Genomic DNA, 72089 nt, shown 5'->3' on the forward strand with positions numbered 1-72089 from the left:
TCGATCCGCACTTCAACTGGTGCAACTCCCTTTTCCTTGGTCTATGGGATGGAGGCAGTGCTTCCTATCGAGCTTGAGGTTCCATCTTTGAGAATCATGGCTGAAAGTAGTCTCGAGGAATCTGAATGGTTAAGCAGAAGGTTTGTCGAACTGATGTTGTTTGATGAGAGAAGGCTCCGTGCTTTATTTCACGTCCAGGGGTATCAGCGTCAAATTGCTCGTGCGTTCAATAAAAAGGTGAAGTCTAGGGGTTTAGTCGAAGGGGACATGGTTACGAAGGAAATCCGCGCCCCAATGTTTGATCCTCGTGGGAAGTTCAGACCGAAACGATCTAGACCTTACATTATCAAGACCATCCTATCCGGGGGTGCTGCTAAGCTCATCGATCTCGACGGCAATGAATTCAACACCCTGGTCAACCTAGATCAACTCGAGCGTTATTATCCCTGAGAGATGCTCATTGGGCCGAAAACCACAAGGGTGGGCGATTCCAAGCAAAAGTTAGAGCAGCCTGCGAGACCGAAAACCTAAGGAGGCGGTTTAGGCAAAAATAAATGGGCAAAAGTAGAAAGCTGGCGAGACTGAAAACCTAAAAAGGGCGGTTCTAGGCAAAAGTTAGAGCGTAAAAGGTGAGGCAAAATACACGAGTGAACCTTGGCTTGGACTACGTTTTGATCTGATTCCTTGAAAAGGGATACGTAGGCAGTCTCTTCATTGAGACCCGGTCATATTCTATCAACTTGATCCATGATTGATAATTTTGGGTCTACATCACAAGTCGAGGAAGGCGAGCACAAGTCAAAGCTGCATTGGAGAAAAATCAAAAAGGGGAACCCTTCGTCTTTCGATTTTATTGCAAATTATTACTTCTGATACATAAGCTGAGCATAAAAGCCTTAAAATAGTTAAAGCAGGAAAAACAAAACAAAATGCTTGAGAAACCTAATGGCTCACAGCTTATTCTAAGCATAGCAACGTGGTCCGGAGTCAGTCGATATTTTTTCTTGCACTAACATTTGTGCTCAGCCACTGTCTGTAGCGATTCCTCAGCCCAGTGTTAAAATCTGGCATTTCTGCCTGAAGGACTTTGAGGCCCCACTGCCTCTGATAACCGTTGAGTGTTTGAGAGTTGAAATTGGGGACACAAAAAATCCCAGTACTGATACGGTTATTCTCCTGAGAAATGCCCAACTGGCGAAGAATGCGGCGGGGAATGTAGAAAGTAAACAGTGTCAACCCTGCAGTCACTACCCTGTCAAAACCATCAGAATGAATGATCATGTCAGGAAGATCTAGCCAGGGACATATCCAGACAATTTTGTCAGGCTGCATTTGCTGCATGAATTCATACCAGCCCTCTAAATCCATATCAGGATACTGCATCTCCCTTTGGTGAATCCTTTTCGAAAAAAGATTCCAACCTTCTACCGGTGGGTGCAACAACCCCAGTTTGTCCAATAGCCACAACTGCACGAGTGAAAAGACAAGTAAGAAACCAGAGAAAGCCTGAGCAGAAAAACAAGTGAGAGCTAGGGAGCAGCCTAAGCCGAGTGTCGAGGTAAAAAGAGAAAGTGCGAAAAATCAAAAAAAGGCGAGCTTAGTGAGTTTACCTAAAGCAGAAGTGGACTCCCACTGAAGGTGTTTGTTTGGCCAGTATACACCAAGTCCAAACCTAAGAGTGTCTCCGCCAGGACAAGGGGCACCACGTTCCTCCGCGCCCCCATTTGAGCAGCAACGCTCACCAACAAGGGACTGGCCTGCCCGTCAACAGGGATGAGCAAGTAAGCAGCTAACAGGCAGATCACGAAGGCAAATCGGCACCGAGCCTACATAGCATCATCGTCCAAATTGCCATCCAGACTGTATCGCTCGATTAAGCGCATGGTGTTGATTTGGCCACCTTCAAGCAAGGTATTGGCCAAACCCCTAGAAATGTTAAGAGAGGATGCCAATAGGCCTGGCATGCTAACCTGATAGGGAGGAACAACGAGTGTTGGGGACACGAATGTCCGAAGGTACACCTGAAATTCCTCGACGGTCGGACACAACTCGTCATCATCGAAGCGGAAGACGTGGACTTCATGGTGTAACGCCCCGAATTTTGGGTACGTTAAGAAGACAATTTATTGATAAAATCTGTAACGCCCTGAATTTTGGGTACGTTAAAAGGACATTTTATTCATAAAATCAAATGGAGTCTGGCTCGTTATTACAACAAAACTCTTTCAAGAGTTCAATGTTTACATCAACGGAGGGGATTCTAGGGTTCCTAACTACAGCTCCTTAGTTCTTGCCAGCTCCTCAGCTCCAAAGCCTCCACGGTGATCTGCTTATCCTGATTATCTACAAAGTCTGACACATTATACCGGCGTCGCCACCCATATAATATGTCAGGGTCACCAAAAGGCAACACCGTGAGCTACAAAGCTCAGCAGAGTAATCCCATACCCGCTAACCCATAACTTATAAACAAAGCTATAATACAACATCAATTTCCACATGATACATATATACGCAGCTTAACAATGACACATCCACATTCGTTAATCAACTATCGTTGGTGTCCAAGATTTCAAAGTTTCTCCTACGCGACTCATCGTAGACCGTGTCAGCATTTTTACTTACAAAACAATCTTTCAAAAACCATTTGTTTAACACAAAACATTTGCATTGGCTCCGTACCGCGGATAACCAAGCTACACACCCAAACCCTTTTTAAAATCATTTGCATTGGCTCCGTACCACGGATAACCAAGCTACCCAACCTTTTAAAACATTTGCATTGGCTCCGTACCACGGATAACCAAGCCATACCTCACCATGGTTCCGCCGCTCCGGGTTCCCATGGGAACACACACATTTTAAAACCCTCGGTTCCGCCGCTCCGGGTTCCCGAGTATCCCCACAATGATTCCGCCGCTCCGGGTTCTCATTGGGTTTTTCAACACACACAAAACCTCGGTTCCGCCGCTCCGGGTTCCCGAGTATCCACAATGATTCCGCCGCTCCGGGTTCTCATTGGGTTTTTCAACACACACCACGCAATGGGCTACCACGTCCGGCCTCATTGCGGTTTCCAAAATATTTCAAAACCTTTTTAAAACACTTCTTTTACACACGCACACAACTCACATAATGCCACCCAAAATCGGTCATTATGTAGTTTCAAAATATTTCCTTCCTCGGAAAACATTTCCCTTCATTAACCACACCCTAGGTGTCATGTTTCTACTTTCTCGATTCTCGTGTCTCGTTACATGCAAAAGACTCCGCGGTAGGACAAACGTAAGCAAGAATCATCCTAACAAGATCATCCAATTCTATATTACTCATCACGCTCAATTACTACTTATAGCATAACGCCACATGTACGGACGCCTTTGAAGTGTATCACTTATGCTTTATTCAAAGCACAACGCCACATGTACGGACGTCTTTGGAGTGAAATCACTTATGCTTTATCACATACCACAAGTAATACAAGCAATTCATATACGCATACTCATAACTATCTTAAAGATCAAAATACGAATACTTCTAATCAAACGATAAGTAAGTAAATAAAGATAACCTACTTTATATCATACGGTTCTATACATAGAGTTAGGGTCAAGGGGTTCTACCTTACTTCTTGGCGGTAGTCGGCTACGGAAAGTACGTCGGTGGTCGGGCGGAGTAACTTCCTACGGTAGGCCTCCGGTAACTTCGAAAGAGAAAGGTTTCTCTCGAAACTTCTACTTGACTAAACTACTACTACTTTTGGATCGAGAGGGTGGTCGAGTGGCGGTCTAGTGGCGGCCTAGGTTGAGTTTCTTGAAGAACTCAAGAACACTCAAGAACTAAAGAAAGAACAAAGAAAGAACACAATTTTTCTAGAGAGAGAAGTTGCTAGGTGAAGGTGTGAGTTCAATGGAGTGGGATGGCTTGCTATTTATAGGCAAAACTCTTGGGCTCTCCCTCCCTCTCATGGCCGCCCCCCCCCCCCCCCCTTTCTCTCTCTACCTCAAATTTTGACACATGGCATGCACTTATGGAAGATCAAAGGCTAAACCCTAGGTTTGCATGGCTAGGTTAGGCTAAATGATAGGCTTGCATGGCTAGAATTTGTCCTTGGATGGGATTATGGGAGATTTGTTGGAAGATTTGGAGACAATGGGTACAAGATTTTGTGCTAAACAAATATAGAAGTACAATGGAGGAAGTTTCTTAGCTAGGAAGGAAGATATCACCAAGGATTTGAAAAGATGAGAAAGATCAAGGAAGGTACAAACAAAATCTCTCCCTCTCTTTCTCCTATCTCTCTCTCTCGGCCCATCTCTCTCTCTCTCTCTCTCTCTCTCTCTCTCTCTCGGCCCTCTCTCTCCTCTCTCTCTCGGGTCTCTCTCCCTCTCTCTCCCTAGTACTACATATATATATATATATATATATATATATATATATATATATATACACAAATGCAAGAAAGAATAAGAAAGGTACAAAGTACAAGATTTTCCAAATTCAAAATCCTATTAAAGAAATACAATAAGGCACATGTTGATTTAAATAAATAAACTAGGGTACTTTGTAATCTAGGTAGATCACACCTCCCTTTAAACAAATCCAATTGGGTACAAAATCCCAATACAAAATAATAAAAAGGTACTTAGGCTTTAAAGGCTACATAATAAAATATGGGTACTTCATCACATGGGGTTTTAAGAAAAAAAGACTAATTTATTAAACCCATGTACTTGGTGAAAGAATAAATCTATTACCCAATGGATAATAAATCCCCTAACATTTATTGTCCAATGGATAATAGCTACAAGGAAACTTTTTATAGTAAAATAATCAAAAAGGTACCTTAAAGTAATTTTATAAAAATCTATAATAGTACTTTGTCCAAATCTTTCTTTAAACCCATTTAATAAAGAATTGGGTTTCTATTATCCAATGGATAATAGTTCCCCTAACTTTTATTGTCCAAAGGACAAAGAATAAAATCAAATTAATAAAAAGAAATAAATAAGTAATTTCTAGGGTTTGAAAAGGTTGACTAGTCACATCAACTTTATTGGAAGGTTCCCTTGTCACATCGGTACTTTATTTGGTCAAAAGACTTTATTACCCAATGGTTACTAACTTTCCTAACGGTTATTACCCAATGGATAATAGTTTCCCTTGCGGTTAATAACCATTGGACAAAAGAGTACAAGTACCTTTTATTAAAATAAAATTTTGAAAAGACTACATGTACTTTTTATAATAAAAAGTTTATTATCCAATGGACAAAAATTACCCTTGTGGTTATTATCCAATGGATAATTGAGGGGTGGGAGAATTCCCAATAAACAAAGAATAAATGTACTTTGCACAAGTTTTTATAAACCATTAAAATACTATATCTTGTACTTACCAAAATATTTTAATAGGAAGCCTATTGTCCCATGGATAAAGATTACCCTAACCATTATGGACCAATGGGTAAAGGCAAAGGTTCAAGAGTTTCAAAAGGTCCAAAAGGTTCATCTAGTAACTAGGTAAGTTGGTTGCTCGGTTTCTCCAAGCAGTCGGTTGGAATTTAGCTAAATTGGTCACGTAGGGTTTCTAGTCGAGACCAAAATTTTAACTATGACGAAAATTCACAAGCAATCATATAGCAACTCAAGAGAAAATAATTAATTCAAATAAAATTCAAATATTTAACGAAATTTTTATTGACCAAAATTCAGGGTCGTTACACATGGTCCCAGAACCGGAGAGCAGCTTTTAAAAGCGCTGGGCGGAGCGGCACATGTCGAAGATACCGAAATGAGGCGAGGCCGTGGTATTGGAAATTTAACCAATCAATGATTAGAAATTGTGCAAGCCAAGGCCTGAGCAAGGTTGGGAGTGGGTTTTCCATTTGAAAATACATTAAAGTGTAGAATATTGAAGATGAAATGGCATGTGGGTATAGCAATGTGTGCATCTCCTCTTTATGGGCCAATGAGTCGTCTTGTTTCCTGTGCCACATTCAAAGCCAACCACTAAAGTCTAAACATCCTTACAACCAAGGACTCTGCCTCCTGAAAGTCCAAAAATTGTGTTCAAAACGTGTGAAAATGAAGGCAATGAGCTCCCAGAAAAAGGACAGTTGGTCAGACAAGTGGATCTGCATTAGGCCTGACCGGCGCACGCCAGTTATCTACTGGCGTATACGTGTCCCTCAATTTTGGCGTACGCCAGCACATTATTGGCTCACGCCAGTAAGAATACCAGAAATAGGTTCTGTAGTAGCTATTGTCGTCAAATGTCCAATTTCGATTCCGGGATCTGTTTTGCAAGTTTGATGGTTCATACAAGTCTTAAATGGTATATGAGACTATATCAAAGCGCCGGATACCAAACGTCGTGCTTAACGAAGATTTCGAACAACCAGTGGCTCATTTTAAGTTCAAATCAAGGTTTCGGGAGGTTGAAATCTGTTCCAGGGGCTTTTGCCAAGTTTTGTCATACCGTGCGCGTCATCTAAGCCTAATGTGACTGTACGAGGGCGTCAGTTTCGGTTTGGGACTAGATCGAGTCATCTTTTGTGTCTTATGTCCATTTTTGCGGCATTCGTAGCATTTTTCAGTGTATTTCTCGCCTCGAAACATCTTCGCCGGTTTTGTCGATTCGTATAAGTCATTGTACATCTGTAGGATCTTGTAGAAGTGTTAGTTTCTCTTTCGTAGGAGAATTTCGAATTTTGGCTCATCAATGCCCAAAATTTCATTATTTTCCATGTGACTAAGGGTACGCATCGTATCCTGGGGCTTTCCTATCCCTTTTCTTTCGAGCTAGGTCAGTCGTGTACATATACGAGTGTCTATTTGTCGATTCAGATCATTCATCAATACATGTTAGACATTAGTGGATGGTTTACTCTTTTCCTTTGCCAAATTCTCACCAAGAGGAGACCAGTAAACAGAAAATGTAGTTATTATATACTAACAAGTCGATGTCCATAAGCAAGAGGTAGGGAACACACTAAAGTGGCACAACGGCCCGGGCAAAACAACAGTACTAGGCACATTCGCCCAAAAAGTCAAAAGGCATGCAGGCCCCATCTCCAAAAGTAAAGTATCAGGTAATCATACCAAAAGATAGCAAAGTAACTGAAGCTCGGTGATAGCCCTCAGTCATAAAAAAGATCCTCGTCATCGTCATCCTCGTCCTCTCTTGGGTCTCTCTTGTACTTAGGATCGTCGGCGGTGTCGTCGGAACCACTGCTGAAGGGCGAATGCACCTCCTCCTCTTCTTCTTCCTCTTCCTCCTCTTCTCTTCTTCTGCGATGGCCCCTCAGCTAGCCTTTTCTCTGCTGGCCTCTTCCTCAGCTCTCTGCGGGACTGTGGCTCGTCGCTCTGTGAGGCAATCTCAATTCCACTAGTCCCTGGCTGTGTAGAGCTAGTCTGCCTCTGAGTAGTGGGCGGAGTGCAAGAGGAGCTGGCCATCTTCTTCTGTGGGGGAGGCCGCACGCTCTTTCTCCTAGGAGCTGCCCTAGCCTGTCCTTGCATAGTCATAGTCATGCAAACATTTAGCATACATTGTACATATTGTATATATTGAAATGCTGAAAACAGGAAATATCAAGAGTAGTTCTATCAAGCATGTGTTGTATCGAGAGCAGGCCCATCGAAGTATCGAAAGCGGAGCATTGCAAGTTTTCGGGATGTACCTGGGGTTGTACAACAGGAGCCGGATCTGCCGGTGGGTAGTGCAACTACAGAGAAGCGCCGCCCGCTATCTTATGGAATTCTTTCTCCATGGCTAGTATCAAGCGAACGGCCTCCCACACCCATTCCATTGGTGCCTGTATTTTATTTCAGAGGGAAAAATCAAATTCAAATGCAGTTCAAGAATGGTACAAGGTAATGAACGTAACGGAAAGCAAGTCATACCGGTCCTGTGATCGCCGCTGGCTCTATCCTATCGGGCTCGAACCTAACTATGGCAGCCTCCCCCTGCGCATCCCGCACTGCCAAAGTCAAGGAAAGTTGAGGAAGCCCAATTGCTGCAGCATAGTCACTCCTCTCCCTCGAGCGAGCTGTTCTGCCCCTCTGACCCCGTCTCTCCTTGCCAGCCTCCAGAGCCTCGCCTTGCACGGCTAGGTGCTCTAAAACTCCAAGCGGCCTCGCCAAGTACTGCCTCCAATAAACGGAGTAGTCAGTCTCGGGCCTTAGGAAAACAGCAAGGCCAGCCGGAACAGTGCAGCTCTGCCAGCGTGTATCTATCTGTGTGAGAAGCGTGGGGCGAAAGTGGCCCAGGAACCTGGTACTCAAGAAAGCCAAGTGACTGTCGTGTCACCCGGTCACCTAAGTACCACTGCCACCCAAAGGCCGACTCCAACAACACTCAGCTCGCGGTCACCACCCTGCTCCTCGCTAAGTACTCAAGCTCAGGCTCAGTATTTCTCCATGGGTCTCACTCCACCTGCAAAACAATCAAAGGTTCAAAATCAAATAGACATCAGCGACATCATTAAAGCAATTTAAAGGCAAAATGATTGATTGGAGTGTTGTTTACCTTAATACCCGAGAGCTCGTCAAGGTATGACTGGAAGGCCAGAAGGCTTCCTCTTGATTTCTTCTTGCCTCTGTGCAAAGGCCCCCAGATCATGGCACGTGGAAGCATCCTCAAGTCCGGGCATTTATTTTCCGGAGGGTACATTTTCAGCACTTCATAGGCCCACAACTGCAAGCATTCTAATGATCAAAGCATCAAAATACGGTTCATATGCAAATCAAAGACAAGTACGAGAAAGGAAATAGGGAATGAACTACAAGTTTTGTTTCTTACGTCCCACGCTCTCCAAAAGCCAGCGGTCGCTTTCTTTCCTCTAGAGAACTCCCCCATAAAGCCATAACATGTCCCTAGAGCTACTCCTCCCCAATCGAAGCGTGAAGTTGTGAGTAGGTCGCGGAGAGTTGGCAAGTAAGACAGGTGCATTGTAGCCCGCTTGTTGGGGTACAATGTAGCCCCAAACAAGTACAACAAGTAGGCTCTCGCCATCTGCTCAACCTCCTGCTCTGAGTCCGGTACCCTCCCTTGCAAGTACCTCTTGAACTGGTCATAGTGGACTGTCTCTGCCTCACCCGTCGGTGCTTGCCCCAAGAACCACTCCAACGCCTCGATATCCCTATGAATCCCCGAGTCAAACGGGATAGGCTCGCCTCCTAGCCTCAGGCCAGTAAGAGCAGCAAAGTCTGACGGAGTCACCGTCATCTCCCCGATCGGAAAGTGGAAGGTGTTCGAAAAATCCCACCACCTCTCGGCCAGTGCAGTGAGTAGGGCATGGTCACTCTTCACTGTAGTCAACGTAAGGATGAATGGTCTGAACCCTACAGTATCCACCAAAGCTCTAACTCGCTCTGGCAACCCTCTATACAACTCGAGCGAACTCGCAGGACCGCCATGCCCCCGAGTACTAGCTGCTCCTCTCTGCATACAACAATAGCCAACACAAAAAAGAGGTTTATCAATAAATGCAATTCAAATCCAACAGTCAGTCAAATTCAGAATCTCAAAAGTAATTCTACGGTCGAGACATGCATTATAGGGGTCAATCAAGCTTCCAAGTATTCGTTCACATGGCGATTATATCCAATTCTACCGTCAATCAAATCAAATCGAAGGCATTTCTCAGTCGAGTTCCAAACTACAAGGCATTCTGCTAGTCGATCTCAATCAAGGCATAATTGTTGGTCGATTCTATCAAGATACACTTTGCAGTCGATTTCAAAGGCATTCTACTCATCAACCAGTCAATTCAAACTATCGGGGATGCTATTTTAGTGGTTATCATATTGTGGCGTTCTATTTGGTCAATTTCAAATCCCAATGGTACATTATTAATCGAGGCAGTCTACGTCGATTCAAGCTCGTTACTGATAAGTCCTATCAAGTTCAAAGGTACTATCAGTCAAATCGAGTAATCATGGCATTCTACAGAGTCGAGTATAAGTTCAAAGTTACATGCACTGCAGGCAAAACAAATACAGCCTCAAGTAGCATGAGGATATAACAATACAATCTCAAAACAGAAGTTGAAGCAAGTTTAGGGGCATACCTGTGCCCAAGTCACAGACAAGTGTCTCTCAGGGTCCCTCAGAAGGAGCTCAGCGTCATAGCTATCTCACCAAGGCACGTAGCTCTCAACCCTAAACGGTAAGAACAGGTGTGGCTCTGGTGGGGCGTACGTCTCTGCAACAAACCTGGCACGGGGTGCCTGCCGTAAGGACTCGGCTAGTGTCACCGCGCATTCATGCGCCCATATCTCCTCCTTCTGAGCCCTCTCGGCTGACTCGGTCTCTCTCACGAAGGCCCCCTCCTCGACCCCGGCTCTCTCAGTCTCGGCTCTCAAACGCTCCTCCTCCTGAGCCCTCTCAACCTGCCTCGGCCGATCCTCTCGTGCTGCTATCACTGCAGCCACCACCGTCGGATTCTGTCGGAGCAATTGGCCAAGCTCCTCCTCTATCACAAACTTCGCGAAGTTTCTGCGTGTAATGGGAACGTGCGCCGAAGACCCCGTTGTTGGCCAAAACTCAACCTCCTCTGTTGGTACCCCTTGGGCAGTCTCCTCCTCAACCATTGGATCCTTACCCCTTGCAGGATTTCTCGTTGGCGTCTCCGGTCGATCATCACCACTGCCACCACCGCTACTGTCAAGACCGAGATCATAGGCTCCAGTCGAGCCCAAACCAGTGACCACCAAGCCTTCTACACCGCTCTGAGAGTCCAACTGTCGAACCCGTGGACCCCCTGTACCAACGATGGCTAGCGTAAGCCCCATCTCTTCTGGCGTACGCCGATCCCCGTCACCACCTACCTCTGTTGCATGGCCATCGCCGCCGCCTGTGCTACCTGAGACTTCTGCACTGACACCAAGCGAGGCCTCCTCCGTCGATTGATCGTTGATTTGAAGCCCAGGGGTGTCACCTCCAACTCTTGGCCGGCTCCTCTCATCGCCATTATCACCATGATCACCGCCGCCGTCACCGCTGCTACCACTACTGATTTTGGCCATGGATGAATGTTGGTAAGGGTTTTTGGAAAGAGATTATGAGATTTGAGAGAGTTTGGGTGGATTTTGTGAGTTCAAAAACCGAAAGAATGGTGGTTTCGTACTCCTGCAGAGGTGTATAAGGCATGGAAAACAATTGGGCTGCGGCTGGGCCCGGGTCTTTTGAATTTTTCGGCGTATGCCAATTGTTGAGCACCATACGCCAGTAACATTTGGGCCTCAGGCCCAAATCACTCCCTGAGTCGAAATCCATTCACAACTGAAAGCCCAAATGGCCCCGCATCACACTAAAGCCCGAGGTAAAATTTTCCCAAGCAGAGATCAATCCAATTTCTAATCAACGACGATCTATCCGTCCAATTTCAAATCAACGACGGTCTGCCCCTCCAATTTCAAATCAACAACGGTCCGCCCGTCCAATTTCAAATCAACGACGATCTATCCGCCCAATTTCAAATCAACGACGATCTGTCCATCCCAATTTCAAATCAAGGATGATCTATCCGTCCAAATTTGAAATCAATGACGATCTGTTCGTCCCAATTTCAAATCAACGACGATCTATCCATCCCAATTTCAAATCAACGACGGTCCGCCCGTCTATATTTCAAATCAACGACGGTCCGCCCATCCAATTTCAAATCAACAACGGTCCGCCTGTCAGAAACTTTCCCAACGAAGTCGGTTCATCTGCAACAGATTATTCCCCAATAGAGTTCCCTTTCTTCTAGGAAAACCCGTTCTATCCTTTCTATTCAGTCCAATGGCAATCTATCTTGTCCATATTATCCCCAGCAGCAACGACTGCTCATACACATTCAACCAAGCAGGTTCTTTAAATTTCATGCCTACTTTGACTCGTTTGCTCTGTTCTGGGTAGCTCAGAAGGGTGTCTAGAAAACCTTTAACGTTACTTGTACCAAATCAATGGTGTTTCAAGTGCCGTCAAAGGGGGGCTACTGTAGACACCCTATTCTGGACTGTCCAAATTAGTTTACTTACGGTCTTTGATTTCCCAATGATGATTATAGTCAAGAACATTCAGAGGTTATTGGTGTGTTTGAGCTTTGAGTGTCCTGAACCTCATTCAAACCTTTATCAAGCCTTGTCCAAACCCTTTAAGCCAGAACCAAATGGCCTCAGTAAAACCATACTTGCTTAAGCCAGTCAAATCGTCACTATTCAACCACGTGCTCGAGACTTTTGTGGCCACCCTGACGTGATCTATAGTTCCCTGATGATTACAATCATGCAACCGGCTCCCCCTCCCTCCTACACCACTTTTTAACTGAAGTCCCATGCATTTAATGCATGGAGAGTTCTCTTCTTAACCCAACCAGCCTTTAACCAGCTGGTTACTGCCCTTTCTCTCAGTCACCCTTTGGCTATAAATACCCCCCCTTGCATTCATGAGCAAGGGGTTAACCTCCATAAAGACCCTAACTTTCTTCTTCTCTCATCTCTCTAAGTTCTTTGCTCTCCCTCCGTTCATTCATTGAAAGAGCAAGCAAGGAGCACCATTGTCACATACCACAACCCTCATTCCATCCACCATCCATTTACCAAACCTCACGTTCAAGCTCAAACTCGCTATCAATCTCAAACCAAAGGTATACCACCTTTTACATACGTTCTGTTCTGACCGCTGAGGGGGGCTGCGAGGGTCAAGGCTGGTAATCTATACCAGTTCTGGCCTTAAAGCTGGAAAGGTTTCAAAGGTCGTGCGAAGCTATCACTGGCGCGCGCCAGTTACTTCAAGCCGTACGCCAGTTATGGCTGTACGTGCAGTACTGGCGTGGGGATCACTGACCAGTTATTTTATGCTTTTCTTTCCATTTTATCACTTTTATGCATGCTAAGAGCTAGTTTACAGCTTTCTGTATTTTAGGGTTGTGTAGTAATGTTTAAATACATGCTTCTTCCTGCTTTGGAATGCATCTGGGATCCTTCTGGTCATGCTCCAAAACCCAGATGATGTAAAGCCAAGCACTGGACAAGAGCACATAAATGGCGTACGGCTTCCTTCCAATGGCGTACGGCAGTTATATCTGATCCAGTGATTGGCCCTTGCATGGCAACTAGGCCTTGGCCTCTGTTTATGTCCCCATATTGTTTATGGGGTGTTTAGTTCATTTTATGGCTTAAAGCCCTTTCATCTATCTGTAACTATATATAGATTGTGATATAAACTACGTGGTTTGTCCTGAGTGTGCACTGGTCCATTCCAAAGCCCAGAGGGTAGAGAACAGAAGCTGTGAGTTTTGGACTTACCAGCGCACGCTATTGTTAGTGTGGTGCATGCAGGTCATCTCTGTATGCGGTGGCGTGACCAGTGCATACAGGCTTGTTCCTGCGTGTATCATTCCGGATCAGCGTGCTCCAGTTTATCTAAAATGCTCACAGACACTTGTTCTCAATCTATTATCAATTGTTCCAATAAATCATCCACCACATTTTGTCATATAAGTACAACTTGTTACCGTTTAATCCCCATTAACTGTTCCCTCGCCCTAACTGGCTAAAAAATGATCAATGAGAGAAAAATGCAAACGTTTTATAAAATGCCCCAGTAGAGAACGATCTCCGAATGGGGCGAGAGGGGTGCCGTAAAACCCTTCCCCTCTCGTAACCTGGCTCCCGAACCTCAGATATCGAAGGTGACGACGGACCAGTCTACGCCTTTTCAAAATCAAACAATGTAGCAAACGTTTCAAGTTTGGTTCCTTGGGTGCATACCGCGAAACCCGAGTGGCGACTCTGAATTGAAGCGTTTCGCCGCGCTTTTCCAAAAAAGGGCGCAGCCGATTTTATACAAAAATAAGATTTTCCAGGGCGTGTGCCCACAAATAGTAATGCAATTTGCGAGAGTGCCGTAGGCATAGGCAATTTGCTAGGCACGAGCCTTAATTAACTTAGTTCAAGATTTTGTTGACGGGCTTGAGAGATTGAAGCATGAATTATTTATTTTACAACGGAAAATGTTTCACTTGATATTGATCGAACCCAACACCGAAAATTGAGTAGAATATTTTACGTCAAAACAAATGAAGCCTTAATTCTATGTACTGATCTGGTACTTTTTGGAGGAGTTGTTGAAGTTTATTTAGTAAGTTAGTTCAAATTTTTAGTGAAAAAAAAAGGTTAGTTCATATTTTGGAATCGACGGTGTAAAAACAAGTTAGGCCCCATTACGGTTTCTTAAAAAAATAACTTTTAGAAAAAGAAGGTAATTTCAAGTTCAAAAATAATGTGTTTACACAAATAATTTTTCTACCAATATGGATCTTGTTTGATAGATCTCATTGAGATCTTTTAAACGGTGCAAAAACAATTAAAAAAATATTTTTCATTTTCATTATATTTGAGCTTGAAATTACATTCTTTTTGAAAAAAAAAGGTTTAAAAAGAAAGCGGAACAACACCTTAGTCTTTTTTTATTTGTTTTCCCAACTCTGTGACTGTTAATAAATTGAACCCCTCTTTTGCGGTTGGGTTGCCTACATGTAACCAAGGTAATTAGCCTCAACAGTCGTGAAGTTTAATGGAGTTGGTGCATAATGAATTCTTTATTGTAGAATTAAATTATACTACAACACGAACAGCCTATTGCGAGGAAAATATTTCGTCGCTAAATCATAAATTTCCTCGATGAATGTATTAGCAAGGAATAGTTTTGTCACCAACTTTCCTCGCTAAAACGTTGTCGTAGAAGCTTTCAGCGAGGAAAATAATTTCCTCGCAAATTGTTGACAATTTGCGACGAAAAAAGTCCTCGCCAAAAAATAGTTTGCGACGAAAAAAGTCCTCACCAAAAACGCAAAATTCCTCGCCAAAACCTTAGATACGACATGAATGAAAATAATAGGCGAGAAAAAAATCCTCGCCAAAAGTGATCTGTGAGGAAAAAAATCCTCGCCAAAAAAGAAAAATTCCTCGCGCAAACACTAGACATGACATGAATAAAAATATTAGGCGAGGAATAAATTCCTCGCTGCCAAAGTAATTTCCTTTCAGAAAGCAGCCCATTGTAGGCTTTTAGAGACAAATTTTTTCCTCGCTAATGTTACATATACGTAACAAAAAAACAGCCTATTGCAAGCCATCTATATTTCTTCTTGCAAACATTTTTTATACATTCCCTGCTTATATTTAAAATCTATCACCACCTCATACAACCATGGACCATCATAACCATAAATAGCAAAAATCTGATAACTTTCAAGTAAACAAATTGTCATTACTGTGTATCAGTAGCCAAATCATTTCAACTACAAAGTTTAGCCCCAGGAAACAAAATATCAAGTTTACCACTACTATCAAGAAACAAAATATCAATTTTAGCCCCAGGAAACAACATTCTTCAAACCATCAAAACAAAGTTTAGCCCCAAGAAATAAAATATCAAGTTTACCACTACTTATGCTCTAGGATTTTCAAAAAGCATGATGGATCTTTCCAAAATACTACACCACCTCGGGGCCAACTTTTGCAATGTATCCTTCTTTGAATTCCATCTCCCATAGCCATGAACTCCAAAAAGAACATCGATCTTACACGCTGCCAAGAAAAAAAATAGTAAACATATCAAAGAAAGTAAGAAACCATCAAATATGCAGTTATATATTTATATACACACTTGCACAATATGAACAGCACAAAAGATTCATAATCCACGTACCATTGCATAATCCTAAATAACACCACAAGTAAATAAACTAGCTAGACTCAACCACTGCTCTGCAGTTGCATTTCAAGAATGAGCAAAAAGTGCATAAAAAATACTAAATTGATAGTTATCGATCCACCTTTGTAATATAATCAGCTAGGAAAGGGAAAACAGTGGCATTTAGTCTTTTATCATAAGCACTTCAATCAAAGCCCAACACGAAGCTGAAATTACCTTCACACAACGGAGTTCGTAGTGCGCCAGAGACATTGAAAATTTTGAGGACGCTAGAGAATATGCTTGGATGGAGAAGGAAAAAAGAAGTAGAAGGGATGGTGACGCTTCTTACAGCTACGTACAGAAAGTTTAGGAACAGTAAATAAGCGAGCTACCAATGGCTGAAAAGAACATAAAACCTGAATACTAAAAGAGGTTGGAGCCCAAACTTGTAATTGCCGAGAGAATTCTGACCTCTAACAAAGAGGTTAGAAGCATGATGCTCAGTCTTATGTAGAGTACCACTCGAGTTCTAGACATAAGTATTTACCTGGGGCACTTTTGTTATCTGGACCTTTCTTGGACAAGTTTTAGGGGTTCTACAAACCAACTGTCATTACCAATTACCATTGTTTGCAAGGGAAATTGGAATGAGTGGAAACAAAGGGACATTGGTTCAATAAGTATTGAAGATTAACGAATCCAATTAGGAAATCACTGTCAAACTCACTCATTGTTGGATTTCTTTCTATTTACATATTTAGGACCTTGTGGGCTTATTGTTGGTGGAAGATAGCTTGAATTCTGAAAGTACTGTAGAGTTTAGGCATAGATGTTTACCTATATTTTCTCCTTTGCCTTTCTCATATGACCTTTTGGTTTTAGTCATTTCAATCACTTGAAGCTGGCATAATTCCAAATATCCAAACAAAGAGTTGAGTAATAAAAGATTCAGTGATTTGCTAAAGTATCCAACAAGCCAATTGGCAATGATTGGAGAGGCTGCCCAGGCTAATATATATACTAGTTTTTGGAGGAGATACTTAAACGATGTGGGACAAACTACAACATGATTTATTGTTGGAGGTTAGAATAGATCTACGACACCCTAGGTTAACCTTATAATGCGAGGTTGATCAGGCCCACCATCTATATTATGTCAACAAGGTTTTCTATCAGATGGAAGATACCACGAACACGTACGTGAGACTGTCCATACCCTACTTTGGCCATTCATGTAAGGTTCCAAGGTAGTTCAAATGTTATCACCTAGCTAGCTTGCGACAATAAGGATCTAACTTGGCACCACCAAGCACCAGATGGCAGGATGTCATATAACAGAAAAGCAGAAACTATAACAGCCAACATACCAACATACCAATCTGAAAAACTAGATAGCTTTAATAAGTTACAAAGTGCGGACATGGACAAAAAACATCTCAATCCTGACACTTATTGGAAGTTCAACTAAATCCACTAATTGCATGAATATATAAAACAAAAAATTGCACCAAATCTGTCATATACCACACTAAATCAATCAACCATTGCATTACTTATATATGAGTTCATTGAAAAGAGTTTGAAAATGATAAATGAATTCTACTAACCAGTCAGTCATTAGATGATGTTTCAGCATTCCCAACATGTCTAGTGTACCCTTTTTCAATGAGAAACTCCATCATGCTAGCATTTATCTTCTGCTGCTACCTATTTGCCTCCAAAAGCTTCTCGATGGTCTCATTTTGTGCCTCTATTTTCATCTCGAGGCCTGACACGTATTCAGGGGTCGTGGCAGAGGATGAAGGCCTCAAGCCAAGTGCTTACAGGTCATATTCAGATGTGGTCCTAATAGATGACAAAGGCCTCAAGCCAAGTCCTTTCACATAACCTGGTCTATTCTTTAGCACCGTGACGGACATCTGCTCCCTTATTAATGGGGCAGCACCTTCCTGATTAAGTGCAGCGTCTACTTGGACCATTTCCTCCTACCATTTTTTATGAATTGAAACAACATAAGTAAATTGAAACGCTGATTTTCTATCCACAAAAATTACTTGATATACGTACATAGTTATTCTGGCATTTTGGAGCAATCCACTTGCCCGTGTCGTCATTATAGTGAGTGGATTTATAAAACTCCGGCAATTTAGGCAGTTGACTCTCATTTTTTAGAGCCTCAGATGTTATTTCATATTCAAGAGGTTAATTTAGCATGCCAATGAGCTTATCAAACGTAAAGAGAGAAATGAAAAAACGCACATGTTCATGTACTCTAACTGCCAGAGACTTCGTCCCGCATCTGTGCTTTGTCTTGTTACTGCGTCTATTTTCTATATTTTTCTCTGATCGAAGCTAGAAGCACCAACAACCAACAAAAATAAGAAAACTCAGTACTTGAAACATAGAAATGAGCCCCAAATGAGGACATGAGCATACACGTAAAGGAAAACTAGTACAAACCAAGCTACACCAAGGCAAACCGGCCAAATCTAAGATGACAATTTTTCTCATAGATCAACTAAAAAATATTGTAGCATGTTATCCAAGTCTAAGTGCATAGTCACTCCATGGTCAACTCTCAAGGCCTAATACTTGATTCAAGTTTTATAGTGTTCTTTAACTATCATGAGTGCCCAAACATTGAAACAAGTACAATATAGAATGGTAAAAGTTTTGGTTACCAGCCAATCTTTGTTTGTCCACTTCTTTTGAATCAAACGAGTCCACTGCTCCATGGCAATTTGAGGAGGTGGGTGACTTCTTGCATACGCTTCCCCCTTGGTTGCTTTAAGCTTTTTGAATTTCTTATACAACCTGTGGGTGTGATCACTCAATCTCCACCCACACCTTGATGTTGTTGCCCTGTTGACATCAATTGGATCTCTTTCAAAGTCAAACTGATCCTATAAATAGATTTGGCATTAATCATTAACTATGTGCTATTAGTTACAAAAATAAATAGGTATTGCAAGTACCTTTAGGGATTGAAACAATGGTGCCTTAATACCCTCATCCACAACCTTCCAACTTTTAACACTTAGGTATTCTACTTGTGCACGAACCTCAACACCAATCTTAGAGGCCAATTTAGAAGCGTAAGTCCCCATCGGAGCATTATACTCTGGTGGGATGGGAACAAGTAGTTTCCCTTTGTTTTCAACAAGTCTTTGGAGTTCTAGTCCGCGTGATATGCCATGTCCGCGTCTATTAGGAGCTACTTTAATGGCACAATAGTATTATTTAGTTATTCAATGGAAAAAATTAAACTTAAAATATCCCCAGCAATAGAGCTTCAACATCTTACCAGCACTGCTAACTGCAGCTGCCTCACTTTGTATTTCTATGTTGCGAGGTGGTGAGGGCTGGGACTCAACTACAAGATGTGGTGTTGAACGAGTCATCCTCTCAAGGACACGAGTTGAGTTATGCTGGAGCTCAACTTCTGATCTTGTTGGTCCACTCGGTGGTATCTGTTGGAGCTAACATAACACAATACAAGAAAAGTATAAGCACTACATAAAACAAAATGGAGTAAAGCCACACACAAAAACACTCATTATATATATCATACATATTGTACCTCATGTTCAAGAGAATCAAAGGACTCATCGTCATTGGCATCCTCAATACTTGGTGGCATATAGTCAGGATCATCTATCCCATTCTTAGTACCCATTCTCTTCTCATTCGTACAGTTTGGCAAAGACGAACCCCTCAAATCAGCTAGTATACGGTCAATCCCAGCAGCCTTCAATCTCTCATTGTTCTCCTTCATTCTCTCATCTCTTGCCATCTCATATTTGGTTTTCTTCAGAGTTGCTAAAGAACATGGTTTGATGAAGTTTCTCTTCCCATTTGCCATTTTGTTTTTGCAACTACAAGGCATAAAAGGACATAGCATGATAACGAATAATATAATCATATAAAATTAGGTTCTTTTATAATCGCACAAGGGAAAAAAAGATATAGATGTAAAAAAACAATTCATGACTTTACAGAAATTTATCACAATACAAAAAAGCATAACTACATATAATAATCCATACCAGGATCCATATCCAACAAAAAGTAACTACAATTCATGACTTTAAGGACATTTATCCCAATACACAAAAACATAACTACAAATCATAATCCATACCAAGATCCATATCCACAAAAACATAACTACCATTCATGACTGTAAGGACATTTATCACATTACACAAATACATAACTACATATCATAATCCATATCAGGATCCATTTCCACATCAGGTATTTCATCGTCTTCATCATCTTCGTCATCACCACTAGCCTCTATTGTTTCATCTAAAGGCCCAACCCCCAACATAACTTCGTCTTCAGCGCCATCCCTATGACCATGAACTTCTGCTTCAACATCGATTGGAACAACTGAGCTAATGCTCTCTTGTTGGAATGCATTATCACATTCCATGGGATACCCAGGTTCTTCATTACCAACCTCTGGAACATCAAACAATCCCCTATGTTGGACTTGTTGCACGACTTGCCAAGGCTTACCCCATTTAGTATCATTTAGGTAAAAGACTTGCTTCGCTTGGCTAGGAAGAACAAAAGGGTCAGATTGATATCATCGACTTTTGACATCAATGCTCGTACAATGTGCATTAATTCGTATTGTTCTGGTTCTACCAGTGTTGCCAGTGTTATACCATTCACATTGGAACAATACAATTTTATTACTGCATCTGTATCCAAATTCCCAAACTTTGCTTAAGTGACCATAAAAGTCATGCATCTCACCCTCGTGATTACCTACTACAAGCACACCACTATTTTGACTCGTTCGACGATCATCTACTTCCCTTGTGTGGAACCTTACGCCATTGATTATGCAACCAGAATACTCCTTCACTAACAAATTAGGACCATTCGCTAATGACCACAACTCATCAGTTGCCTCTGGTGACTCTTCAACTCTCAATCTATTCATCTACAATCAAATACAAAGTAAAAGTGATTCTATTAGCACTAATCATATTATTTACAAGCAAAATAGATGGAGTTACTAATAATCTAATGTCTTACACGATCTTTGAACCATTTGGGAAATTCTTTTCGCTGCTTGTGAGTTATGTTTTCTCCAGCTCGAATAGGTAACATATTCTTGTGTTCCCAACTCCAAAAAAGGTGGTTAATGGATTAAATATTGTTAATATTTATTCCTAACCTAGGATGGAAAATATACAATATAATTGGGAGAAACACATACTCTAAATACTTCTCCAACTCCGGACTATTGTACAACAAGAACCAATGAGCAATATCACGAAGTTCTTGTGACATCTGACCATCTCTAGTGATTGGGAGAATAGGACGAGCTGTGCCTGTAAATACCGTCAACCCTTGGCAACGTACACCAAGTTCTTCATTTCGTTCGGGTCGATTATGCACTGTTTCAACTCCATCCAAATACATTGATCAAAATGTTATACACTCCTTGACAATGTAAGCCTCTACGATTGAACCTTCTGGTCGAGCTCTATTAGAAACAAACCTCTTCAATTTCCCTAGAAAGCTAGAAGCAAAAATGAGATAAGAGTAAGATTAAACATGAAAAAAAATTTATTGTCCATTAGCAAATATTAGCTATGTAAAACAACCTTTCAATTGGATACATCCACCGAAAGTGCACGGGTCCTCCAAAAATAATCTCACGTGGCAAATGAACGGCCAAGTGCACCATTACATCAAAGAAGGCAAGAGGAAAGATCTTTTCAAGCTTGCATAGAATATGCACTATACGTTCCTCCAATTTATCTATTTCACACCGCTTAAGTTTTCTGGAACACAAGTCCTGGAAAAAGCTACCTAACTCAAACAGTGTTGTGCTAATCTCTTTGTCCACAAAACCCCGCATTCCAATAGGAAGAATTCATTGTATGAGAACATGGTAGTCGTGACTTTTCAAACCCGTTAATCTGCCATTTCTCATATTTACTGACCTTGATATATTTGCAGCATAGCCATCCGGATACTTGACTGATTTCAAGAATTCAAAGAACTCCTCTTTTTTTTGAGGTGTTAATGAAAAACCAGCGCAAGGCTTGATATATGAACCATCGGGACATTGTGTCAACCACAACTCTTTTCGTATGCCCCTATCTTCCAAGTCGTTTCGAGCCTTGCCTGTATCCTTATTCTTCCCTTCAATGCCCAACATAGTTCCACAAAGTGCCTCACCAAAATTTTTCTCCACATGCATGACATCAATGTTATGTAGAAGCTTTCGATTCTTACAACATGGCATATCATACAAGATGCTAACCTTTGTCCAATTTGGTTCATAACGAGGCCTTTTTCTGTTGTTCGGATCTTTTCCGAATGAGATCTTTGGTACATTTTTCAATTGCTCTTCTATCTTATGCACTGGCAACTCCAAAGATCTCTTTCGTTCTTCACACTTACCATTGTAGGCTGCCTTCTTTCGCCGTTCAGGGTGGTTGTCAGGCAAATAGGCTCGATGGCTAAGGTACGCAGTCTTACTTCTCAAAGATTCATAAAAGGGTTCATCATTGCAAGGATAACAAGCATAGTGCCCCTTTGTTCTCCTCCCAGATATGTCACCAAATGCAGGCCAATCATGTACTATCCACCACATAGTTGCACGCATCTGGAAACTCTCACCACTTGAGGCATCATACGTTAATGCCCCATTATTCCATAACTCCTTCAACTCGTCTTTCAAAGGTTGCATATAAACATCGATGTCAATCCCTGGTTGCTTATCTCCAGGAATTAATAATGATAACATGAGAAATGGCTCTTTCATAATCAACCAAGGTGGTAAGTTATAGGGAATGAGAATGACAGGCCATATGCTATAAGAATTATGCATGTTACCGAATGGGTTGAACCCATCAATGGCTATCCCTAACCTCACGTTGCGAGGCTCCAATGCGAACTCAGGATGTTGTGTGTTAAACTCCTTCCACTCATCACCATCAGCTGGATGCACCCATTCGTCATCATCCACACGCTTGTCCTTTTGCCACCTCATGTCCTTAGCTATCTTCTTATTCATGTATAGTTTTTTCAACCTTGGAGTCACGGGGAGGTAACGCAAAATCTTACGAGGTATTTTTTTCCCCCTTCTACCATTGATTTTGTACCTAGATACCATACACTTTGGACATTTATCCAAGTTTGCATTCTCTTTCCGAAAAAGCACACAATCATTTATACATGCATCAATGAGCTCGTATGACAAACCTAAGTTATGGAGTATCTTTTTAGCTTCATTGGTGGACTTTGGGAACTAAGTTCCCCTCTGGTAAAAGTCTTCTCAAAAAATGCAACCCCAAGTCAATTGCTTTATTGCTCATGTGGTATGTTACCTTCAAATTAAACAACTTAATAACAAAACTCAACAAAGTAAAACTTGAGCAATTTGGGTACACCTCCTTCCTGGAATCATTTAAAAGTTTTTTAAAGCTTTGCACTTCCTCATTCGGGTTTGTATTGGTTGAGTCCCCTCTTCTTTGGTCTTCTACCAGTGCATCAATACCACCAAATTCTCTATACTCATTGCTATTCATTTCGTAATGATGCTGAGCCTCATCTAACATACGAGGTTCCCCATGCTTATGCCAAATAGTGTAACTTTGCATAATCTCATATTGGAGCAAGTGTATTTGCACATGTCCAGTCAACTGCCGACAATAGTTTACACACTTCATGCACGGGCACATAATATAGCCTTCTTGGTCCACAACTTTCATAGCAAAATGAAGAAATGACATTACACCGTCACGATACGGTTGACTCATTCTCCCATCTGCAGTCTTACCTAATGACATCCAACCCTTGTCCATGCCTGATGACAAACATAATCAATTCATGATAGCTTAATAAAAAAAAATAACTTAGCCTCTATCAATTCAAATCGGTATCAAAGAGAAATATGCAACTCCAAAATTTTAAATCAAACATATTTATTCATATTGGGCAACATAATATTTTATCAATCTCTCCTCCCTTCTAAATCAAACCAAATTACTTAGCCTAGCACTACTAAAAAAATCCACGCTAAATGGTGGCGACCATATTGTATTGTCTGAATTTCTTTTTCCTAACTCATTGCATCATTTCATGTTCCAAAAGTAATATGACCCTCAATACCAAATCTTAAACTTAACAAGCAATAACAAATTATGTTTTGTATATATAGCAATGAAGCACAATAGCAAGCCCACATCGAAAAGAACTTTGGTGTCCTAGAAATGTTAACAGTTATCAAGTCCCTAGTCGTAGAAACCTCATACCTACATATTGCATAGATTAAAACATTTTGGAGTGATTTACTTATATATCCCTTCGACTTTACACAAAAGTTCAGTTTGGTCCTTCAAGTTCCAATTTCAACAAATAAAACCTTTAATTTGCAAATTTGTTCCAATGTCATCCATCCGTTGGATGCTGTTACTAATTTGGACGGAAAATGAGCATGTGCCCATCACGTGATCTTTCTCAGGGGCATATTTGCTCATTCTTCTCCCTTCCTAACCCTATCTCCATTGAGAATCATCTTAGAGCTACAACATCAAAAAAAAAAAAAAAGTTGCTTGATGGGATTTTAGAGAGCTCTCAAAGGCAGAGAGCTCTACCTCATCTCAATGATCGGCGCCGCTACACTTGGAATAGAAATTGGCCTCATGAGTTTCAGAAATTGGCCTCATGATTTTCATCATTATATTTCTCCTCCTCCGCACTGTTTTTTCTTTTTTGATAAGTGCAAAAATTTATTAAGCTCCAACAAAGAAAACAAGGTCAGGGATAAAATCCCTTTACAATAACACAAGCTATACAGCAGCTATCATGAGACTCATGACAGAAGCAAGAGCAAAAGGAAAAAAAAAAAACTATCTATACGACTTTCATGATTCTTTAAGACAACCCCCAATCTGCACAGATGTGTTTATTCTGAATGGAATGCTTCACATTTCATGATAGCTATTATTACTTTGACTCTCATTTGTTTCTGAATCAGTCGACACAATCGATAACTGTGTATCCAACAAAGAACTCCAGACACTGAGGTGGGATTTTAATTGAAGATTCTTGTACTTTACATCGAATTTGAACAATCCCCTTTACCATATTCTTCTTGCTTTGTTAAAGAAACAGAGCAACCACCTCCGCCACAAGTTTTCTTAAACTCAACACTTCATTTCCTTCAAGAATTAAATTGTCTTCACCCTTTTCCTCTATCCCATTGTAATCTTTGTATTGTTCTATCACGAAAAATTCTCCATTTCCAGCTTCTATCTCTCAATCTACAGTTAGGTACAGAAGCAGAGCAATCCACCTCTGCCGCATCTTCTTTACCCACCTCAGAATTTGATTTGATTTGATTGGGGCTTGATTCCGTCTTGGTTGTCTTAGTCTTACTCAATTTGAGGTGTTGATGAATTCTCAGATTTTGGGTTAGATCGTGGAGTGTGAGGGAGTGGAGTGTGGAGGACTGAAGGAGCAGGAAACCCATAAGGAAGTCAGGGAAAGGATGGGAATGGGAAAATATGCCCTTGGGAAAGATCACGTGATGGGCACATACTCATTTTCCGCCCAGATTCTTAACGGCACCCAACGGATGGATGACATTGGAACAAATTTGCAAATTAAAGGTTTTATTTGTTGAAATTGGAACTTGAAGGACCAAATTGAACTTTCGGATAAAGTCGAAGGGATATATAAGTAAATCACTCAACATTTGATATGAAATAAAAGTTTCCAACATGGCCATAAAGTATATATGATTTTCCTTGCAAGAAAGAACAAAACAAGAAATACAACTTTCATCAATAATATGAACTAGCAAGGCAGATAACAAGACTTATGACAACATTAATTTTTCGTATAGCTTGCATAATCAATTATCAACAATGATTAACCACCGCCAAGTGCAAATCACAATAATTTTTGTATAGCTTACAACATGAAATGGGGAGATAGAGGTAGAGAGAGCTCACTCGAAGTATATCAAATTTGGTAGTAGAGGGCGAATGCACGGTAGTTGATGACGTAGTCTGCTAATGTGTCGTAATCTCTGTAAAAATACAAATGAAGTGAATATGTCTGCTTGAAACACACACACACAAAAAACATTTGGTTGCAAATATTTTTTTTAGGAGTCATAGAAAATTGATTTTGAAGCGAATATGGCATGAACTTTTTAGCCTTGTATCATTATCACACAAGCACAACTAAAATCTGAATCATATACATACATCAGAAATTCAAACATGCAGCTGCCCGAAAACATGAAAAAGAGAAAGAGGCTTTGCTAGAGCAAAAAGAGAAAAACCACTTCAGGGTGTCTTTACAAATACTCCTCCAACACAAGACAGACGCACCACCTAAAGATCCTACAATGTTGCCGGCACAACACTGAAGCACTTCGAAAAGTATTAGCGTAAGCAGACGGCTGGGTTAGAAAAATAAAAAGAAGTTCGTTAAGAAAAATAAAAAGAAGACCTTCAACATTTCTAACCTAAAATGCGATTAAAGATTTGTGTTTCCAGCCTAAGAATTAGAGATACCATTTGAAAAATCATAACCCCCACTAACCTTAAATGGAACGCAATAGAAGTAATATTGAGAACTTAAATTTAGACATAGGCATAAGCGACCGGAAATGGATTCTCTCCAAAAAAATTGCCCAGGAACTTCAAAAATATGTAAGAGGAAATCCACCGTGCCTTATCCCAACTCTAAGCTCTGTGGCACACTAGTTGAGAGTGTCAACCCATGACATTTATTATGTACTTAGTGACCACAAGGACTTTATCAGTTCTTTAGTTTCAACCAATCGTCCAACATGCATCTTGGATTTTATTTCCATGTTTCATTCCGTTATAAAGAAATCACTTGTCGCTTGTCAGCGTTAGTATTTAGTTTCTTGTGTGATTCTTGATCATTTCCCAGCTTCCTATTCCCCCTATATCATTCGCATTGTTTTTCCTCGTCCACCTGATGATTCGAGGCCTGACATCTACCATAAGCTATCAAGGAAAAAGAAAGCTCTCTCCGTAGAGCAACCAGATCATATTTTTTAATGAGCAAAGCTACAGAAATTATAATGAAGAAAGATAGGAAAACAAAAGTGGAAAACGTCTATAATCCAAATTATTACATGGGAAGCCACAACCACATTAGCTTCTATATACGGGTAATGTACAAAAATCCCACTCAGATCACTTCAGCAATGCAAATGTTGAAGTAAATGACATAAAGAACTTAGTCAAACCCTACCGAACATCATCTAATCTTGTCTTTACATTCTAACCAATCCGATTACTATGGTAGAGTGAATTGTCCGTGGTCTAAACTGCTAGAAACTCGGTGAGTGAATCATACAAAACCACTTGTACGAAATCCTACCTGTAGCTTTCCTCAGCATATGGACAAAGTTTATGAGATCGTTCATTCTTGATAAGAACTAAAACTAATAAGCCACAGGCCTATACAAAACCAAATTATACATGAATATGCCAAAGGCCTGTACGACCTGGATAGCATCAAAAGAACACAAACTGGACAACATCAAAAGAACACAAACTAGGCCTTTCAAACTGGACAACAACACTTGGATTTTGCAATATTTTCTAAAGTCACAAAAGAACACAAGGCTGAATAAGGCAGCTTGATTGCTACCTGAGTTAACAACCAAGAACAGCACCAACCAACTGCATAATAAGGCAGTAAAATAGCATCCTAATTAGTCAGTAGCAACGAAACAACAGCAGAACAGCAGTAGCAATTTGCTGCCATAGGCTATACAATCTAGAGCAGTTGGACAAATTTCCAATTGGACGAATTTCCATCCACCTGATGCAGCTGATGATCATATCATAGTTCCAGATCATATGAAATGTGTTCAAGTCAAGTTTGGCAACTCTAAAAACAACCACTACACTGTATCCAAATTATCATGTACTCTGTAACACTACAGCTGTCCATGTAATATATGCTGGTAAACCTCAAATATGTCTCATCTAATTAGGACATCACACCACAATAATTATTTTTTCTACCACTGAACATTACCCCAACTGTTGAACATCTGCATCTATGGTTTGTCACATTTGACTTGATCACTCCATCCTAGTAGGTTCGCAAGAATGTGTTCATTTGTATCCAACTCTTTTAGTTGACAAACTAACCTCCTCAGGAAGAAGGCCCAGACGACTTACAACTCAAATCACAATGTACATATAGATATCGAGACACCCACATAAGAAAGGAAAAGATGGAAACGGTAAAAATCATGACAGTAGAAGTTTGGAAACAAGTAGTGACCTCCATAACCAAGCCAAACCAAGCCAAACCTTGAGTCCCAATCAATCTACATGAATTTGTTGTCACCATTGTCTATCGAGGGCATCTTGTTGCATGATATCGAAGAAATCCCTAGTTCTAAGTAATGACGTCGACTATTTACACACATGCACTCAATGAATTAGTTGACAACATCTAGCTCTTTACAACCAATACAAACATCATAAGCATTAGGTTAAACACCATTTTGTCCAAGACAATATCCTCATTGCCCATGAAACTTTTCATTTTCTTAAACGCAAAAAGCAAGGGAAGGAAGGTTTTATGGCAATCAAGTTGGATTTTCACAAAGCCTATGACAGGGTAGAATGGGACTTCTTAGAAGCTGTGATGTTAAAGATGGGTTTCCACAAAAAATGGGTACAATGGACAATTGAATGTGTTGCTACAGTTAAGTTTGAGGTGCAGGCCAATGGCGAATCGAGAACCAAAGTCTCTCCAGAAAGGGGTCTTCGGCAAGGAGATCCTCTCTCTCCTTATTTGTTCTTTTTGGTCAAAGATGTGTTGTCAAAGCTTCTTTTTTTTTTTTTTTTTGGGGGGGGGGGTGGTTTGTAAAATAGCTTGAAATAGAAAAAGAGGCTAAGCGAATGTACAGCCCACAAGGGCATACCCCAGGAGGAATAAAAAAAGAAAAACAAAGATTGAGAAAAATGAGCTAAGCCAAGTGGCTACATTGATCTAAGCCAAGGGCTAAAAGGAAAATGAACCAATTGGGCCAAAGATGTAGGTGGATAAATTCAAGTAGTGCTTTAAACAGCACTGGAATGCAACGGCTTCTCGTGCCTCTTGAACGTAACCCTAATTTGTCAATGAAACCCCTGTCCTGCAAAACAGACAAGGAGTGAGTGCACCTTTGCCTCTCGTGGCAAAGGCCCTCCGATGCCTTTGTTAGTATCACGTACTAGCATTCAAACCCTAATTATCAATAGGAAAGCAAATAGAATGCAATGTATTGCGTACCTTTTACCTCTAGGTTTACCTCATATTTATAGATATGCGTATGCTTGTTGCCCAAGCATTCCTGTTGCCATAGGATTCCTAACTCGTATAGGAAACCCATGACATCAAGGATTCTCGTTTCCTTTATCAGTTTATGGAAAAGAGTCCTTTTAGGATTCTTTTCCTTAAAGAGCCGAACATCCATTCTCATTGGGTATCTTTCTTAGATCCTATATTCTCGGGATCTTATTCCTTAACGGAATACCAACATTTCTGGATCTTTCCAGAATGTTCCTCAAACTCCAACAATCGATTTGGAGCTCTTTCCTTGTTCGGCCATCTCGTTGCCGAACAGAGGGCCTGGACCAGTTACTTCACATGTAACTGGTCTTTTATCAATTATTTGGACCATTCCTTTTTTTTGGGGGGGGGGGGGGTTCTCCTTTTGTTCGGCTCTCTCATAGCCGAACAAGGTACTTTGAACAGTGGCTTTACGTGTCACCGGTCAATCGTGTTGACCTTTCATAAGCTCCATGCTCGGGTGCTTCTTGGGCCTGCTCGGGAATACCTCCCTACAATTGCTCCCCAGCTTCACTTATTATTTTTTACTCAGATGATGTGTGAAGCTTCTCTTCCGAGCAAATTCATTCTGCTCCTGCACCTTATATATTGGAGCAACTTATCATCATTTTACCATGACGAAAATACCTTTTTAGGCCGTTTTCAGGCTTCCAGCCCTAATCTTTACACGTGTCAATGTTTATTTTGTTCACATTTAATGCGGACAGGCGTGTTTTTGGGGAACGGAACACTCAAACGCCGTCTGGGGTGACGTTTCACTTACGCCACCCTGGCTGTAGGGTATTTTTGGGTTTTCGTCCCATTTTTCAAAACACCCCAATCTTCCCCTTAGACTCCCTCTGCAGAAGAAAAAACTGTTCAAGCGTTCCCCCGCCATTGAAGCTCTGTTCATCGTCTCAAGACCTCTTCTTTTAAGGATTCCATCGACTATTCTCGTAAGTCATCATTTCTTCTTCTTACAACTCCATTTCTCCAGTGGATTGTTTTCAACCGCAGTTTAGGGTTTCATTGTCCCCATTGCTTTACACTTCGTAGAATTCCAAAATCCTATCTGGTAATGGGTAGATTTCGAAGGCACTGTAATACTCCTCAAGCCATGGCTAGTTTCAGATCTCGATATGGGATTCCTGACGATGTAGCCACTGTATTGGCTCCTGAGGATGCCCTTCGTGAGAGTTTCGATTTCGACACTCTTCACATTCCTGTAGTAGCCATTGTTGAGGGCGGGGTTAGATTCCCCTTGGCTCCTCTGCTTCGCCAAGTTTTGGCGTTTTATAGACTTTCCCCAATGCAAGTCTCTGCCAACTTCTTCCGAGTAGTTATGGGCATCAACACCATAAATCAGATGTTAGGGACCTCTTTAGGTTTATACGACATTCATCACCTATACAGTATCTCTAGAACCGGGGATGCCCTCACATATTATTTAAAGAGTAGGGATTCTAGGAAGAAGCTTGTCCTTGAACTCCCTGACTCTGCTCGAGGGGATGACGACGACTTCCTGATTGTCACGGGCAACTTCGAACCCAGAGATGAGGACGGCCAAGTGATTGGTTTTCACGCTCCTCATGTATTCGGGAGCCCACGTTAGTGCTTTCCCCTAATTTCAAATCCTTGTCCTTTTTCATAGGAAAAGCTTTTTCGTGCTTTCTAATTATTTATGCTTTGCTCGGCTGCAGCTTCGAACATTAACCGGGGTTATAATATCATAACCCCTCAAGTGCACGTAGCTGATATCAAGCGAGCACTTGCTTTCAACGGCGAAGGGACTTACCTTGCTGGCCGAGCAAGAGCGGCTCAGGTTCTGCTGAGTTACAAAGCGTCATACGGGGGGTTTATTGATCGGCGTACCCGAGCAGCGGACAACCTTGCAGCGGCTGGTCCTTCAAGACCTGTTCCCGAAGAAAGGCGTTCTCGGACACCTCCAATCTCCGACGAACCAATTCCCCTTGCCGAAGAAGCCTCCAGTCCCACATCAAGTTCTTCTTCCAGCGGTTACACGCCTTCACCTCCAGCAATGAACCAGCCAATTGATTTAGGGAGTCTTCTCACCATACCTGGTCGAGGTCGTGGCGCTGCTCGGGGCCAAGGTGGCCAAGGTCGTGGCCGCCGTACTCAGACTCAGACTGATGCTCCTCCTGGCTTTTCCCCAGAAGAAATCAAGGCCATCCACAGAGAGAAACGTCAACGGGTGGAACAGCCTCAAGAAAGACCCCCACCTTCCTCCTCGTCTCCTGCTCCAATATGGGCTCCCTCCTTCTCTCATGGGAACCGAGCTATCACTGCTCGGGACACTGTCGAGACCGAAGGGACTGCCCTTGCATTGTCCCAGGCCTTTTTGTTACTTGGGGACATGCAAAAAGAAGTTGCAATGTCTCCAGACAATCTTCTCAGTTCCTTCATGTCCCACAACGCCAAGGTAAAATTTCTTTTTGTGATCATAGTGTACACAGAACTTAACAGTTATGTTTATCACAATTGTTTTGAATGTTTCCAGGTGATGCAAAAAATGGTGGCCATGGCTCAAAAACTTAGCCAATCAGAGCCCCAACGAGCAAAACTTGTCAGTGAAAACTCCAAGCTCCAACGTACCATCATCAGGCTTGAGAGAGAAAGGAACCAGGCCCAGGGGGTTGCAGATGGCCTGAAAGGACAGTTGAAGAGGACTGAGGACAGTCTTGCCCAGACTTTGAAGGAGCTCGAGACGTCCCAGAATGAAGCTAAGGCTGCCTTTGAAAAGGGATATAACGAAGGAATCAAAGTTGCCACAGAGAGCTACACAAACCAAATGCCTGGAATTCAGGATCAAGTTTAGGTGGCGTCTTGGAGGGCCTGCCTTGAAAAAGCAGAGATTCCTGAGTCATCTCCACTTTGGACCAACATTGAGCTTCCAAGCGCAGCAGCTGGTGATCAGGAGGAAATTGTTGAAGAGGGAGATGAAGAACAGGTCTTGCAGACAGCGGAGCCTCCTGTTACCGAAGTGGAGCCTCAGAGTGATATGACCAACTCTGGCCAAAAGGAAGCCAGTGGTGGTCAACTTGAAGATGAGAATCTAACTGCAGCTGAAGCTCCTCCAACTGTTCCTACAACCGTTCAAGACCTGACTGAAGATGAGTGAATATGTCTTTGTATTGTGACAATATGTTTGGCTTTCTGTTTCTGGGCCTAGCCAAAGTGTTTAAAACATTCTAACAGTATTTCGTACTTGTCTTTAAGTATTTCGTACTTATGCATATATTTGAATGCTTCTAAGTCTGTGCACATTCGTTGTATGATTTGAACAGTTTTGTGCATATTCTCGTATGCTTATGCATGTATTCATATGCTTTGCATAGTCTCGTAGAGTTCAAGTTTCACGTACTTTAAACTTTTAAGTTTCACGTACTTAAATGTTTGAAAGTTACACAAGTATTTCGAACTTGTGTTCAATTTACACAAGTATTTCGAACTTGTGTTTAAGTGTCACGTACTTTAAATTGATGTCATATACCCTGCTCCCCAATACGAATGAGGGAATTTTACTTCGTAATTCGTATTTAAAACAAATACCAGAAACAACAATAGTTATAAAAAAAGGCGACTTTATTCATAAGCTATAGAGCTCAAGAGGGCGTTATTCGTACCCCGTGCAGCTAAAATAACATAACTAGAACATAAGAGAGTTTTATTCGTAACTCTCACACAATCACGATGTGTACAAAGAAAAAGTATTTTTCATATAAAAAACTTCCTCAAATTATGGACATTCCAAGGCCTTGGCACCGGGTTCCCATCCAGGTCTGCCAGTCGATAAGCCCCAATGCCTACAATCTCAGTAACTCGATATGGGCCCTCCCAATTGGCCCCCAACTTTCCTTCATTAGCCACTTTAGTGTTGCCGAGCACCTTTCGTAGCACAAGGTCCCCAACACTAAATTCCCGTGGATGCACATGTTTGTTGTAGCCTTTGATTAACTGCTCTTGGTACGAGGCCAAGTGCACTAGGGCCCGTTCTCGTCTCTCCTCGGCAAGATCTAATTCAATCTCCAAAGCTCGATCGTTGCCTCCACTTTCAACCAAATTGGTCCTGTTGGTCGGCAGACCTACCTCCAATGGAATAACAGCCTCTGTTCCATACGCCAAAGAATAGGGGGTCTCTCCCGTAGACCTCCTAGGTGTTGTACGGTATGCCCATAGAACCAATGGCAATTCATCAGGCCATTTCCCCTTTGCTTTATCCAAACGTTTCTTAATCCCATCAAGAATGGTTTTGTTAGATGCCTCTGCTTGGCCATTACTTTGAGGGTAGGCCGGAGTTGAATAGTAATTTTTTATCCCATACTGGGTACAGAAAGTTTTGAACTTTTTCTGAAATTGAGACCCATTGTCTGTAATCAATGAGTACGGGACTCCAAAACGAGTAATGATGCTCTTCCATACGAACCTCTCTATCATAGGTTCGGTGATTTTAGCCAATGGTTCTGCCTCAATCCATTTGGTAAAATAATCTGTCGCAACTAGCAGAAATTTCCGATTTCCAGTTGCCTTGTGTAGTGGACCCACTATGTCCATTCCCCATTGAGCAAACGGCCAGGGACTCGTCAGCGGCACCAGGTCCTCGGCTGGTGTTCGAATCATTGGTGAAAATTTCTGACACTTCTCACAAATTTTTACGTACACCTTAGCATCTTCTTGCATGTACGGCCACCAATACCCTTGGGTGATTGCTCGGTGGGCTATGGACCGACCACCAGCATGGCTTCCACAAGTTCCCTCGTGAATTTCGTGGAGGAACTTTTGCACCATCTCAGGATGCACACAAAGCAAGTAGGGTCCTGTAAAAGACTTCCTATATAGTTTTCCCTCTGGGGATAACCAGAACCGAGCAGATTTTGTCCTGATTTTATGTGCCTCCTTTTTGTCCAAAGGGAGTACTTCATCTCGTAAAAACTCCACTATTGGGTCCATCCAACTTGGTCCTTGGTTCACGTCCAAGACCATCTCTACACTTCTGCCAATGCTCGGCTCAGTTAAATACTCTACAGCTATTTTTCTTTTAAACTCAGATGGCACAGCTGCAGCTAACCATGCCAATGAATCTGCATGAGCATTCTTTCCAGAACTTATCTGTTCAATATACACCCTTTCGAAGGTATCGAGCAGATCTCTGGTCACCTGTACATATGCCGCCATCTTCTCGCTCCGGGTTTCATATTGCCCGGACAGTTGATGGACTACGAGTTGTGAATCAGAATACACCCTAACTCGTTCAGCTTTTAGGGTTTTTGCACTTCTCAAACCAGCTAAAAGCGCCTCATACTCTGCCACATTATTTGATGCATTGAACCCTAGCCGAACAGATAATTCTAACATTGACCCTTCAGGGGGTAAAAGCACAACTCTAATTCCCGAACCGGTGTTGCAAGCTGACCCATCAACAAACAGCTTCCATTCCAGGGGATCTTGTTCGGCTAATGCCTGTTTCTTCGTTACAGGAGACTTTGCTTCACACTCCTTTCTCGTAGGAGGCAGAGGTGCAACCGCAGGTGAGAATTCTGCCACAAAATCCGCCAACACCTGGCCTTTGATTGCTGTGCGCGGCTGATAGTCGATGTCATATTGGCTCAACTCAACGGACCAAGTTGAGATCCTTCCCGAGAAATCTGCCTTTCGGAGCAATGATTTTAATGGGAACTCAGTGTAAACCACAACTTTATGGCTCTGGAAATAATGTGGCAATTTTCTAGTTGCTGTCCTTAATGCTAGGACCAATTTCTCGAGGGGCAAATACCTTGTTTCGGCATCTAACAAAGTTTTGCTCACATAATAGACTGGGATTTGCTCGGATCCCTTATCCCTTAAAAGTACTGCACTTACAGCATGCTCAGAAACAGCTAGATATAAAATCAGAGACTCACCTGTTTCTGGAGTCGAAAGAAGGGGAGGAGAGGCCAAATATCCCTTTAGATCCTGAAAGGCTTGTTTACATTCTGCTCCCCATTCGAACCCTTCCCTTTTCTTTAATAGCTGAAGGAAAGGTCTGCACTTGTCACTTGATCGGCTAATAAATCGATTAAGAGCTGCTGCCATCCCAGTTAATCGTTGGACTTCTTTCGTTGTCCGAGGACTTTCCAGATTTTGTAAGGCCTTTATCTGGTCGGGATTTGCCTCTATTCCCCTTAGAGTTACAAGATGGCCCAAAAACTTTCCAGAGCCGACTCCAAACGCACACTTCGAGGCGTTGAGTTTCAACTTGTACTTCCTCAAAATCTCGAAAGCTTCTCTTAAATCTGTAATATGGCCTTGCCCAGATTTACTCTTTACCACCATGTCATCTATGTAGACCTCCATAGTTTTGCCGAGCAATTTTCTAAACATGATGGTCGCCAGTCTCTGATACGTTGCCCCTGCATTCTTCAATCCAAAAGGCATGACATTATAACAGTACAACCCTCGTGGTGTAATAAAAGACGTCTTCTCCTGATCTGGTCCAAACATTGCAATTTGATGGTATCCTCGATATGCATCGAGAAAACTCATCCGTCCATATCCCACTGTTGCATCAACCAACTGGTCAATCCTTGGAAGAGGAAAACTGTCTTTAGGACACGCCTTGTTTAAATCTGTGAAGTCAACACATACACGCCATTTTTCGTTCTTTTTCTTGACGACAACAGTATTTGATAGCCACTCTGGATAATAAACTTCCCTTATTGCCTTGGCTTCTAACAAGTGATCCACTTCTTCAATTACAGCGTCAACGTGCTGTACAGCCGCCCTTCGTTTCTTTTGAATGACCGGTTTATGCTGTGGATCTATATTCAAATGATGGCAGATAACATCTGCATTCACCCCAGGCATCTCCTCTGGTGTCCAAGCAAATACATCGACATAAGTTTTCAAAAAACTAATCAGTTCATTCTCTTCCTCTTCTGGCAGTGATTCCCCAATTAGAAAATACCTATCTGGATCAGTCTCGTTGATCAGTGTTTTCTTCAAATCCTCAACCACCCTTTCGGTTGGGTCTTTTCCGATATCCTCAATGGTCGGCAGATCCGGAGTTTCCATAGTATTAATATGGTGGGCATTATGGACTCTTTTAATGATGGATACCAAACATTGTTGAGCTATCTTTTGGTTACCTTTGATGTGCTCAATCCCATTAGACCCTGGGAACTTTACCATCTGATGGAAAGTTGAAGAGATTGCCCTCATCTTGTGCAACCATGTCCTTCCTATAATCACGTTATAGGAAGACGGTACATCCACCACTAAGAAGTCGGTTCGTAGCACCACTGTCCCAGCCCGAACAGGCAGAGTTACCTTGCCTAACGGCCAAACTGCTCCTGCTCCAAATCCGACCAGTGGAGTTGCTGATTGTACCAAATCTTCTTGTGTGAGCCCCAGTTTCTTGAACGCATCGTAGTATAGCACTTCGGTGCAACTCCCTGAATCTACCAGGATTCTCTCCATATCATATTCCCCAACTCGTAGGGTTATGACCAAAGCATCATTGTGAGGTACCTGGACTCCTCCCAGATCTTCATCAGTAAAAACTATGCCCTCGTTGCTTGCCCCTTCGTTGCGACCTCTTTTCTTCCCCAACTGCATTACATGCTGGTCATGTTTCACTCGTCTCTGAAGCAATCTCACCTCATTTCTCGTATAAGGTTCGGCCAATCCATGTATCATATGGATTATCCCTTTTGGATTTTGTTCGTAATCCAATTCCATTGCCTTGTCTTTATCCTTGGAATCCTCTTGGATAAATTCTTTGAGGTAACCTCGTGAGACCAAATCATCAAGATGTCGTTTAAACATCTCACAGTCCTCTGTCATGTGACCCCAATCCTTATGGTAACTGCAGTGTTGGTTCGTAGCACGTTTTGCATCTTTATTCCCACCAAGAGTTGGGGGCCATTTGAAGTATGGTTGATTCTTTATTCGATAAAGAATCCTGTAAATGGGCTCTTTCCAAACCGTGTTTATTGAAAAGAATGACTTGGGATCCGGGGCTTGTTTATCCTTGTACTGCTCTTTCTTCGCCTGCCCATAATCTTTCCTTTCATGATAGGTTTTGGGCTCTGGCTTGTCAGCTTTCTTTGTAGGCCCCTTTACTTGCTCGGCGGCCAACTTTCCATCCTCTCGTAGGATGTCATCCTCGTTCCTGGCATGCTGCTCAATCCTCTCCATTAATTTTGCCAATGTCTGCACAGGACTCATGTTTAGAGACTTACGCAGTTCCCCCCGAACAGGTAAACCCGTTTTGAACGTGGCTATTGCGTACTCTTCACTACATCCTTCAATTTCGTTGAAGGTCTCCCAGTACTTCTTTGCATAAGTCCTGATCGGCTCGTCCTCTCCTTGTTTCATAAAAGAAAGACTCTCAAAGGTTTTGGGAGCTTTCCTGCTCGTCAAGAACCGTGCAGTGAATTCCTCGGCCAATTGCACCCATGTTCGGATGGAGCGTGAGCCCAATTTGTGGAACCAGGACAGAGCAACCTTCCCCAAACTCGACAGGAACATCTTGCACATAATTGCATCATCCCCTTCATGCATAAACATTGCTTGCTGATAATGCTGTATATGGGCCACGGGATCAGTATCTGTCTCATAGAGGATGAATGTCCCGTGCTTTACCCTGGTCGGCAATCTAGCCTCCTGTAACTTTTTTGCAAAAGGGGAGGATGCTATATTCTGCAGTGCTCTCCGTGCTACTTCCCGTGCAGTCATGGCTTCATCCTCTGGTCCTTTCTTGGATCTAGTTCGTTCCCAATCGGAATCAGGTCTCTCGTACCTGTCCCTATGATGTTTTCTACTCCCTTCTTCTTCGGGGGTAGAACTCCGACCTCTGCTTCTCCTCTTTCTTGGAGATACCCTCCTTCGCTCGGGTGTTCGGATCCTGCTCCTCCCTTTTCGTTGGAGAAGTTTTACGTCGCCTCGGGGTCAGACTTCTGCTTCTGCTCCTCCTTCCTCGTGAAGGAGCCTTTTGGTACTGTACCAAAGCGTATTCACTGCCTCTAGAATTTCTTCGAGATAGTCCAGAGTCCTCCGGATGTTCTCTGATTCTCTCTAGTTCTCTGATTTCATGTTCTCGTTTTTTGATCAAACGAGCATACTCCTCAATTTCTCGTCTCTTTTTATCAAGAACGTCTTCGCTACGGAATACACTTCTGGAGTGTGCAATCGATTCATCCCCTCGATGGGATTTAGTCCTTCTCGTGGACTTTGATGCCGTCTCTCCATCTCTATTTCTGGAGTTGCCGTGGATAGTAAGGGGGTGGCCCTTACTCGTGGTCCTTTTGTGTCCTCCGTCGGGCTTTCTCGGAGCCCTGGGTGGAGACTTATCCCCTCCTCCAATTAACACATCCTTTGGGTCGTGTGGCGTTGCTGGCTCTACTTCCACCATGGTCGTATTTCAAAGGGAACTCTTTCGTTTCCCACAGACGGCGCCAGTTGTAGGTGGATAAATTCAAGTAGTGCTTTAAACAGCACTGGAATGCAACGGCTTCTCGTGCCTCTTGAACGTAACCCTAATTTGTCAATGAAACCCCTGTCCTGCAAAACAGACAAGGAGTGAGTGCACCTTTGCCTCTCGTGGCAAAGGCCCTCCGATGCCTTTGTTAGTATCACGTACTAGCATTCAAACCCTAATTATCAATAGGAAAGCAAATAGAATGCAATGTATTGCGTACCTTTTACCTCTAGGTTTACCTCATATTTATAGATATGCGTATGCTTGTTGCCCAAGCATTCCTGTTGCCATAGGATTCCTAACTCGTATAGGAAACCCATGACATCAAGGATTCTCGTTTCCTTTATCAGTTTATGGAAAAGAGTCCTTTTAGGATTCTTTTCCTTAAAGAGCCGAACATCCATTCTCATTGGGTATCTTTCTTAGATCCTATATTCTCGGGATCTTATTCCTTAACGGAATACCAACATTTCTGGATCTTTCCAGAATGTTCCTCAAACTCCAACAATCGATTTGGAGCTCTTTCCTTGTTCGGCCATCTCGTTGCCGAACAGAGGGCCTGGACCAGTTACTTCACATGTAACTGGTCTTTTATCAATTATTTGGACCATTCCTTTTTTTTGGGGGGGGGGGGTTCTCCTTTTGTTCGGCTCTCTCATAGCCGAACAAGGTACTTTGAACAGTGGCTTTACGTGTCACCGGTCAATCGTGTTGACCTTTGGATTTTTAGCAGGGTTAGATGTTGGTTGAACCATTAGCTGAGGTGATTTGGAATTTGGGTCAGATGGTTTGGAGGGAGTGGAAGTAGTTGGAGCAGATGTCGATGTAGATGGTGGAGATGGAATTGGTGGAGTCGGAGTTGTTGAAGGCTGGACAGGTTTTATCTGGGGTTTTAGGAAAGGAAGTTTTGGTGGAGATGGTCTTTTTGGTGGAGGAAGAAAAGCTGATGAGCTTCCAAAGATATTGGACTCACCAAATATTGAAGTAGGATTTATAGGTAAGGGTTGAGACATTTGAGGATACCCAAACAAGCTTTGTTGAGAAGAAGATGTGAACATATCAAATGGGCTTTTTTGTTGAAAATTCTGCTGAGCTTGGAGAGAATGAAGTTGGTTCTTGAGATGCTTCATTTCAGCATCCTTGTGGTAAAAGGCTGCTGAAAATGCTTGGTTGGCATAGGCCATCTGGAGAAGTTCCTGGTGAACATTCTGAATTTTCTGCTGCAAATCTCTGATAAGAAGTTCCAGGGTTGATAACTTCTTATGAACTGCATTCTCCAAATTTTGCTGGGAGTTAGCAATTCTCTGAAGAATTTTGTTCTGGGCCAGAGAATTTGCTGACTGCCAATTTATTGCTGCTTCTGCTGCTGACACTGCTTTGGTACTACCATCAGGGAGAATGGTAGTAGAGTCTGGAATTTTATGCCGATGGGTTGTTCTTTCTTGGGAATTATGAAATTCCAAAGGAGGAAAATCTGCTTCTGTCCAGGAAGGGGATGAGGTGAACATGAAACATCCACTCGGTTGACTCGACGAACCATCATCAGATGGAGGTTGAGGAAGAGGTGGAGATTTACAAGGAGTGGGAGGTGAAGAAGGACATATGGGACATGGTTCTTCAAAATCCTCGTCATCTTCTAGGAGACTATCTTCTAGACAATCATCACAGTTACAGGTATCAAAATAACAATGACCTGTTTCTGGATTTTTGAAATAGAAGACTGGAAGGCCACTGGGTTCAAAATATTTAATTGGAGGGCCAGGTCTAGAACCATCTACAAACATGTTAATTCTCGAAGGAAAAATAACAGGATGGGTTGAAGATGAGGCAGAGGTTTCTTTTGGAAAAGTAATTTCCACGGTACCATCAGGTTTGGTGATGAAAGTTGGGTTGGATGTTTGGACAGGTATGGGCTTGTTTTGGTTTTTCTCATAAGCTGTAACCCAAGATTCTGGGAGAAGCTTGAGAAGCTCAGGTCGGGAAATTTGTCGGGGTACATGGACACAAGAAGCTTGGTGAGGTGCGTTTATGGTGAGGAAAAGGGCTTCATCTGTGGAGGATGGTAAGGACATGTCAAAGGCATGGTTTTGGAGACGGTAGGCCATTTGGTAGTGAAGGGTTGCGGCATATGTGGAGGAGATTTGGGAGGCACCACCAATTTGGACTTGGACCTTCAAGGCGGATAGCAGATGAGGATCTGCTAATGGCATGTTGAAATTGGGGTAGAAGGTAAAAATTACAGTTCCGGCATTTAGAGTGGTTTGGACCGTAGCGATGCATGCGTGCTGATACTGTAGAAACCTGGTATCGACCAGAGCAAGTCTGGACGTAACAGGCAAACCTTTTCTACCATGGAAAGTGACAGCAAGTCGGATTGCTCCAAAGTGAAGATGAGTAAATCCTTGTTGTTGCCAAAGACGAGGCAAATCAACTGGGATTTCCAAAGGTAAAAGTTGTTCAGCTTCAGTTGCTGCTATGAAGCACTGAACAAATTTAGAGGCTTGAACATACTCTTTTACGGAGGTTGGGCGTTTTGTGGAGAAAAGCTGGGTGACGGTCTTTTTTACAGAAGTTTGAGGTCTGACAAAAGCATTATAAGGGTTTAGGAACGGGAGATCAGTAAGAGGGACCTTACTATCATCAGGTAGGTATTCAAACTCATACAAATATTCAAGATTAGAAGAAGAAGATGAGGAATTTCTACTGGTAGAGGAACATGAAGGGACTAAGGATGACGAAGCAGAGGAGTGGGTTGTAAACAGGTGATTCATCTTTAAGAGTAGAATTCTGGGTTCTCCTTTCCCTCAGTACAACAAACCTTTTTCCTTTTTTCAACGTATAAATTTTCAACCAACTTTGATTAATAAAATTTTGTATACTAGGATAGATAAACCGAGACACACTGCTCAATAGCCAAAAGTCTCAAGGTACTTTAACCCACTGATACAAAATTCTTTTAACCAAAATAGTTGATGAAGTTTCTGATGTGGAGGATCCAGTGAAGGCAACCACAGAGCATACGCTTCAAGTTTTTTCTTTTAGAAAAGATTTGAAGTAGTTTTGGAAAAGAAGTTCCCAGAAGAGGGTTTAAGCTAGAATGGAAGACATGGCTCTGATACCAAGTTTTCAGACACAAAGTGGGTACAAACACGAAGTAGGATAGGATCACAAAAGAGAGAGAATATTATTAACTTGCACTATCATGTGACTAACTTGAGTTACAACGGGGAGAAGCTCAGCTATATATAGGCAGCCAAGGCATCTGCTTTCATCACTGCATACGACATTATACAGTACAACAATATAATTGCAATAAACTATTTAGCCTAGCCTATAGCCTACAACTATAGCTTTAAAGACTTACGGACAATAATGTCAGAGACAAACTACTATTACACTATTACACCATTGACATGTAAATGTAAATACAAAAGGTAATAGTTACATCACTGCATAGTAAACACTAATAATTTCACCCTTGCTGAAAAAGGCTGAAACTTTATTGTACTCAAAGGGACAGCTAGCTTGAACATATTGGTGTTACTCTGATTCACTATTTCCAGAAAAGTCTTCGGTCCTGTCTGTGAGGTGATACTGATCTAAAAGATAGCGGATATTTTGGCGCCATTCTTCTGGATAAGTATCATTGAATTTCCAATTTGCAGACTCATAATGGAGGAGAGATGAGGGGACCTCTGTTAGTGCCAATCCATTAAGAGAACACATTGTTTGGGTCATGACAAGATAGTTTCCACTGTTGATCCACAATCCTTGAGTCACTGGATATGTTGAAAGAAATATTGTGTGATATTCCTTTCGCCATGTGATAGAACCATCTGGATTAGGGTAACTCCTGTTGTTGCGAGTTGTCCAGAATGCAAACTGAAGATCTTCATCTGGATTGCAGGGGGTGCTTCTGAATTTCTGTTGCCAGAACGATATGCTTCCAAAGAGCAGGAGAAATTTCAGGAAGTAATCTTCAGGAGGATGGACCTGACTGAACGCTGCATGTGCCAAGTATACCAAGACAGCTGACTTATTGAAACAGACGCTAATAGTATAGACATCAACTAAATACCATAAGAGGAGATACGCTTCTTTCTTAAAATGAAAGACATTATGGTAAGAGATCTCAAACGGGGTAAGGAAAGGATAGACGGGATGAAAAGGTAGACCTTTTATGGGACACTCATCAAGACCATACTTGAAAATACAGAGATGTTGAAGGTTTTGACACATTTGAACACATCTAGAAAGGAGGGTTAACTCTAAAAGATGACACTGAAGGTGGATAGGAAAATTGATCGGATGGAAACAGGAAATCATGGGAAAACAACCAGGAACAAAGGGATGTGGTTTTGGTTTGGAAAACTGGTTGATTTCTTTTTTGAGCCTTGATTAAAAATCAGGGAGGACATTTGTTTTTCCTTTTATGTGAACAGCATCAAAACTCCAATTGGAAAACCAATTTGCCCATCTGAGTAACTGTGCCTTTGGAAGGTGTTTCTGTTTGAACTTGAGCATGTTGGGAAAGCTCATCATATCAGTCTCAATGAGGAAATGATGACCGATTAGATGAAACTCAAACTTTTCAATACTCTTCTTGATTGCCAGAATTTCTTTGTAAGTGGAGTGGTAATGAAGTTCTGCTGGAGAGAAAGCACCACTCTTGTAACCACAAATTCTGCGCTTTTGTTCTGTATCTTCTTCCAAAAGAATTGCTCCCCAATACAGATCAGAGGCATCTGTCTGAAGTACTCTCTTCCCATCTGAAGGTATGGTTAATGGTGGAAGGGTTTTGGCTAAGGTTTTGAGGTCTTTGACGGCTTTAGTGCAATGGGTTGACCAGGGAGGAGGAATTTTCTTTAGTAGAGCTGAGAGAGGGGTACGGTATTGAGCAAGGTTAGGGATGAAATCAGCCATATAGTTAACAATTCCTAGAAATTGCTGAACTTGTTTGACTGTGAGGTTTTCATTTGAAAAGTGGTCAAGCTGGGAGGCTATATGAGGCTGGAGAGTGTATTGACCTTTAGAGATATGCATCCCTAAAAAATCAATTTCTGGTTGGGCCAAAAGCATCTTTTTTTCTGAGAGCATAATGCCATGGGTTTGGACAAGGGAATGGAAAATTTGTAGTAAGACAGCATGGGATTCAATATCTGGGGAGAAGAGTAAGATATCATCAATGTAGACAAGAGCTGTGGATAATATAGGAGCAAATACCCGAATCATGGCTTTTTGGAATAATGATGGAGCTGTCTTGAGACCAAAAGGCATGACTGTCCACTGAAAGTGGTGATCTGGAATGCAGAATCCAGTTTTGGGACGATCATCGGGATGAATGCCAAGTTGCCAGAAACCTGCTTTTAAATCAAATTTTGAGAAAATCTGAGCTTTAGGCAGGTTTGCAAAAAGAACACTTCTTCGAGGAAGAGGAAACTTATTATCCTGCAAAAAATGATGAAGAGGCTGGTAGTTGATAACCAGGCGAAGCTTTCCTCTTATCTGCTCTGTTCTTTTGTTGACATAAAATGCTTCACATGCCCACTGAGAGGTTGTGGGCTCAATCAAACCTTCTGATTGAAGTTGCTGGAGTTCTTGAAGAGCAAGCTGGTAGTGTTCTGGGTTCATTCCATGATGGGTTGCTTTGGTGGGATTAATGTCTTCATTTTTCTTAAAGGGAAGAGAAATGAAGAACTCTGGATTTTTCCAAAGTGGGTTAGAGCATTTGGTGAGGAACTGGGAATGGGATTCAGCACAGGAAGTTTGGATTATTGCTTCTTTAATGGTGGAGAAAGTTTCTATGGAAAAGAGATTTGGTTGGGTGGTCCAGGGTAACAAATAGTTTTTGTATTTCAAACCTTTTTTGAGCCAGGAAACTTTGCTGAGATTTTGGAGAATATCAAAGCCTAACAATAAATCTTTTCCTGGGAGATCAGAGCCATAGACTTGGTGTTTTATGGTGTATCCAGGGAAGAGTTGAATGATAATAGGCTTACTAATGAGAGAGATGACAAAAGTTTCTCCATTGGCTGCTGTAAAGGGTCGGAAACATGACTGCCAGTAGGACCTGGGAAGAATTGCTGGGTTGAGGATGGAGGCTGCTGCACCAGTATCAAAGAAAGCGATAACTGGTATAGGTTTTTCATATTTTCCAAGTAAGATCTGGACCTTGGCTAAAGGTTGAGCTAGCATGATATTTGGAAAACCGAATGTTTGGATTTCATAGGGGAAGGAATCAGACTCATCAGAGAGATCATCTGATTCTGAAGAGGAATCATCAAAAGTGAATGCCAGGACGGCATCATCTGTTGCTTCATCTTCGATGGAAAATAGGGACTCGACATCAGCATCTTCGAGATCATCATTAATGAGAGTCAAAGAGTTCATCATCTTGTCTCTAGCTGCTTTGTTGGGACACTGTTTCGCATAGTGCCCTTTCCTTCCGCATATGTAGCAGCGATCAGACTTTCGCTGCCCTCTGAACTTTTTCTTCTTGAAAAATTTCCATTTTCTCCGGCGTGGGAACTTGCCAGATTTTGGAAACTTTGAAAACTTGCCAGGAGATTGAAACTTCCATTTCTGAAAGTGTTTAGACTTCCGATGTGAAGGACGGCAAGTGCACTTCTTGTCTTTGCACTTTATGGATAAGTCGGGTCGGTCACAAGCTTTGCCAAGAAGTTTTCCCTGTTCTTCAAGAGTTCTGAGGAATTTCTGATGATTGCACAGTTTTTCCAAGGCAATCAAAGAGTGTTGGTAAATACCACCAAGAGAGATTGAGTTCAACGTCAATCCTTTTGTCTGGAGGAGCCTTGTTGTTTCATTTCCCAATGGTTCAGGAAGGGAATTGAGAAAAGCTTGCTTGAGATTGACATCATCCATTCCGTTGAGAAGATAAAATCTCTGAGACATGCGATCATAGTGAGTCTCGAGATCTTTTCTTTTGAATGAACAGCATTTCATGCTGAGATATTCTTCTCGAACGAATTCCTTTGTGTTGTTGTGGTCTCCAAGAAACTCAGTATGCAGGACTGAAATGAATTGATCAAGTGTTGGCAGCTGTTTAAGTTGTAGCTGTCGGTACTCACCGAGAGCTAAAAACCATTGACGGAGACGGCCAAGAAATTTTGCTGTACACTTAGTAATAACATCACTGAGTGTAGCATTAGGAGAGAGCATAGCATCTGTGCACCAAGCATGAATCTCATAAAGTTTATCCAACCATTTTGATGGGGGAATGGTGTCAAAAGAGAAACCTTGGGTATGCATATTGGAATGTGAGAAGGAATCAAAGGTTGGAATTTCAGGGGGTGTATCAAACTCAGGACCTTCTTCAATGATGGGATCTTCAACATGTTCTTCTGGGAACTACACTATATAGCTAGGCCAATTTAAATCCACGTGTTTCAATTCCATCTTAGAGATGGGACGGAAACACATGCCAAAAGAAGGAATACACAGAAAGGACAACCATAAAGCTACAGCAGTAGACGAGGGAACACAGTCATAACAGTTAGCTACATTCAATACAGGCAGCAACCATTTAAAGTAGCTACACCAAGCAAAACAACAACAGTAGAGGACGATAAGCAACCACAGAACAGCAGTTGTCTGCTGCCAGCAGCAGCAGCAAACAACATCAAACAGAATCAGCAGCAAGCATCAATTGCCAAGGATTCAACTCATTTACAGGAAGCTAGAACTAGCAAAGCTGTCAAGCTACTAAACTTTAGCAGTAACAGACCTGTTCAGCTGCTGGACCGTAGATATAGCAACTGAACACCGTATGAGCAATGACAACATGCAGCTATATTCAGGCAACTAGCATTAGTAATAGGGGCTTCAAAAGATAGCTAGGGACATGATTATGGAAGAGATCTCTGCTGGACAGTTGGCAGGTATGAGTATAAATTATTATTGTCCTGTTCTTTCTCATATATGCCTGGCTTTTCAAAACTAGCTATTTTACAATACAACCATCTGTTTTTAACTAAATGTAAATTGACCTCAATAAGCTCCCATTGCTTCTTTAACCTCTTCCTACCTCCCCTGCCCTCGCCATCCTACCCTACACACCTATAACCTTCACAAGCATATTTCAAAACTACCCAAAAACCAAATATTAGTCCCAATGTGCAAAAATTTGTACTTTCTAACCTTTGAAACCTACTGTTTTTCTATGTACGTGTACCTATCCTTAAATAAATATAAAAAAGACATGGATATGGGTATGCATGTCTCCCTAAATCCTTTTTCTAAATACAGGTCCTTCGAAGTAATAGGCGGAATCATGATCTTTTTTATTGGTGAATTTCCAAATCATTTTAAAGTACCATGCTACCCATGTGTACAAGAAAAATCATCTCCTCAGTTATCAAGTTATACCATCCATAAGGAGGGCTCTCCTAAGCTAAGACCACAAATTAGTGAAAGAGAAGATCAGGCATCTAAGCAATTAGAGAAGAAAATCCACTAAATGCGACAAAACAACAAGAATTGAAGTTAAAAACTGATGCACGCCAACGTCCATAACACAGAAAATACTGCAAACCTAGTTAAAACACACTGAAGGAGAAGTGTTTGAAGTCCAAGATTTGCCATCCAAGAAAGTAAAGCCTACCCCGAAGCATATAAAATATTCGAGAGTAAACCTTTCCGCCGAACTTTTATCCTTTAGTCCTCTGCTTCTCCGATAAAAGACACATTGAGTTGCAAATATTTTTTAAGAAGCAATACTTGTTAGGTTTGCGTAGTTTTTTCTTAACTCTTTTCTTTTTATGCCCCTTTCTTTTTATATTATCCGTATTTTCATTTACAAAACACGCATATCTAACTTATAGTTAATAACTATGAAAAGAAGGAGGGTGACAAAGAGTGGGAGTTGTATTACCTTGGTTAGCTTTTCTTCGACAAATATAAAGAGGTCACTTTTTAGTTACATATCGAAAGCCTACCAACGTATACAAGGGTTCTGATTAGAGCGATAGCCAAAATGGCCAGGGAGGGTGCAGAACATGGCAGGGGCATTGGTGAGTCCAAAAGTCATAACCAAATCACACCCTCTTCTTTTTTTCTTTGGCTAAAGATGAATAGAATACGAAACAGGAGTGAAAAGTTGAAAGGCAATAAACTAAACATGTAATATATTATAACTTATGGTGGACAACAAGGGCCGATTTTCTAACATAATATTACTACCGGTACTTGTTTATACTCTAGTGGTCCCTCCTTCGAAGATTCCTTAGCCACAGAGTTGTGAGAATGACACAAACAAAACAATAGCACAAACATATCTAATAAAATACTCATTCCTAGAAGTGTTCAATTTTATAGTTCCCTGACAGTGTGTTCTGACCCCCAATAGTTGAGTTTGAAGAGAAGCGAAGCGATTGGCCCCATTTTTTTTTGGGATTTGGGTTTTAAACCAAAAAAAAATTGTTTCTTCATTACCCAAATCGGCCTAAACTTCTTTGCAGCTAGTTCCAACTCCCTTGAGAACAATAACAGAGAGCTATCGGCACCCTTTTTTGGGAATTTAGGTTTTAAAGAAAAAATATTGTTTCTTCAGTACCCAAATCAGCCAAAACTTCTTCTTTGAAACTAGTTCCACCTCCGATCTATCAGGAACAACGAAGACCAATTTTTAAAAAAGAAAAAAACCCACTACCCATATCGTCAACTTTGGTATCATCGCCCAACAAAACGATTTCTACAAAAGAAAAAACTCACCTTGGCACAGGATAAGAGAGGGAGAACAACGAAGACCAATTTTTAAAAAAGAAAAAACCCACTACCCATATCGTCGACTTCAGAATCATCGGCCAACAAAACGATTTCTACAAAAGAAAAAACCCAACTTGGCATAGGATAAGAGAGGGAGTGGATTATACCTGTATTCCTGATATTCTCCGGCGAGTGGAGCTCATAACGTCGACTTCAGAATCATTGTTGACTTCGGAGAGAGAGAGGGATAGAGATGTGCGAAGAGGGGAAGAGACGAATTGTGTTGGAATTTCCCAATTCATTGAACTTAACCCCTCCCAAACGACGTCGTTTAACCCTATTGTAATTTTAGAGGTAATTTTTCCCCTTGTAGGGAAATTCGGAGTCCCGCCAACCCATCAGGTTTTTTCCCCTGAGTGGTGCCAAAAAGTTGGGAAAAAATTAGCGACAAAATTTTTTCCTCGCCTTAAATTTCCTTTTGCAAGGAAAACGTAAATTCCTCGCCGTAAACGATCTTTGGGCGACAAAAACTGTTTTCCTCGCCTGTTATTACCTTGTCAAATGGATTCTGTGAGGAAATTTGATTTTCCTCGCAAATAGTCATTCTTTAGCGACAAAATAAAATTTCCTCACTAATTTTCCTCGCAAAAGGTTGTTCGTGTTGTAGTATTCTTATTGTGATTTTCTTTTTGTCTTGCTAAATAATCTTTTCTTTTTTGATCTTTAATTTCTTTATAGGGAAAAATAGTTGATAATTATATATATATATATATATATATATATATATATATATATATATATATATATAATAAGGGGAACGGTTTTTGAATCTTATGTGCTACATAAATCCAATGGTCTTTAGCTTTCTAAGCTAATTCAACAGTGTGTCCTAGGCTAGAGTGAGGGGGGGATTTGAATGGATAAACCAAATCAAATCATAGCCTATTTTTATGGGAACTATCTCTCCCCTCAATCAAATTCCACAAATTAAGCCCACGTATATATCTATATTTGGATATATCAAGATTGGTATAAGTATGTTGTGGAGGAAAGGTGGAGATCATCAGGACCCAACGGTGTGTCATGGGCTAGAGTGAGGGGGGAGATTGACTAACTGTTGAATGTGGATTTGACATTGGAATCATCCTTTTCCTCTCTTGGGAAATTGATTCCATTAGGTACAAATAATTTTCTAGAGGAGAAGTTTGGTTCGTTGATGGGGTTTAAAACGATAACAAAGAAGCCGGGTTCATTGATAGGGTGGGAAACATTTGGATTCATCCTTTTCCTCTATTGGGAAGTTGATATTTTATTTTGGTTGCATTCACAATGCGTTGCATCATGTCTTCAGGCATGGGCAATCACTAGTATATTGTAGACACCCCAATTTGGACCTCGAAGGTTCTTTAAATTCCCCGATGATGAAATAAAGGAAACGATATCTTCGAGAGCTTGAATGTGGACTCCCATGGACTAAAAAGCCAGAAAAGCCCAAAAAGCCGGCCAAAACCCATAATTGGGCCTGGAACACTGAACGGGATACTTACTAAACCGTACAGTGTAGTATATTTTACTACATCGTATGTTGTCTTGAGGTATACTGCACGGTGTTTCTAGGAAAAGTTCTGACTGGCTCAGAAAGTTGTCGGCCACACTTGTTGGAGCCATAACTGAAAAACAGCTTAGCATGGAATATAACTTCTAGCCGGCCTAGAAGCCACCTCCCCCATTTGCATTGATATTCTTTGGCTCTTGCCTATAAATACACCCCCCCCCACATTTTAGATGAAAAGTACCCCTCCAAGTATTGAGAAAGTTATTCTGATATTCTCTTGACATTCTCTCTCTTGACAAAAATTCCATTCTTCTTCTCCTCTAAAGCTCAGTACACTACTAGCTTTGGAACTCCACCACTCTAAAGCTCTAAACCCTTACTCATCCATCTTCATCCAAGCTCAAAGTCGAAGGTATAAACCAAGTTCCTTGGGATAAGCTCGGTCTTAGCCCCTGAGAGAAGGTTTTTGCAGTCACACTTAGCCTCTTCGTGTTAAGTGTTGACCTAAAAAAACTACTTTCAAAAGCGAACAAAAACAGTGACTATACTGGAAACATTACACCATGCGGTGTTGTGATAAACCGCACAATGTTGTGGGATCCGACATATGGTGTTATGTGTTTGTGTTATTCGTCTTGATCACATCTACCCACTGATGGCTACACTAATGTTACTGAGAGATCATTGCAGGTGCATTTCAGAAGGAAGCTTCTTCTAAAAACCATGTCTTTATTTTCTAAAAGAAGTTTTCATGGTCATTCTCAAATCAAGTGCATCAAAAAGAGTTTGTAAACTGTTTATGAAAAATACAATCAACTAAAATACTAAGAAAGTTGTTTGGATCTATAGTTTGCTTTATCCTAAAAATACGTAGCTATTCTGAAATATGCCCTTAGCTACACTGTACGATGTTATGAGGAACAATGTATGATGTAGTTAGTTATATCGTGCGAGGTTCCGAGTAATAGTTGTGGGCCGTCAGTGAGAAGGTACATTGCGCGGTGTACCAGAAAATCATGCGAGGTATCTTGGTACACCGTGCATTGTTGTTTGTGATTGAAGCAGACCATTGTTGTACTATCATTTCATTTCTGCTCATCATTCATTTGCCATCTACTATACAGTAAGCACCACAAGCACGCCAATGTGATATATTTCATCCCATGTCCCTTTCCCTTATTTGTTTTTCTAATAGTTTAGTCTTCCGAATGATATTCAAAGTTTTTCCCCTTTGAAAGTGTTAAGTAAAGACCAGTTTTTACCGGGTGAATGTGGTGCTTTTCAACAAAACCTTCCCCATTCGTAAAGTGGCCCCCGAACCCATAGTCTCAACGTTTTCTCTAAGCCAAAAGCCTTCTTTTCAAATCAAACCCTCGGTTTCTCATATCATCCATCTCAAAAATCTGGGTGGCAACTCTCGAGCGTGCCGGTCGGAGAGCCCACAGCGGCGACTTTGGCTGGGATCAATGGTTATTCAAAATTTTGGAATTTACTTTTATCTTTCAAAGAATTGAATAATTAAAAGGGCCAAGCTTGAAAGGCATTTTCAATATCTTTTGGAAAATTAAACTTTTATCGTCTTGTACACTTTGCACCGCACAGCTTCGCTAGTGTGTTCCGGCAATCTTGCCCAGCTCGCCAGTGACAAGCACTCTCAGGATTCCAAGCAACCCTCAACTGTGATGAGCCATCATACCGTTTGACTATTGCCTCCCATACACTTGACAATGGGAGATACATCTTGACTCTAGTCTAGGGAACCTTGCTAAATCAAAACCGGCCTTCTGCACTTGTATATAACTGTAGAACCTTCCAAAGTAGGACATGAGCCTATGTCTGGACTTATGTGATATACCCTGTTTATGTTCACATTTTTCCTGTACATACATAACATTCATTCATAACCGCATTCATGCTGGTTAGAGGGTAAGACTCTGCTAGGGCGCTTCATTCTCACCATTTTTGAAAGGTTGTTGACACCCGATGAAGAGTCGTGCCCCTCGAGGATGCACATTCTTTAAAATCATTTGATCCTTTGAAAAGTTGACGATTGAAAAAAAATCAAATTATACTAAAATTATGATTCATTGTGCTCAAATCAAAAGATTAAAAAAAATGATCAAAATAAACAAAGGCATGGTATTTGATGGATAATTTCATTTTGTCCCAAAAGCGACGTGTCGCTCTTGCCATTCTAATTATAATACTGCGTCTTTATCCTTTTCGAGGACAATGAAGCCAAAAGCGTGGTTCAATTTGGCGTTTCTTGTGACCTCAATAAAACAAGGGATATCTCAATAAAGAGAACTCTGAGGATTGTCGCAACCCAAAAACATAAAACCTTTTTCTCTGGTCGGTCTAGGAGACTATAAATCCATAGAGTATGTGATACCTCTGGTGTTTGCCATGCCCGAATGACTCCTCTGGGTCCAGAACTAGCCTTAAGTGCACACGTATCCGAATTCCGGTAATCATATTGCTTTGTCTTGGATGGTCAAGGTAAAAAGATTGGTTCTGATTCCCCGATGGGCGGAATTTAACCTGCCTAACAGTACCTACCCAGATTATTGAAAATCTTTTGTACAAATGCCTTAACTAAGATATGGGTCATGGTGGGTCCTAAGATTAGCTTATAGGAGGCATGTAGACGGTAGAGCAATTTTCCATGATTGGCTTTTGAGTCGCTCCTATTTGCTTTACTGCTAGTAGTGAAATATTGGTCGACCACGAGAAGAGGCTGTACCCAATTGGTTTCGTCTGCTTCGAAGACTAGTTTGCACAGACACCATGGAAGAAACCTAGTTATTTGAGGTTGAGGTGTTGCAGGAAGGACAGTTGTTAGTGAAAGTATTGGAAGAACCATCAGTAGCAAGAACCGAAATACTGCCTAAAGTTCTATTACCAATGGCCGACCAAGGAAATGGGATGGATGAAATCAGGCAAAACATGGCAAATTTGGACACCCAGCTCAAGCAGTCCATTGCCAATGTCGATGCTCAGCTTAAGGCTTCTATTAGCGCAATGCAGAAAGACATGCTCATGGTGATGGAGAGCATGCAGGAAATCAGTGATCGGCTGCAAGCTAAGCCTCCTCCACAATCTGAACACCCTCAAGAAGAAACGCTAGTTGCTGATCCTAATTTGGCTGCCCTTATCGCCAAAATCAGTAAGCTTGAGGAGTCTGTCCAGAAAATCGAAAGGCTTGGGAAGGGAAAGATAGACATGAGCATGTTGTGCTTGTTCTCGAATGCCAAGTTGCCCGAAAAGTTTAAAGGTATGGATTTTGCAAAATTTGATGGCACTATTGACCCTAAGGTACACCTTCAAGGATATGTTGGATCTCTCAATATGCGAGGGATTGAGAAGGAGGCAATGGTACAATTGTTTCATGAATCTCTAACTGGTCCTACACTGCAGTGTTTTCTTACCCTGGAACTATCTAAGAAAAGGACCTGGAAGGATATTGGGATGGCTTTCGTTGCTCAGTATGATTTCAATGTGGACCTAAAAATGACTGCAAGGGAGCTGGAAAACACCAAGATGGGTGACAAAGAGAGCTCTGTTGACTATGCGAAGCACTGGAGAGCTAAGGCTGCTCAGATGCAGAATAAGCTGAATCTGAAAGAACAAATCCAGATCATTATGAAGAATTTGCCAAGTGCCTTTGCTCCATATATGTTCTCTCTCAGGCATCTCCGAACTTTGAGACCTTCTATGACTCTGGACTGGCAGTGGAATAAGCTCTGAGGGATGGCACTTTAGAGAAGAAAGAAGTGGGTTCGAAATCTAAAAGGGCACACTCTAAAAACAGTAATGTTCTTTTTGGAAATGCCAACACCTACCAAGCCGGAACCTCTTCCGCTAAACCGGCAAAAGTGAACCAAATCACTGAAAAACCAAAACCCCAGACCTGAACCTTCACTCAATTTAGTACCCCTAAATCTGCCTTGCTCAAGAAACTTGTCGAGTTCGGAGTTCTGAAAGTGCTCACATCACCATAAACTCTCCCACCAAACCTCAATCACAATGTCCACTATGAGTATCACCAAATGCCCGGTCATACAATAGATAATTGCATCCGCCTCCGCCATGAGTTTTAGAACTTTATTGATAACAAAGTCATCGAAGCCCCTCCACGAGATAAACCAAACACCATCTCGAACCCTTTGCCACCACATAGCAACACCTTTCCCATTAACCAAATCACTCTTACAAATGATTCAACCCCTCAAAACTTTGATCCTACCCTTTTCATCATTCTTGATACAGAACCAAAACCTACAGTTGAAATCCCCAAAGAATTCACCCTTTGCTTTCTTCAAGAATGGGAAGGTACGTGGGGAAACTTGATCTCTGATTGGGAAGGGTTTGAAGCTGCTAATTTCCAGAGTACGGCTAACCTACTGCTTGAACCCGAATGGATGGTTGATTGGAAAAATGTTCGGGCTGATGCTCTTGATGGACGCTGTTTGTACATGATGTTTGAGAACTAAAATGAAAACTATGAAATTCGTCAAGAGGCTCCTGAATGGGAATGAGATTCGATCCCAAGTGCGTATCAACTTCTAGCTATGGATGATCCTTTAGACACGTTCTCTTTACCCATGATGTTTGCTGAAGAATATCAGCCTGAAGGGATCGCCTGTGATTGGTCGAAACTTGCTCCACTCTGCCCTGATTTCACCCATTTCAATGACTCGGTCATTGATAATGTATATGGCAACCTGGACCTCAACCCATGGTATTGGGATTCGGAACCCAGGGAGGAGGTGGCAAGCAATGAGTTTGATCCGCTGGACTACATCGTGGATGAATCAGAACTAGAACCAACGATTACCGTCCCTAATGATGCCAATGTCTCCGTGTTGCAATCCGGATCCCTCATGAACTTATTATGGGAAAATGAGCCACAACCAATTTTATGGGAAACGGAGGCCAGGCCAAACCCATGGACAGATTCTGAAGTTGTCAACATATAGGTGGGGAAAGAAGAATTGACCGTAAATCGAGCAGTGATGGAGGCAGAACAGTGGAAACCTGAGGATATTTGGGAGGACTTGGTCATCACTGATTTGGTCGAAAATTTCTAGGGGACCACCATCAGGTGCAAGCGTAAAGCTCCTGCTGACTTATGGAGTGAGAAACAACAATTCTGCCAGATTGACTACTTAACAAGGAGTGACTACTTAACAAGGAATGGTCATGTTTACCAACCCCCTAACTTCGGAACTGGAGAATCTTCTAACCATGTAGCTCCACCAACCAAAGAACCTTCCCACCTCTTTGCCTCACCAACCAAAAACTTTTTCCATCCCTTTACTCCACCAGCCAAAGAACCTTCCCGCCCTGAGAAAAATCTCGTCGCCCCTGAAGGAATGATAAAGCAACTGTAACGCCCCGAATTTTGGGTACGTTAAAAAGACAATTTTATTGAAAATAAACTGAGTCTGGCTCTTTATTACAACAAAACTTAAAAGAAGTACTTTTATTACACAAGGGAAGGGAACTAAGGTTCCTAACTACATCTTCGCCTGCTCCTCCATCTGAGCCATCTCTTCAGCTCCAAAGGCCTCCAAGGTGTACAGCTTACCTTGTTCAACTACAAAGCCTGACACATTATACCAGCGTCGCCACCGATATAATATGTCAGGGTCACCAAAAGGCAACACCGTGAGCTACGAAAGCTCAATAGAAAAATCCTTACCCACTAACCCATAACTTAAAACAACAGGAAATAATAACACATCGATTTTCACATGATACATATATACTCAGTTAATCATTGACACATCCACATTCATTAATCATCTATCGTTGGTGTCCAAGATTTCCAGGTTTCTCCTACGCGACTCATCGTAGACCGTGTCAACATTTTCACATACCAATTCATCTTTCAAAAATCATTTGTTTAACTCACACAATTTTGCATTGGCTCCGTACCGCGGATAACCAAGCTACACACCCAACCTCACAATGGTTCCGTTTTTCCCGGATCCCATTGGAACACACACAAAACACACTCCACACAATGGGCTACGACGTCCGGCCACATTGTGGTTTCCAAAACATTTCCTTTCAAACCAAAATTTGTTTTTTAACACACCCAACCTCTTTAAAATCATTTGCATTGGCTCCATACCGCGGATAACCAAGCTACACACCCAACCTCGGTTCCGCCGTTCCGAACTCCCGAGTATCCTCACAATGGTTCCGTTGTCCCGGGTTCCCATTGGCACACAAAAATATTTGCATTGGCTTCGTAACGCGGATAACCAAGCTACACACCCAACCTCGGTTCCGCCGTTCTGGACTCCCGAGCATCCTCACAATGGTTCCGCCGTCCCGGGTTCCCATTGGCACATAAAAATATTTGCATTGGCTCTGTAACGCGGATAACCAAGCTACACATCCAACCTCGGTTCTGCCGTTCCGGACTCCCGAGTATCCTCACAATGGTTCCGCCGTCCCGGGTTCCCATTGGCACACAAAACTTGCATTGGCTCCTCTCCGCGGATAACCAAGCCCTATTACCAATGAGGCTACCACGTCCGACCGCATTGTCAATCTTCACAGTGGGCTACCAAGTCCGGCCACATTGTGGTTTTCACAATCCACGCAATGGGCTACCAAGTCCGGCCACATTACGAGTTTTCATACACACAACGGGCTACCAAGTCCGGCCACGTTGCGGTTTTCACAATCCACACGATGGGCTACCACGTCCGGCCACATCGCGGTTTCCAAAACATTTCAACCTTTTCAAATGTTTCTTTTACGCACACACACAACTCACATAATGCCACCCAAAATTGGTCATTATGTTGTTTCAAAAATATTTCCTTCCTCGAAAAACTTTTCCTTTAAATCACACCCTAGGTGTCATGTTTCTACTTTCTCGGTTCTTGTGTCTCGTTTACATGTAAAGACTCCGCGGTAGGACAAACGTAAGCAAGAATCATCCTAACAAGATCATCCAATTCTATATTACTCATCACGCTCAATTACTACTTATAGCATAACGCCACATGTACGGACGCCCTTGGAGTTTATCACTTATGCTTTATTCAAAGCACAACGCCACATGTACGGACGTCTTTGGAGTGAAATCACTTATGCTTAATCACACCACAAGTAATACAAGCAATTCATACATACCTACTCATAACTATCGTAATGATCAAAATATGAATACTTCTAAACAAACGATAAGTACGTAAATAAAGATAACCTACTTTATATTTGAGTAAGTAAATAGGAAGTAAGTAAATGGGAAGTAAGTAAGGATTTCCTTACCGTTCTTCTAGGCGGTAGCAACGGCTTACGGAAGGTTAGTCGGCTACGGAAAGTACGTCGGTGGTCGGGCGGAGTAACTTCCTACGGTGGTCTCCGGTAGCTTCGAAAGAGAAAGGTTTCTCTCGAAACTTCTACTTGACTAACACTACTCTACTTTATGGATCGAAGGGTGGTCGGGTGGTGGTTTAGTGGTGGTTTAGGTTGAGTTTCTTGAAGAACTCAAGAACACTCAAGAACAAAGTAAGAACAAAAGAAAGAACAAGAATTTCTAGAGAGAAGTTGGAGCAATGAGAAGGTGTGTGTTGAATGGCGAACATGGGGTGCTATTTATAGGCAAAATTCTTGGCTCTTCCCCTCTCTCTATGGCCGGCCCTCTCTCTCTCTATATCTCCCATGGATTTGCTCCATTAAGTCATCAAATCACCTCACATGTCAAGCCATGCCTTGTCCAATCCAAATCTTAGGTGTAAGGCTATGTAATCAACTAAGATCTTAGGCTTTTTAGGTGAATCTAGGTAATTATAATCTAGGTTTAGCTTGTAGTCAAGGTCTAAGGCTAATAAAGGCTAGGTTTGTGTCATAAAGGTCCATCATATGTTGTCATTAGGCAAAATAGACTTAGGCCTAATTAGGTAGCTTGCAAGGCTAGATTTAGTCCTTGGATTGGACTATGGGAGATTTGTTGGAAGGAAAGGAGACAATGGTACAAGATTTGGGTACTAATCAATCCTAGAAGTACAAAGGGGAGTTAAGTCTAGGCTAGGAAGAATATTACCCAAGGATTTGAAAGGATATGGAAGATCAAGATAGTACAATCCCATCTCCTTCTTTCTTCCTTCCTCTCTCTCTCTCTCTCTCTCTCTCTAGTACACACACACACACACACACACACACACATATATATATATACAAATGCAAGAAAGAATAAGAAAGGTACAGGGTACAAGATTTCCAAAATCAAATACTCATTAAAGAAATCCAATTAGGCACATGCCCCTTTAAATAAATAAACTAGTGTACTAATGTACTCTAGGAAGATCAACTCCCCAATAAATTAATCCAATTGGGTACAAAACCCCAATACAAAATAATAAAAGGGTACTTAGGAAAACTTAGGTCTTAAAGGCTACTAAGTACTTTTACAAAAAAAAATAACATGTACTTTATCACATGGGCAATTTAGGAAAAAGACTAGATTAATAAGCCCCTGTACTAGTTTGAAAGAATAAGGCCATTATCCAATGGATAATAAATCCCCTAACATTTATTGTCCAATGGATAATAGCTACTAGGAAACTTTTATAGTAAAATAATCAAAAAGTACTTTAAAGAATTTTTATAAAAGTCCATAATAGTACTTCATTCAAATATTTCATTAAACCTTTTTAATATAAAGAATTGGGTTTCTATTATCCAATGGATAATAGTTCTCCTAACATTTATTGTCCAATGGATAAAGAATAAAATCAAATTAATAAAAGGAAATAAATAAGTAATTTCTAGGATTGAAAAGGTTGACTAGTCAAATCAACTTTATTGGAAAATTTCCTAGTCACATCGGTACTTTATTTGGTCAAAAGACTTTATTACCCAAGGGTTACTAACTTCCCTAGCGGTTATTATCTAATGGATAATAATTTCCCTTGCAGTTAATAACCAATGGATAAAAGGAGTACAAGTACCTTTTATTAAAATAAGATTTTTTTTTTTAAAAGACTACATGTACTTTTATAATAAAAAGTTTATTATTCAATGGACAAAATTACCCTTATGGTTATTAACCAATGGATAATGGAGGGGTGGGAGAATTCCCAATAAACAAGAATAAATGTACTTAGCACATGTGAACATACACCATTAAAATACTATATCTAGTACTTTACCAAAATATTTTAATGGGGGCCTATTGTCCAATGGACAAAGATTACCCTAACCATTATGGACCAATGGATAAAAGCAAAAGGTTCAAAAGTTTTAAAAGGTCCAAAAGGTTCATCGAGTAACTAGCTAACTCGGTTGCTTGGTTCCTCCAAGTAGTCGGTTGGAATCTAATTCGATTGGCCTCAAAGGACTAGAATCTAATTACGATGGAAATTAATAAGAAATCATACAACCACTCGAGAGAAAATAGGTATTTCAAATAAAATTCAAATATTTAACGAAATTTTTACTGACCAAAATTCAGGGGCGTTACAGCAACAACTCGAACAGACCTGAGCAAAAATGTCTATCTGGGATGTGCTTGTCCACTCCACCCACCATCGTGAGGGACTTATCCATGCACTTTCTCACCTAAGAGTTCCTTCTAACATAACTCCAGATGAGCTTGTAGCACTTATCAAAACAATCCCAATTAAGCACGCTATCACCTTCACTGACCAAGACTTGCCTGCTGAAGGGACTTATCACAATAAGCCGTTACATGTCACTCTAAAATGACAAGACAAATGGGTTCCGATAGTCTTAATTGACAATGGCTTTGCAATTAATGTCTATCCACTCTGCGTTGCTTATTGTTTGGGATACAAGAACAAGGATTTCTCCCCATCCGATGTCAAAGTTTGGGCGTAGGATAACACCCGTCGAGATGTGATTAGTACTCTCACGCTCCCTATGACATTAGGGTCTTATTAAATTGAGGTGGAATTCCATGTGCTAGGTATCCCTGCTTCCTTCATTCTGCTACTCGGAAGGACTTGGATGCATCGCCCTGACATCATGGCTGTACCTTCCACTATCTACCAAAAAATCCATTTGGGACTTGAAACGGGAATGCTATCCATTCATGGGGACTCTGGAATTCGTTCACCTACTGAAGATAATGCGTCGCTGTTAGAAATTCAACATGGAGAAGAAGACATTGCTCTAAGGGGTTTTTCACTAGACACTACGAGCTTCGTCTTTTCAGTTAGGGTGGATGATTACTTTGTCATTAGCAATGTTACGCTAGAAATGATGAAGAAAATGTCTTACATGTCGGGACTGGGTCTGGGAAAGAATCTGCAGGACCCCCAAAATTTGAAATTATTGGAACCTTAATGCATAATATTGGTCTCGGGTACAAGCCCTCTAATGACAAAGTGGTAAAGAAGGGAGACAAGCTGGAAGAATATTTCGTGAAGAAAAAAGCTAAGCAGATCTATCAAGGCCAGCCAGAATCGTTCTGGGACAAAGAAACCAAAACTCTACTACTAGGATTTGAGATATTTGCTAATAATGTTTGGCCGGAAGCTGGAGAAGAGGTCAAAGCTGCGGTAATAATAGAAGGACCAACTGACTTGGTTATGATTTTCGACATGGGAAGTCTGGTGGTCTTGTTTGAGAAAGGCGAATCAATGGGAACGGTCGTTGAAACTGAAGTAATGTTGCTGAAGCAAAAGGCCCCCGAGGATCCTACTTCACTCATTATGGATGTTGCTGGAGCAAAAGGCCCCCGAGGATCCTACTTCACTCATTATGGATGTTGCTGGAGAATATAAGAATTGGACCTTTATACCAAGTGTGACATACCATGGGTCAGATTTTGAGTCTGAGTCTGAGTCATTTGAGTCTTCCTTGTCCTTCGAGTTTGTTGAGTCTGAGTCAGTGCCTCTTGACCCAACTCCTTATAGTCTATACTTTGAGTTTGAGTCCACTCGTGTGTTTGGCGCCCCTGGGGCCTTTGTTGCTAATGAAACGAATGAAGCTTGTAGACACCTCCTTGAAGCGGGGCATTGCCATACAGATTGATCTTCATTTGTTTGTTTGCTTTCTACTTCATAAACCAAGATCGTGGATATTCCCATGGCTAGGAACATCGCCACACGATAGCGGTTATCATCAAAACAGAGTCGCCACCTAATTTATAAAAACTAGAAAAAAACAAATAGAGATTTCGGATACGGGAGCCAAAAATACAGTAAGGGGAAGGTGTTAGGCACCCCTCTCTGCCCAATCATGAGGTTGGCCCATAGTTGTTCAACATATGATTAACTCATTGCTTTGTTTAATTCTAACACGTAATTTGTTTATTAGCCTTTAACAGTTGATATGCTGAGCCAGAACGATAATTAAAACATGCTTCATAAATAAGCCAGAAATATAAACTGTCTTAGAAAAGTAGATCCTTCGGCCGGTGAATAGATGTCATGGTCGAAGGATCCCACTGAATTGATGTATCTACCGAGGGATTGATTCCCCAGCCGATGTTCTTCCTCACACCAGACTAAATGATTAGCAGAAAATCAAAATGCTATGATTATCGTACAAAAATGTAAAAGGGATCAGACCATAGGCCCCTGGGCCTCACCACCTTGATCCCTCAGTTGCTTGATTGCTTTGGATTGAGTGTGATTGACTGATTTTGCTCCTCGAAACCCTAGGTTTAGGGTTTGAACTTCGGGGTTTGATTGTTAGATTAACGGCTGCCTTCGGGAGGTTAGGGCTTTTGTAGTGGGGAGTTGAAAGAGTATATTTGTAGAGTTTTGTGGCTTTTGGAGTGATTGAATGTATCAATTTCGGAACCCAAAGGCTCCTTTATATCGGCATAGGGATGACACACCTCAACCAATCAAAATCGATCGATTGAATTGGAGTTATAAGGCAATACGATCTCCTCATGGTAATCTCCTTACGTAGCCCGAACGCATCGGGATTTGGCTGTTAGGGTTTTGTGAACGGATCAAACAATTGACAGAATGTTCCAAAATTTGGAAAATAGACGATCTGGCAGCCGAGTGAACGATTAAGCGGCTGAAGGACAGACTTGGCGGTTGAAACATCAATCTCTCAGGGAGATTTTCAAGCAACAAGTTTCACGGGTGAAGAAATGATGTTGAGGCCATGAGATCGATGTTACGGCCAAAAGATAGATTTTCCTAGAATGTTGTATTTCTGTTTGAAAGGCTATATGGCTCTGGGTTGGGTCCTCTAAGTGGCTAAAAGTACTGACCATAAGTCCTTGGGTTCACGAGAAGTCAATCAACAATATTGTATCCGTTCATCGTCGGGATGGTCTCCAAGGTGGGACTTGAAATAGTCGTTAGGCCAAATTGGGTTTTCTATAGATGCCCCTCTTTGACTGAACTTAGATGGATCGTGAGACATGTTTAAGTTAGAGTCAAAGCTATAAAAAAACAACTCAATTTGTTCCAACCACTATTCGAAGGGGTTTTTTTATAAAGGTTTTAGTTATGGTCGGGCTAGGAGGCTGCCTACGTATTCCACAGGGAAAATTCAGACAAACCGTAGTTCGGAGGCAATAAAGAAAAATAAAAAGTTTTGAGGGTTAGAAACAGAAGACGTACCTTCGAGCTTAAAAAGCCGTAGTGCAACGTACCTAGGCAATGCTAGGATTTTGGTGGAGAATAGTTGCAGGAGTGCGGGGCTATCGGGGAAAATTTTTTTGCGAAGAGCATCCTTAGTATTTTGGGGTGACCAATACACAGCGGGTGAGTCGTTTGCTTTTCTTGACCATCCTTACTTTGACTGAGGGGAGCTCGGCAGAGTAGCTTATCCTTGCGAATGAGCTATATGGAATAGAAGTAATTGGGTGGAATCCAAATTATCTGTTGCGGATGAATCAGACGCGGTTTTTGAGATATGGGGTGGAACCCAAGCCATCTTCTGGATACGAGTTAAATGCTGGTTTTGAGATATGGGGGCACAAGGCCAGTGACTGGAGCACAGAGCATTGAGATAAGGGAACCGAGGCGTGGAGCCAGTTGCAGTCATGAGGCGAGAGCCTAAGGAAACAAAGCCTAGAGCTTAAGGTGATAGAATCGAGGCACGAGGCCGGTTGCATTCTGAAGGTTTGTGCACGGAGCTTTCCCATCATAAATTTTTGGCATAGAGCCAAAAGATCGAGGCGCTGGACTGATTAATAAAACTAAGGCATAGAGCCGGTTGACTGCAAGATTGACTTGTTTCATGAGTGAGAGAGAGATGTAAAATATGTATATGTGATGATGATGTTTGTTAGATGTAAGCAGGTATAATGATGCTGATGGTTATGCAGACTCGATGTGATTGATGTAATATGTGCCCGGGCCCGTGCATGTGTGTATGATTTAAGCGTAGAGCTTCTTTCAAGTTCAGGACTTGAGCATTTAGAGCGTAGAGCTTGAGCATTCGGAGGGTAGAATCCGAGCATTCAAAGTACAGGCTTTGAGCATCCAGTATGCAATGGTTGGGCATTCAAGCGTAGGGCTTGAGCATTCAAGTGTAGAACTTGAGCATCTAGTACACAGTGGTTGGGCATTCGAAGAGCTTCGAGCATTCAAAATGTTGGATTATGAGCATTCAAGCGTAGAGCTTGAGAACAAATGATATCTTGTTGGTTGGGGCGGCATAGAGCTAGTTGAGAATTGTTACGGCATGGAGCCAATTGAGATAGTAGGCATAGAGCCGTTAAGGTGATGAATACGGGCGTAGAGCCATTGAGATAATGAGCTTGGAGCCACTGAGTTGTCGATGAGTACGGGCGTGGAGCTGCTAAGATGGTGAGCACTGTAGAGTCACTGACGTAGCTGAAGTGTGAGATAGCAAGCTGTTGATTGTGAGCTATTGATAGTGAGCTTGCGAGCTTAGAGCTGCTGCGCGATAATGACCACGAGCATAGAGCTGCTGAGTGATCGAATATAGGCTTGGAGCCGCTGAGGAAAACAGACTCAGAATTGCTAAAGTAGTCATAGTTGCTGAAGGTGCAAAGAGCGTGAAACAATGAGCTTGTGGGCATGGAGCCGCTGAAGTAGTGAGCGTAGAGCTGCTGAGGTGGTTCACTCAGAGCGAGCTGAGTAGTAGGCGTAGAGCCGCTGAGATAGTGGGCTTGAGAGGGTGATAGGCGTAGAGCCATCGAAATAATGAGTAGAGGCGTATAACAGCTGGATGTAATAGCTATGAGTATGAAGCTACTGAGCATAGAGCTGTAAGGCTACTGGGTGATTGTGATTATGATAGTGACCACAAGGCATTGAGCCATTTAAGATGGGCAAGAGACGCTGAGAAGGCGAGTATGGACATAAGGCCGCTAAGCTATTGATGAACATGGGTGTGGAGCTGCTGAAATGAGGCTGAAGCGTGAGATAGCAAGCGTAAAGCTGCTGAGATGGTTAGCTTAGATCTGCTAATGGTGTTGAGAGTGTGAAGCAATGAGCTTATGGGCATGGAGCTGCTGAAGTAGCGAGCGTAGAGCTGCTGAGATAGTTGATGGATGTGAAGTTGCTGGGTAGTGAATATGGGCGTAGAGCCATTGATTGATAGTGGGCTTGGAGCAGTTGTGAGGGTGAGCACTGAGCTGCTGAGTGGCTTTGTATGGACTTTGAAGGGCGAGAGCTTGGATTTGATAATCTTCAGTGGTCAGGTGACCAGCTTGTTGTTACAGAGAGAGAGCCTCCTTATGCTTAAGTGTGCCTCCAAGGCTGATCTTGCTGCTCGGGAATGCCCCCAAGGCTGATTCAATTATTGGTTTTGTTTGTCACGGACCCAAAATTTCACATTGGCTTGAATTAGTGCATTAGGTGGCCAGGAGATCGATATCTCGCCCGAATAATGGATGTCTCGAGCGTGAGAACACCAATAGATCCTGCGGTCGAAAAATCGATGTATCGGCCGAGAAATCGATGACTCAGCCATGAGAATGCCAAAAGTCAAAAAATCGATTTAAGTTTGGTTTAATCGATTTCACGGCTCATTTTTTCTTTTCTCTCTTCTCTCGTCCGAGACCTCCTCTTCCCCCATTTCTCCGACCATTGTCGTCCGCAGTCGCCATTCCTTCGACCATCACCGTCAGTTTCGACCGCCATCACCGCCAGTCTTGGCTGCCATTGTCGCTTTCTTTTTCTCTTGTTTTGAACGCAATGGCCACACCACCTTTTGAAGCCGGTGACTTGCCGCCATCATCTTTTACGGACGTTGAGGGTTCGTCCTCGCACCCTCCATGCAGGTGCGAGTATTCTTCTTCTGACAAGGAGGTGATTAAGGTGCCAGGCTTGTTTATCACTGATACCTACGTTCTTCCTTCGCGTAGGTTAGGCTATAGCAGTTTCTTGCAGTACCGTCCTCCTGTTAGTGGCCCAGAGGCCGATGGTTCGTAGGGAGCCTGAGCAGCATTTTAGTGTCCTCAATGTCTCGGTAAGTTACCTAAAAAGCAAAAGATTTACTTTAGTTGGAGCTTAATCTTGCATGATTAAAGATGAATTTTTGGGATGAAATCCCTTTTTAGCCAGGGCGTGAATGAGGAGGACCCGTGGTTGGATCGAAATTACTTTGTTTAAAAAGATTAAGATAACTGTGCCCCCTGTTTAGGCAATGCATGCTTTTTAAATGTTAATTCGATGCCCCTAGCCTTTTTTGTTTGTTTACGCAATCATGAGATTAACTCCCTTTTATCCTGGTGGAATTTTGCAGAGAAACAGGAGATTGGAGGCTCGTGGAGTAGGCAAGGAGGTGCACAAGTGGTTCCTGATACGTGCTGCTGGCTTTGAGACATTCATTCTGGGTCTCAATCTTTCGAAGATTGACTGGTCGTTGTTGACTTCACTGGTTGAGAAGTGGTGGGATACCACCAACACATTCCATTTTCCTTTTACTGATGAGATGACGATCAAACTAGGTGACTTCTCTTTGCTGACCGATCTGCGAGTAGGTGGAGTTCCTCTTCGGGTTGACCCTAGGCTTTGGGAGCGGGTAGGGGCCTTGGAGTGGTTCTTGGGCAAGGTGCCTCCTCTTCTTATTGACCTTGCTTGGCTGAACATGACTTTTATGAAGGCTGACATCCTTACTCAGGTGAGCGTCGAGCAGCTAATGCGGGCTTTCCTTCTCTATCTCCTTGGGCAAACGTTGTTTGCCAACAAGGACAGTTCGGTACATGTGCAGTTTCTGGCTCTTCTGCAACATTTGTAGGCCGTTTGGGAGTTCAATTGGGGGGGATCTACTTTGGCTACTCTGTACGGCAATCTCGGAGCTTGTTCACGGGACAAGAGTCTCATCCTCGGTGGTCACTACCGAGTGCTTGAGGTATTCATCCTTTACCTTTGCTTCCTTTCCTATTTTGATTTCTCCTAGTATTGAACTCTGTTTGCTAATCCATTTTTCAGCTTTAGGCTTTTGAGCATCTCCTCCAATTTCCTCCTGACACCAAGCATGATGATGTAGGCTGTGTTCCTCGCTATGAGCGATGGTTAGTGGGTCAACGTAAGCCTCAGTCACCAGTTTTGAGCCTTCCCGAGTGGCGACGGGTTTTGGACCGATTGACGGTTGATCAAGTACCTCTCTTTCCTTTGTTTCCTTGTCCTTAGATTTCCATATCCTTGTATTCGAGGCTGATTTGACCTCGTTTTGAGGTGCAATTCGACCCTTGGAGTAGCATACCTGAAGACGCTCCTCTCGAACGCTCCAGAGTTTTGGACCTTACTCGCAGCTTGCTTGAGGGTCCCTTTTGCCGTGCCTGGTACTTAGGTGATCGAGTGGCTAGCCTGTGGCGCCCACGTGCTGAGGCGCTTCAGTTCCTTCCTCCTCCACCTCCGACGTCAATGTGATATGCTTCCTCAATGTCCAAGGAAGATTTGAGGAATGCTCGGATCAGAGATTTGGTGGGCTTGCTTCTCCAGGCAGGTGACTACATGGAGTACTGCCGTCTTTTCTTGGCTCCAGCTACTGCAGCTCCTCCTATTGCTCTTGTTTGGCCACGGGCCACTTCCTTTCTCTCCTTCCACTCTAATGATGAAAAAGAGGAGCACTTGGTGCTTGCCCCTTGTTTGACCCAGCTTTACACACTACCAGCTGGTGTTCCCCAGGTATCACTTTATTTTTTATTTTTCTTTGTCATTGTATTTTGTGTTCCAGTGTTTGAAATACTTGGTTATTTGTACAGGTGCCTGCTGAGATTGTACAGGAATGGTTAGGTGCCTATTAGAGTGTTGAGGCTTTGATTCGAAGACAGCTTTGTCAAATCCTTGAGGTATGATCATTCCATATGTTCTTTTGCTTTGTATGCCTTCTTGAATCTGAGTATTTGTGTCCTTTTTCTTGCAGCTTGAGGCCGAACGGGTTCCAGCTGTTAGTGGAGAGGATGTGGGAGCTAGTGAGCAGTCCTTGTCCACATCTCAGAGATTGTCTCAGAGACACCATTATGATTAGCTTTAGGATTTTCTCTTTTCCTGTTCATAGTTAGCAAAGAGACAAGCAAAAATTGTATAGTGAAAACAACCACAGTGATGGTTTTGTAATCAAGCTTTTGTTCATGAAATGAGAAACGCTTTTTGTGCCCCTCAATGCATGTGAAAATCAGAACATGGCTTTTTGAACAAGTATTTGCTGATTAGACAATAATACTGACCGAAGAATCGATTACTCGGCTGCGGAATTGATGTCGCGGTTGATGTATCAATTCTTTGGTAGATTTTGTTTTGGCCAAGTGGCATATCCTCTTTTCTCTTCCATCTTATGCTTGGTCTTGATTTTTTGCCTTTTACTTTTGTCATGTCTTATAGCCTCATTGCCAAATTTTGAAATCTTTTGAGATATCTCGTTTATTGTGTAAATGACCTTCAGGTTAGAGGGGATGAACAATAATTCTCGTGTCTTTTACCGTTGCCAATTCCTTGAGAAAAGCATACTCATCTTTTGCGAGCTCAATACGCAGGGTTAGCTATGCCTATCATTGAGTACAAATCTGTCGATTTTTTTCTTCTCTCCAAATGCTTGGGCCGTATCTCAATGTGAGATTGCCTACGTATCCCAATTAGGGAATCAGGCCTTTACGTAGTTCCAGAATCACCACCTTTGAGGTTGGGTTTCCACTCTTGGTTTTTCCTCTTACATGTTCTAAATTTTGCCTAGGTTACCTGATGGAGGTTGAGTTCCTAGCGAGCTTTTCTTTGAATGCCTTTAATTTTGCCTAGGTTGTGCTTTCGTAGTTTCTTGTCCTAGCAGGCTCTGCTCTCACTTTTGCTTGGGTTCTTGGATTACCCAACGAGCGTTTTACACAAGAGGGTTTCTGTAGCAATTAGTGGAGACAATTTTCTGAATCTCCTTTTGTGTTTGTACTTTCACGATGGGTAAGCTAACTCTAAGTGTTCTCACGGAGATAGCATCTTTTCTTTAAGCTTTGACAAAAACCTAGTTTCTTAAGCAACTAAAGTTCATCCTTTCTTTCCCTTTTGTCAGGGACACAAAGAACTTGATTTCTTGAATTTTTCTTTGTTTGGCAAAGAGACTATAGCATGTGGCAATTGCAATTTAGGAATTAAATCATTAAATAAGCATAGTCTAGAAGACAAAGCAGGAGTTTACTTGGCAGAAATAAAATGCCCAAACAGGGGCCCAAAACATGTTCTAGTTCGATGTGGAAAACAAAAGCAATGTTCAACGTTTTTTTGCCATGTTGTGACTTCTCAGCTACTGTAGCATTTCGGGGTTGTCTTTCGCAACTTTATACTCTTTTCCACCATCTTCCCTGCCAAACAGAGCCTTTGAACTGGATCCATTGTCACGGCTTGCATGGCGGCTATCTCTTTAAATCATGAATAGTCTCCAAATGGAAATGTCGGTCTGGGTTTTCTTCACCTCTTCTTCCTCCTTGTTGATTGTGCAGTCATTAGTTACTTCCACTTGGTCGAATAGCGATGTCAAAGAGATCCCATCAAGCGGATTGTCATATTCTCCTTCCATTTCATCAAAGCTATCTTCTTCTGTTTTGTATGGATCTGTGCATATGAAATCTAGATCTTCTTCTTTTTCTGCCCATTGACTATAGTTGCACTCTTCGTATGGATTGACCCATGGCTGCATTTGGAACTCCTCCACTTCTTCTATAAGGTTGATTGTTTCCCAAACAATTGGAGGTGTTGGGATTCTCAGGGTGATTGATGGGTACCACTATTTGGGCAGGTTCAAAGAGGGCGTGCCTTCTCATCATGATGACCCTCTCCTTTTCCTTCTTCCTGTTTTCAAACCAGATACGCAACCAATCATCAACCTCCATGAACGGAATGTGAGGATCTTCCAAATTGTGTTTTGCCCAGGAATGCTCTTTCCATTTCCTTAGCTTTGTTTCCTTTGCTTGTTCTACTCCGTCACTTTTGTCAAACATATCAGGATCAATCACTTCCGATTTATCGGAATCATTGTTTTCTTCTTCCTCCATCATAAAACATCCATCCTCCTCTGGGAAGGTCAGGGTTGGCTTGGCTTGGGTGCTTTGGACAATGTACTGGCTGGGATTGTACATCAGGCTGTGAGACAAAGTTATGAGATTGATATTTTGAGGTGGTTCGGTATTATGGGGCGGTTTGGTTTGTGCATTAGGCTGTGGGGGTTTTATGGTTCGACTATCAATGAGATCTCGAACATCATGGCGAAGACGCATGCAGTTGTTTGTCTAATGCCCAGAGTAATGATGGTAGGCACACTGCTTGTTAGGGTCATGGTTTGGGCCATAAGGTGGCTGAGGAGGTGGTTTGTTTAGAGGTTTGAGATGCCCCTGAAGGCTTAGAATGGTTAAGGCTTGGGAGAGAGTCATGGAGAGAGGATTAAAGTTGCGGTGAGGCTGATTTGAATTTCGGGAAGGGCTGGCTTGGAAAGGGTCTTGTGGCAAGGCCAGATCAAGGGTGTTTACGGAGGCATGAGATGAGCGAGTTGGGAAGGTTTTCTTGGATGGAGAAGGTTCTTCCTTCCCAATGAGTCCCAGTTTGAACCCTTCTTCAATTTGCAGCCCAGTAGCATGAAGGCGCTTGAAGTCGGTTATAGCTTGATTGTAGATATGCTTTTGATACTTAGGCTGTAGATTTTTGACAACTATTCTCACTTGATCTTCCTCGGAGGGACGGTTCTTCATCTTGGTAGCCTTTTCTCTCCATCTAGCCACAAAGGTAACAAAATCTTCGTTCAACTCTTGCTTGGTCATCTCCAATTCTCGGGTGGTCAACTCAATTTGGACATTGTATGCATACTATTTGACAAAAGCATTGGCAATCTCAGGCCAAGTTTGGTAATGTACAAATTTCAAAGTGAGGAACCAATCAAGAGCACTTCCAATGAGAGTTCTTTGAAACAATTGAGTAATGAGTTTGTCATTCAAGCCCATTGGCTTTAAAGTGTTGATAACATGGCGGACATGGCTGGTAGGGTTGCTTGTTCCATTGAACTTCTCAATGTTAGGCATTTTGAATCTTTCAGGCAATTGTGAACCTCAACTCTTGCTTGGTCATCTCCAAATCTCGGGTGGTCAACTCAATTTGGACATTGTATGCATACTATTTGACAAAAGCATTGGCAATCTCAGGCCAAGTTTGATAATGTACAAATTTCAAAGTGAGGAACCAATCAAGAGCACTTCCAATGAGAGTTCTTTGAAACAATTGAGTAATGAGTTTGTCATTCAAGCCCATTGGCTTTAAAGTGTTGATATCATGGCGGACATGGCTGGTAGGGTTGCTTGTTCCATTGAACTTCTCAATGTTTGGCATTTTGAATCTTTCAGGCAATTGTGAACCTGGGAAGAGACAGAGTCCCTCAAAGTCTAGAATTTGGTCCCCCTGTGAACGGGCTAGAGCTTGTTTGATCTCCTTGACTTGTTTGGCCAATTCAAGGTTCTCTGTTGTTATTACTTTAAGAGGATTCTCATCTTCTATCGATTTTTCTTCGTCCTCAACATCTCTTGCTGCTTTCTCTGCTAGCAAAGTAGTGATTTGAGCTTGTAGATCAGCAATAGTGGCGTCATTGTTTGCCATGGGGGTGGGAGGATTGCTTGATGAAGCTTGGGATTTGATAGACGATCGGGTTTGTTGAGAAGATGACCTCGAAGTTGTAACGACCCTGAATTTTGGTCAGTAAAAATTTCGTTAAATATTTGAATTTTATTTAAATTACTTATTTTCTCTTGAGTGTTATATGATTTCTTGTTAATATTCGTCGCAGTTAGATTTTGGTCCTTGGATAAACTCTTGACTAGAAAAACCTACGTGACCAATTTAGTTAATTTCCAACCGACTACTTGGAGGAACCGAGCAACCAACTTACCTAGTTACTAGTTGGACCTTTTGAACCCTTGCCATTACCCATTGGTCCATAATGGTTAGGGTAATCTTTATCCATTGGACAATAGGCTTCCTATTAAAATATTTTGGTAAGTACAAGATATAGTATTTTAATGGTTTATAAAAACATGTGCAAAGTACATTTATTCTTTGTTTATTGGGGATTCTCCCACCCCTCCATTATCCATTGGATAATAACAAGGGTAATTTTTGTCCATTGGATAATAAACTTTTTATTATAAAAAGTACATGTAGTCTTTTCAAAATTTTATTTTAATAAAATGTACTTGTACTCTTTTGTCCATTGGTTATTAACCGCAAGGGAAATTATTATCCATTGGGTAATAACCGCTAGGGAAGTTAGTAACCATTGGGTAATAAAGTCTTTTGACCAAATAAAGTACCGATGTGACTAGGAAATCTTCCAATAAAGTTGATGTGACTAGTCAAACTTTTCAACCCTAGAAAATTACTTATTTATTTCCTTTTATTAATTTGGTTTTATTCTTTGTCCTTTGGACAATAAAAGTTAGGGAAACTATTATCCATTGGATAATAGAAACCCAATTCTTTATATTAATAAAAGATTTGAGCAAAAGTACTTGAATAGACTTTTATAAATACTTTAAAAGTACTTTTTGAATATTTTACTATAAAAAGTACCCTAGTAACTATTGTCCATTGGACAATGATTGTTAGGGTAATCTTTACCCATTGGACAAAAGCTTTTCCTTTATTATATTTGGCTAAAGTACATATATATAAACACATGGGTAAATTTCAAAAGGGCATGTAGTCTTTTAAAAGACTTAAATTATAATTTAAAGTACTCGTACCTTATTATCCATTGGACGATAACCGTTAGGGGATTTATTATCCATTAGGTAATAGATTTATTCTTTCACCAAGTACATGGGTTTAATAAACTAGTCTTTTTCAAAAACCCCATGGGATGAGGTACAAATATTTTATTATGC

General features: G+C 41.7%; 1 protein-coding gene across 3 annotated transcripts; it reads right to left on the minus strand.

The window, feature by feature from the left end:
• Positions 1 to 15274: 15274 nt before the first annotated feature.
• On the minus strand, positions 15275 to 48515 carry LOC131301500 (uncharacterized). 3 transcript variants are annotated; one of them, XM_058327843.1, is made up of 10 exons: positions 48417 to 48467; positions 25685 to 25761; positions 19273 to 19567; positions 18997 to 19171; positions 18668 to 18909; positions 18374 to 18595; positions 17952 to 18044; positions 17760 to 17867; positions 17300 to 17677; positions 15275 to 15583 (listed from the first exon to the last, which is right to left on the minus strand). In XM_058327843.1, the coding sequence occupies exons 1-9, from the start codon at positions 48450 to 48452 to the stop codon at positions 17513 to 17515; spliced, it is 1413 nt and encodes a 470-aa protein (XP_058183826.1). In that variant the 5' UTR covers positions 48453 to 48467; the 3' UTR covers positions 15275 to 15583; positions 17300 to 17512. The 3 variants fall into 3 exon arrangements, with proteins under 3 accessions (XP_058183826.1, XP_058183828.1, XP_058183827.1); XM_058327845.1 differs by lacking the exon at positions 25685 to 25761 and having other exon boundaries at positions 48417 to 48515; XM_058327844.1 differs by lacking the exons at positions 25685 to 25761; positions 48417 to 48467 and adding an exon at positions 20745 to 20853.
• Between the last annotated feature and the right edge of the window lie 23574 nt (positions 48516 to 72089).

This window comes from Rhododendron vialii, chromosome 9a, assembly GCF_030253575.1.
Source record: "Rhododendron vialii isolate Sample 1 chromosome 9a, ASM3025357v1".
Classification (NCBI taxonomy): Eukaryota; Viridiplantae; Streptophyta; class Magnoliopsida; order Ericales; family Ericaceae; genus Rhododendron; species Rhododendron vialii.

Excerpts from the sequence above, each read along its gene's own strand:
- LOC131301500 (XM_058327843.1), bottom strand. The coding sequence starts at position 48,452 with ATGAGCTCCACTCGCCGGAGAATATCAGGAATACAG. Across the intron at positions 18,910-18,996 it reads AGCTGCAGTTAGCAGTGCTG|TAGCTCCTAATAGACGCGGA; the intron begins GTAAGATGTTGA and ends GTGCCATTAAAG. Across the intron at positions 18,596-18,667 it reads CATTGTTTCAATCCCTAAAG|GATCAGTTTGACTTTGAAAG; the intron begins GTACTTGCAATA and ends ATCTATTTATAG.